The sequence below is a fragment of the Nicotiana sylvestris genome, chromosome 3 (genome assembly GCF_000393655.2).
Source record: "Nicotiana sylvestris chromosome 3, ASM39365v2, whole genome shotgun sequence".
Lineage (NCBI taxonomy): Eukaryota > Viridiplantae > Streptophyta > Magnoliopsida > Solanales > Solanaceae > Nicotiana > Nicotiana sylvestris.
Window position 1 is genome coordinate 52,980,778 of NC_091059.1, and position 72,089 is coordinate 53,052,866.

At 39.3% G+C, this 72,089-nt stretch overlaps 1 protein-coding gene across 1 annotated transcript; it reads right to left on the minus strand.

Moving 5' to 3' along the window:
- Positions 1 to 17,968: 17,968 nt before the first annotated feature.
- On the minus strand, positions 17,969 to 35,926 carry LOC104234047 (protein CHROMATIN REMODELING 25). The gene is made up of 21 exons (XM_009787536.2): positions 35,615 to 35,926; positions 34,469 to 34,849; positions 33,923 to 34,009; positions 33,581 to 33,821; positions 33,386 to 33,511; positions 33,238 to 33,294; positions 33,067 to 33,153; positions 32,714 to 32,809; positions 25,041 to 25,091; positions 24,360 to 24,434; positions 24,166 to 24,252; positions 23,030 to 23,121; positions 22,812 to 22,944; positions 21,870 to 21,989; positions 21,672 to 21,785; positions 21,498 to 21,581; positions 21,335 to 21,409; positions 21,207 to 21,265; positions 20,398 to 20,572; positions 20,225 to 20,323; positions 17,969 to 18,644 (listed from the first exon to the last, which is right to left on the minus strand). The coding sequence occupies exons 1-21, from the start codon at positions 35,803 to 35,805 to the stop codon at positions 18,207 to 18,209; spliced, it is 2,868 nt and encodes a 955-aa protein (XP_009785838.1). The 5' UTR covers positions 35,806 to 35,926; the 3' UTR covers positions 17,969 to 18,206.
- Between the last annotated feature and the right edge of the window lie 36,163 nt (positions 35,927 to 72,089).

The following is a 72,089-nucleotide window of genomic DNA, read 5'->3' on the forward strand; positions in this document are numbered from 1 at the left end:
TCCCACGCAAATCGACCTCTGAAAGGCTCGAATCTAGCCAAAAACAACTCAATAACATCAAATATCGCCAAAGGAAACAACCCCACCAAATAATAAAGTTTCAATTCTTATACAAATACACAAAGTCAACCAAAAAGTCAACCCAGACCCGCATCTTGAAACCTAACCAAACTCTCAAATCCTTGTTACCCACTCTAATATGAGATCATATGTACAAGCTTCATCCAAATACGATCTCCAATCAGCCCCCAAATCTCCAATTTTCACTCTCCAAAACCATAGCCAAGACCCTCAAAATTCTCTTTTAACTCACATAATCTATGTGTAAAAATCTACGGGAAAATAAGATAAAATGTTAAAATCAAGTAGAAATCACTGACCCTCTTGCCTTGTGAGAAAATCCCTTTCAAAAGTCGCCCCTCTCCAAGTCTAGGGCTCAAAATATAAAATAATGAGTCAAAGTTCCGAAATTAAATCACTTATACTTCTGTCGGTGGTACCCTTTGTGAACGCAGCCACTTCCTCGCGTTCGCAAAGCATAGAAATCCACAACATCAAATTAAACCTACATCAACGTGGTCCCCACCCCTCGATCGTGATGCCCAAACACCACAAGCCTATGCAAACGCGTTCCCCTTCCCGTGAATGTGAAAGCCAAAGATGGGACCCTTCTCAGTCGGCCTCATTAATATGTGAATGTGATGCCTAGGTTGTGAATGTGAAGGCCATTCAGCCTCACCCATTGAGAAAGCGGCCCTTGTGTCATCAACGCAAAGAAGAAGACCGCTACCCAGCTCAAAACACTCTGCGATCGTGATCTAGACTCCGTGATCGCGAAGAAGGAACTGACACCAGCAAAAATCTGCAACTTTCCAAAATGCTCTAGGTCGTCTGAAACCTACTCGAGCCCCCGTGGACCCTGTCCAATCACACCAACAAGTATATAAATTGTATACGAACTCGCACGTAATCTAAAAATATCAAAATAACACTCATAACCAAGAATCGAACACCAAAATACATAATACATTCTGATTATAGGCTATAATTACGTATTTTAGTCGATTATTACACTCTAATTTACTGCACTTTAGTTGAGTTTGCACTTTAATCGCTAGTGTTTTGCACTAATTGTGTGTTTTATGCCTTGTAGGTGTGATTCCGAGCTATATAGATGTTATGAAATGAATTTAAGTGGTTTGGAGCTTTGAATTCTGAGTAAGAGCTCAAGGAACTAAGCCGGGATCGTGTTCGGGGATCAACGGATGATAAAACAACAAAACAAAAACTCGAAGAGGCATATTGCGCACTGTCTAGTAAAATAGACATAACATTTTGCTCATAAATCCATTTGGGCTCAATAATATATTGTTAGAAATATAACTCAAAGGGATACAACTTTTATGTTTTACGTTTTTCCAAATTCTAAACGGAACAGTGTGAAAAACCCTGGTTTTGGCGCGACCGCGGCAGAACCGCGACAGAGGGCAGTCGCGGACAACTGAAGAATCTGAGAGGGTGTTTGGCCGCGGTTTGACCGCGACCGCGGTGGAACCGCGGCAGGATGCATAAATTTCAGGGACCAAAGTGCAAAACACGGGATTTTAATCCCTAAACCTTATATTAAACCAAGGAAGCCGGCCAAGAAAAGGAGAGGACATATTTTTGACATAGATTTGACCTAAGGAGGCAGAAACACAATAGGAGCAAGGCTTGGGAATTCTTCTACAAGTTTTTTCTTTCTTCTTCCTATTTTTCATTGTTGGTTATGACTTTTAGTATTGTAGTTTTACATACTATTATGAATAGCTAATTTGTTATCTAGAGTTTTGATAGAACCTTTTGTAGGATAAATTCTTGTTATGTTTTTATATAATTGAGCCGTAGTATAATCTCTATTTGTTCAACTACGTTCTTATTGTAGTTAATTGAAGAGCTCTCAATTAGCTGTGCCTATTTAGTGTGCATAACTCGGGAGAGAGTGCATATTTAGGTAATTGTTGAACAACACCACTCCCAGAGTATATGAGGGATCAATAACCGAGGGTTTAAAGGCGGGATTAGGGATAACGAAGCCTTGGGTGCGATCTGAAGTGAGCTGTATCAAAAGCCAGCTAGCGTAGCTCGGGAGAGTGCGTCTAGTAAATTGTCGTGATTACTCGGGAGAGATTTACGGTAATAAGAGTGCTCATGATCGGTAGAGAATACTTAGGCGAAATTATAGAAGACATAGCGGGAAGGATTCCGACAATTGGGGAAATCATAACTCTAGACCTCCTTAATCTTGTCTCTAACTCTTAGTATCTTTAGTTGTTAATTTATTATTTTAATTTGTTAATCAATTAGTTAAACACAAGAATCTAAATATCTATAAGTTAGGAACTGTTCAAGCTTGTCTTCTTGGTGATAGTGAACAGTTGTAGCTAAGCCTTAGTTCTCTGTGGGATTCGACTCTGGACTTGTAAGCCGGATTATATTTGCAACGACCGCATTGTCCTTTTTATAAGGCATAGTTGGGCGTGATCAAATTTTGGCGCCGTTGCCGGGGAACTAACGGTGTAGCTGTAGGTGTACATATTGCTAGGTTTCAAGTTTGAACTTTTTTTTTTTTTTGTATTTGATATTTTTTTTGTTTTACTAGTTGATTTAAAAAAAAATATGGCATCATGGAATTATGAAAGTTTTGATGTTGGTAATTCTACTTTTAATCCTCCTTATACATATTGTGATGAAAACCACCCTTGGCAAAATTATCAAAGTATTCCCGAGAGCGAGTTATGTGCACCAACTCAATCTTATGTGTGGAATATGTGTGATATGTGTGGTGGTCAAGATGGTCACTTTCATGGTTGTGCTTATATTTCTTATCTTCCCCCAACCCCTTATTATGATGATTCTATATTTTCTTGTGAGGATAATAGGAACAAAGAACCTCGGGAAGCTGACCTAAAGAAGATCGAAGATATGTTAAAGTGTCTTATAGAACAACAAAGTAAAATACTGCTGCAGATAGAAAGGCAAGATGAAACTATTTACAACTTAGAGGCTCAAGTGAGTCAATTAGTTGAAGCGTTTAATGCTCAATATGTCAATATTATGGATAGTATCCATGAGCAATTTGCATTAGAGACGGAAATTGAGGTGCCAATGGAGGGGTCCAAAGTAGAACCCCAACACTCTAACCATCTAGAATTTGAGGATGCCGATGTTGAAGAAATAATACTAGAGTTAACCAGGGACGTTGAAGATACAAATTTAGTTGACTCTAGTGTTTTGGGTGTTGAGGAGGTCGAAAATCTTGAAGTTCATGAATTGGAACGTGTTGGACCTCATTCCAAACACTTCTCTACATTATGTTCGGGCGGTGAAATGGGAATGGATCTTTATGAGCATAAAAAGAAGTCCAAGGAAGAGGTAGATGGGCCTTATATTTTGAAATTCTCAAGGCCGTCTAGGCAAGGTGACACTCCTCGGTCGAGAGCCAAAAAGTGCATAAGACTCTATCTAATTTTTGGCTTGCAAGAATTTGTACCGCCCCAAGAGCATAATCATAAGCTTGAAGAAAAACTTGGGGTGCGATTCATAAGTTCGAAGTGGAGGCAGAAAGTGATTCACGTCATGCCGCGACGTTAAATCAAGCGATTGTTGGGAGGCAACCCAGCTTTACTGATTTCTTTTATTTTTTGTATTAATTTTTTTTAATTGTATTATTTTTGTAGTGTCAATTTTTTATTTTCTAGGAGCATGGAAAGCAAAGGTATTGGAAGGATATAATAACAAACCAAATGGTTGGAACTAAGTGTGAGGTACCCGCACGAAGGACCAAGCTTGGGAGAAGTCTGAGTATCCCATGAGCTGTTAATGCTTCGGCCTTTGGCCTACCAGGGAGTTTCTTTTACCCTTTTTATTAGTTATGGTGTGCATTGGGGACAATGCACAATTTTAAGTGTGGGGTGAGGAGATTGTCTGGGGGACTTTCTATGCTATTTTAGTTGTGTTAGTTTAATTGAACAATTTTTTTTAATAGAAAAGATTGGATTTTTCCTGACGATGGATCTATTAGACAATTTTCTTGAGGGATTTAAGTCTAAAAAAAAGTACAAAAAAATTTTCTTTTGTTAGGTAGTGTAATAATTACCCCTTGGTTTTTCTTTAAACCACGGTTCTTTTCCAAGGGTTTTGTTTGAACCGGGTGTAGTTAGTTTTATTTTTTTTAGGAGTAAGAGCCAATGTGAGATGAATTGAATTGAAGCAATATCTCTTGACTTTGTTATGCCTTGAGAATAGTGAGTACTTTGGTTGTGACGCTTAGGCTCAGTTTTTGACTCTTGTAGAAGTACCTTAAATTGTATGATCTTAACATTTGGTTAACTGCTTTGACTAGAGTGTCTTGATGCTCTAATATTGAGTGAGTTAGTCATGTGCCATGCGTGCGTAAGGGTTGTTGTATTCTGTGCATTGCATTTGATGCCTAGAACTTGCCATGTGTGTTTGCGAAGCGAAATAGTAGTTTTATTCAGTCTAGGAAGTGATATAGACATTTCTTTGTTGAGCCAGATATGTATATTTTACCTACCTAATTGTTATGTATCGTAGTTAACTCTTTTGAGCCTATAATCTTATTTCTTTGGCAACCACATTACAAGACTTACCCATTTGTTTGAATTAACCATCTATTTGAACCATTGTAACCTCTCATGAGCACTTGAATTGTTTATGAACTTTGTAAAAGTTAAAGTGTGGGGTGGTTGGTTTGGCTTTTGAGTGGAACTAATGAAATAAGGAGAAAGGGTGCATTGATTTGAAAAGCAAGAGCCACTTGAATTGAAAAAGAAAAGAATAAAAAAAAATATAGTTGTATTATTGTGGAAAAAAAATATTCTTTGATAGTTGTGACTCTTGATATAATTGTGCTTAAATAATTTGGGAGTTAATGTACATTGATGTGAAGGTGGAGTTTGGCTTGACATAAGTATGGGGTTTGAATGTTAAAGTATATGTATTAAAGTGCTAAGGGAGTTGTAGTCACTCTTATATCTAAATGATAGTCCAGCCTACTCAGGAAGAAAAGAATACTCAGCAGGAGATCGAGAAAGTTGCTGAAGCAGTTGAAGAGCCGGTAGTGGAGATAGTAGCCGAGAAAGAAAAGTCCCAAGTGATTGGGAAGAAAAGACCTCCTCCACCATTTCCACAGAGGTTAGCCAAGCATCAAAAGGAGGAGCAGTACAAAAAGTTCTTTGAGATGCTCAAGCAAATTCAAGTAAATATTCCATTGATTGAAGCCTTAAAGGAGATGCCTGGATACGTAAAAATGATGAAAGACTTAATGTCCCGGAAATTTGATTTCCAAGACTTGGCTACGGTGACACTTACTTAGACGTGCAGTGCAGTGGTAACTAGACCTGTTGCTGAAAAGCTCTCTGATCCAGGGAGTTTTACTATTCCATGTACAATTGGAAACTTTACTTTTGCGAAAGCACTCTGTGATTTAGGGGCCAGCATTAATCTTATGCCCCTGGTCATTTACAAGAGGTTGGTCATTGGGAGAGCTAGACCCACCTCTATGTTGCTATAGCTGGCTGACAGGACTGTGAAGCGTCCATTTGGGATCCTGGATGATGTACTTATTCAGGTGGGGAAATTCATGTTCCCTGCAGATTTTGTAATATTGGATTGCAAGGTGGATGAAGAAATTACTATCATCTTAGGAAGACCTTTCTTGGCCACAGGGAGAGCTCTTATTGATTGTGAGACCGGGGAGCTTAAGATGAGGCTCAATGACGAAGAGATTATATTCAATGTGCAGAAATCTATGAGGCGCCCAAGTGAGTTCGCAAATTGCTCTCTTATTGATGCCGTGGATGTAATCGTACAGTCTGATAATGAAGTGTTGACGATTGAGGATCCCCTCGTTGCATGTTTGACGAATTTGGAGGAAGTGAACGGTGAGGACTTGGCAGAATGGGTGTTGGCAATGGAAGGTAGAGGGTTCTGGGATAGAGAACTAGAGTTTGAGCCCCTACACTTAGAAAAGAGAGAAACTCCTCCAGCTAAGCCATCCATTGAAGAACCATCGAAGCTGGAACTAAAGCCACTGCCAACCCACCTCAGGTATGAATTTCTGGGACCTGACTCCACTCTACCTGTTATTATCTCATCTGGTTTGTTAGATGTGCAGGTCCAACAGCTTCTACATGTATTGAAGGAGTGCAAATCTGCCATTGGGTGGACCATGGCAGACATCAAGGGGATCAGCCCCGCTTACTGCATGCATAAAATTCTGTTGGAAGAAGGGCACAAACCTTCCAGGGAACATTAGAGGAGGCTGAATCCAAATATGAAGGAAGTGGTGAAGAAGGAGGTGATAAAGTGGTTAGATGCGGGAATTATTTTCCCAATCTCTAACAGCAACTGGGTGAGCCCAGTTCAATGTGTGCCTAAGAAGGGTGGCATGACGGTTGTGAAGAATGACAACAATGAACTAATCTCAACGAGAACCGTCACAGGCTGGAGAATTTGCATGGATTATCGAAAGTTGAATCTAGCCACCCGGAAAGACCATTTCCCACTTCCCTTCATTGATCAAATGCTGGATAGATTGGCAAGGAGGTCACACTTTTGTTTTCTGGATGGGTACTCAGGGTACAATCAGATCTCCATTGCACCTAAGGACCGAGAGAAGACATCCTTCACATGCCCTTATGGCATTTATGCCTTCAGGAGGATGCCATTTGGCCTATGCAATGCACCCGCCACATTCCAACGGTGCATGATGTCCATAATCACTGACATGGTTGAGGATATAATGGAGGTGTTCATGGATGACTTCTCAGTGGTGGGGAGTTCATTTGATGAGTGCCTGGTGAATTTGACGCGTGTGCTGAAACGGTGCATCGAGACTAATCTGGTGTTGAACTGGGAGAAGTGCCATTTCATGGTACAAGAAGGCATAGTCTTGGGGCACCGGGTGTCTAGCAAGGGAATAGCGGTAGATCGAGCAAGATTGATGTAATAGCAAAGCTGCCTCCGCCAACTTCAGTCAAAGCAATCAGAAGTTTTCTTGGACATGCCGGTTTCTACCGGCGGTTCATAAAAGACTTTTCCAAAATCACCAACCCTCTCTGTAAGTTATTAGAGAAAGATCACCCGTTTGTGTTTTCTGATGATTGCAGGGTAGCGTTTGAGGAGTTGAAGCAGAAGCTGGTCACATCACCCATCATTGTTGCCCCCAACTGGGAGCAACCGTTCGAACTAATGTGTGACGCTAGTGACTATGCAGTGGGGGCAGTGCTGGGCCAGCGGAAGGACAAATTGATGCACCCAATCTACTATGCCAGTTGAATGTTGAGTGGAGCTCAATTGAACTATACGGTGACTGAAAAGGAGATGCTAGCTGTGGTGTTCGCATTCGACAAGTTCCGGCCCTACCTGATAGGATCAAAGGTAATTGTATACACTGACCATGCTGCTCTCAGGTACGTAATAGAAAAGAAAGACTCTAAGCCACGCCTGATTCGTTGGGTGTTGCTGCTGCAAGAGTTCGATCTTGAAATACGTGACCGCAAAGGCACTGAGAATCAAGTCGCTGATCACCTATCAAGACTTGAGGGAGCTGAAAATGCAATTGAAGTTGAGGAAATTCTGGAAACTTTTCCAGACGATCAACTGCTCGCCATCACTCATCAGGAAGCGCCATGGTATGTGGACTTGGACAATTACCTGGCCAGTGGTATAGTTCCTCACGACCTTTCATCGGTCCAGAGGAAGCAATTTTTTCGTGAAAGCCGCTTGTACTATTGGGACGAGCCCTATCTCTTTAGAATATGCCTGGATAACATGATCCGGAGATGCGTCTCCGAGATAGAACAATCTTCTATTTTGCAGGTTTGTCATGCATCGGCTTATGGTGGACACTTTGGAGAGATTAGGACAGCAACAAAGGTGTTAGAGGCCGGATTTTTCTAGCCGACTGTGTTTAAAGATGCCCACTCATGGGTGAAGGGTTGTAATGAATGTCAACGCACCGGGAACATTTCCCGGCGCCACGAGATGCCCATGAACCCAATTCAGGAGATAGAAGTGTTCGACGTTTGGGGGATTGATTTCATGGGTCCCTTCGTCAGCTCTTATGGTAATAAGTACATCCTTGTTGCCGTAGACTATGTGTCCAAGTGGGTGGAAGCTGTAGCATTGCCCACCAATGATGCGAAAGTGGTGGTGTGGTTTCTAAAGAAGAACATATTCACCCGCTTTGGGACACCACGAGCGATTATCAGCGACGGAGGCACTCACTTCTGCAATAGAGCCTTCGAGAAGTTGCTTACAAAATACGATGTGCGCCACAAGGTGGCTACTCCTTACCACCCGCAGACTAGTGGATAGGTTGAGGTATCCAACAGGGAAATCAAGAGTGTGTTAACGAAAACTATGAACGCTATGAGAACTGATTGGGCGAGGAAGTTAGATGATGCACTCTGGGCCTACAGGACAGCTTTCAAGACACCAATTGGTATGTCACCACACAAGTTAGTGTTTGGGAAGGCCGTGTCACCTACCTGTAGAACTTGAGCATAGAGCGTGATGGGCACTGAAACAACTAAATTTAGACATGGAAGCTGCGGGCACGTCAAGAGTCACAGAACTGCATGAGCTTGAGGAGTTCCGGTATCTTGCTTTTGAGAGCACAAGGCTGTACAAAGAGAGAATGAAGAGGCTACACGATCAGAACATCGTTGAGCGGAACTTCAAACCTGGGAACATGGTATTGCTATACAACTCAAGACTGAGGTTATTCCTGGGTAAGCTGAAGTCAGATGGTCTGGACCATTTCGAGTAGTTGAAGTTTTCCCATCAGGAGCGGTTGAAGTTGCCACTGAGAATGACTCTCGTACATTTAGAGTCAATGGTCATAGATTGAAGTTGTATGTGGGTATGAGCGAGCCTAAGGAAGGGGCTGAACTGCATCTGACTGAACTACAGAGGTCGAGCGAGCCTTAAATGCGCTCTTCCTGCATCGTGCAGCAACGTTAAATCAGGCGCTACGTGGGAGGCGACCCGCAAAATTGTTGTAAGTGTAACATAAAAAAAAACAAAAAAAAACGTCAGAATCAGAGATGCAGTCAAACCGCGGTACTGACCCTTCTCTGAACCCAGGCTATCGCGGTAAAACCGCGGCCAGGGAGACCCTCTGAACTTGGTCTACCGTGGCAGAACCGCGGCAGACGCAGACGGGGTCCAGGTAAGTTTTTCGTTTTAATTTTTTTTTCTTTTCACCTTTTACCCAAAATACCCCCACCTACCACTAAACTCCCCCCCCCAATTCGCCCAGATTCAGCAAAACACCTCCCCACTCCCTTCTCTCTAATTCTCTCCCACTTCTCTCTATCTTCTCTCTTCTCTTCTCATCTTCACATCACTCCATTATCATCCTCCCCTACTATCCACCTTCTTCATCGACTTTCCCTCAACCAAACAAGTAAGTTGCTCTTTCTCTCTCTCTCTATTTCATCTTCTAACTTAGTATAATTTAGCATAATTGTATTTAGTTTAACCCTAGGTAGGGTTAGTATAACTTTTGTCAATTTTTGCTTTCTTTCATGGTTTTTATTGTTGTATGGTACTGTTGTGAAATTGTTTGGTGTCATAGTGTGTGGGCCTTCATGGTGTTTATGATGTTTTAGCCTAGAAATCATTTTTTTCGGGGTGTAGTTGTTATTATGCAGCATGTGGGTCAAAATATTGGAGTTTTTGTGATATTATGGGGCGGGTTATACCCACTCCTACTTAGGGGGTGTTATACTTGGTGATTGGGGGTGTTGTCACTGTTTGATAATATGTGCAGGAGTAGTGTGGGGTGGTGTAGGCCGAATGTTGTACGTAGTTCTGTTGTGAGGCCTATGTGGAGATTGTAACCTTCCCTACCTTGCTTGTGTGGCTAGTCTGCCAAGAAGAACTCAATGGGGATGGTGTTTTGGTGCCATCGGGTGGCGAAGTCTGAGTACCCATCTGACGGACACTAATTAGGATGAATTTGATGGTTATGAATTTTCCTGACTCATTGCAGGTATTATGGCCCGTAAAAAGCAAAAGAGATGGGCGGGCACATCCCAACAACCGACATATGACGAGTCCAGGTTTGAATCGGAACGAGCGGAGGACGATTTTCATGCCAAGGCTGGTAAGAACTTCATTCATGAGTTGCAAATTGACCGGGCAGACCTCCGCGTGGAACAGGAGGAAATGTATGAAGAAATTCGAAGGCGAGAAATGGAATTCCTCTTTGATGACCCCGGCACAGCGAACCGGATGATGGTTAGGGAGTTCTACGCGAACTGCCCAGCACATATGCTGCGGGAGGTGACTATGCGAGGCACAGGGGTAGATGCCTCAATTGAAACTATCCGCCAGGTATTGAGGCTACCCCGGTTCACGGGCGATATTGACTACTACCACGACAGACCAGGTGTCACGTGGGAAGTGATGACTGATGTACTTTGTGCTGGTGGGCAACCAACCTAGATCAAGGACCACATCACCCTGAACTCCAACTCTTTCACGCACTTGGCTAAGTGTTGGTTGACTGTCATCTGCAGCCGGTTCATGCCCTCCAGCAACACCACAGACGTGAACTTCAACAGAACCCTATTGACTTGGTGCTTCGTGACGAAGAAGGATTTTGATGCAGCACAGGTAATTGGTGACGAAATGGTTCGGCGGGGACCGCTGCTGTCAAAGGGATTTTACTTCCCTTCCTTGGTGACTGCACTGTGCTTGCGGAGGAGGGTCCCCACTGATCCTGCTGATGGAGCATTGGCACCTGAAGCACCATTCTGAGCTTCACGCATCAGAGTGGGCAGGGGCACACGTACAACAATTGTGATAGATGCTGAGGCTGATGACTCGGTTCCTCTTGCACCGTCCAGGAGATCTAATGACAGTGTCGGACCCTCTCGGCACCCCCATACTGGGGCAGGCTTTTCCAGATCTTAGTCTACCAGGCCTATGTTGCATTCCATGGAGGAAGAGGTCGCGAATCTCCGCACCTCAGTGGATGGCCTACACACATGGATGGATGCCATGTCTCAGAGGCAGGCCCGGTCTGAGAACAGGTTCATGGCCTGGTTTCGTGCTTTGGGCAGAGCTTGCCATGTCGACCCCAGCACAGTCTCCGACTCTGAGTGAGTCTCAGGGAAGTCTTCTTACCCTTCTGCTCTTTACTTTTGTGATATGACATGGGGACATGCCATGATTTTAAGTGTGGGGTGGGAGACTTGCTCTAGTTATATGTGTACTGTACATAGACATTGTGTGTGTTGTAGCATGAAATTGATGTTGTTGTATATAATTGAATGTAATTATATTAGGAGTCTGACTTGGCCCAACGATGGACACTTGTCGACGGGTCTCTTGAGGGTCCAAGTCGGATATATTTATAAAAAAAAAATTAAAGGTAGAGGACTCTTCCTGCGGACGGACCACTGGGACAATACTCTTGAGGGAAGTAGTCCATGAAGATTTTTTTATTTTATTTATTTTTCTTTTTAGGTAGTGTAGTAAGTCCCCCTTGTTTTTTCTTTTGGCCACGGTTCTTTTCCAAGGGTTTTTCTTGAACCGGGTTAGGTAGATTTTTCTTTTGTAGTTAAGACTAAGATGGGTAAAGGCTAGAATGCTACCTTTGATGTACACACCTGCAACCAACTAAAATGAACCTGAGAGTGTGACGTCTAGGCTCAGTTGTGGACTTGTAAATCTATGCCTTAATTTTGCACATCTTGCTTTGCTTGAACGCTCGTATGAGTGTGTTGATAGACTGATCCCGAACGAGTTACATGCTAAGTGTGTGTGAGATTTTACTTGCATTCTGTGCGTGCGTGCGATACCTAGAACTCGCCCTGTGTGTTTGCAAAGAGAAATAGAAGTTGTTGGGTTTTAGAGATGATTGAGGCATTTCTTTGTATAAGCCTACATATAATGGTGAATCCACCTGTCTATATTGTCATAGTTAACCCCTTTGAGCCTGAAGCCTGTTCTCTGATAACCCTATAATGACCTATATCCCTGTGTTTGAATAGCTGATTGTTTGAACCTATACCTCCGGAAAGTACTTGAATCACTAAAGAACATACAAAAGTCAAAGTGTGGGGTGGTAGGGAGTTAGCGGAAAAAAATGGGGAATCAGGAATGAATTATTTGAATGGTGCACTGGTACCTTAAAAAAAAAAGCCAGTTGCACCTAAAGGAAAGTAGGGGTCACTTGTGAAACAAAAATGTGGAGGAATGATTAGGCTGAGCAGGGAAATTGAGATAAAAGGAAGTGTGTATTAAAAGTGCTTAGGGAGGTTAGTCACTACATCCAAATGTATCCTACCCGTCCCTTAGCCTACATTACAACCAAATAAAGACCTCTTGATCTTTGACTAAAATAGCTCGATTAGTAGAGTACTACACTAGGGGCAAGCTTATGGTGTGTCTGTGCGGCATGTGAATGTTCTTTGCTGAGAGTGAGTGAATTCATTCTATCTTTAGTTCCTTGTGTTTGAATTTTATGCGTGTGGAACTTCTCTCAGACTCTTGATGTGAGGGAATGTGACTCGGGAAGGAAAAGTAAGTCTTCACCTCTGTTAGAGTAACTAGAGTGAGCGCAAGTGTGTCATGGCAGTAGAATCTGCATCTGGGGTATGACCGGCACATTGCTTAGGTTGTTCCGTCAAAATGGTGGGTGTGACATATTTGGGGTAAAGCATCAAACGGTTAGGCTTTTAAGTGTGGTTTAGCTTGCTCGAGGACGAGCAAGGGTTTAAGTGTGGGGTGTTGATAATAGGTGAATTTAACTATATTCAGCCCCTAAATAACCGCCTTCTTGCATAGTTTTAATAATAAAAGTGATAACAAAATGCTCTTATTAGTGCTTTTCATGATTTGCAGGTTATATATGACTAGGGAACGCTAGGGAGCACTTTTGGAGTCAAAAAAATGAAGAAAGAGAGGCCAACCGTGAAATGTCCTAAGTGAACCACGCAAAAACAGGCTGAAGAATCAGAAAAATGACTCTGTTGCGGTTCCACCGAGACCGCGGCAGAACCGCGGTGAAGGATGCTCGCGGACAGAAGGAGATTCAGAGGAGCTGTTTGGCCGCGGTTCCACCGCGGCAGAACCGCGGCAGGCGCGAGAAAAGTGCAGGGACTAAAGTGCAAACACGAGAATTTTATCCCTAAAACCTATTTTAAACACTAGACTTCGCCCAAGAGAGGCATGTATTGATTTTTAGAGTATCTTGGCAAGAAAAACAATTGTGAGAGATCACCCAAAACATCTTTCTTCTTTTCTTTGATTTTGATTGCTAGTTTATGATGGATCTTATCTTAGTTTGTTTACCCATAGTTATGAGTAGCTAAATCTTTTGTCTAAGGTTTTGATGGAACCTATTGGGGGATGAACTTCTTGTTTATGTAAATACAAATTGCTAGTTTCAATCTTTATTTATTCAACTATGTTCTTGTTGTAGTTAATTGACAGGATCCTCAATTAGCTGTGCCTATTTAGTGTGCATAACTCGGGAGAGAGTGCATATTTAGGTTATTGTTGAATAACACCACTCCTAAAGTATAAGAGGAATCTATAACTGCGGGTTTAAAGGCGGGATTAGGGATAACGAAGCCTTGGGTGCAATCTTAAGTGAACTGTGTTAATTAAAGCTAGCTAGTGTATCTCGGGAGAGTGCAATAGTATATTACTGTGATTACTCGGGAGAGATTTATGGTAAGACGAGCGTTCATGATTGATAGAGAAGTGTTGGTACATTTGTATGAAGCATAAACAGAAGGGATTCCATCAATAGGGGAAATCTTTACCTTAGCTTTATCTCATCATTGTTTACAACCTTAGCGTTTTAGTTTACAGCCTATTTAATTTACTTGCAATCTTAGTTACTAAAGAAACCATCAACTTGTGATTTAAACATTTGGGAAGCTGGTTCTGAAGAGTTTAGGGGTCTAAAGATTGTGATTGATAGGTTAATTCTCTGTGGGATTCGACTCCGGACTTGTAAACCGGATTATATTTGCAACGACCGCATTGTCCTTTTTATAAGGCATAGTTGGGCGTGATCACATTCCTTTAAGCTCAAGAACTTCAAACACTCACAACCAAGCGCTTGATTCAAGCCTAACAAATTCGGAATGAATCCAAACTTTGCACACAAGTCTCAAATGACTAAACGTACATATCCAAGTCTAGGATCAACAATTTGAACTCGATTGCCTCAAAGTCAGCCCAATGTCAAACTTGTGAACTTTCCAAACCTTCAACTTTCTAACTTTTGACCATTAGAGCCAAATCAACATAGGAACCTCCAAATTTAATTCCGGGCATATGCCTAAGTCCAAAATCACTATAAGGACCTATTGAAACTATCAAATATACATAGTTTGGTCCCATCTTAAAAAGACACCTTGCTACCCTTGATTGGATAAAATAGACCTGCTCCTGTTTAATCAAACCCACGCGACCCATCTATTTCTCCCAAATCAAAGTGAAGCCCACACAATATATTGTATTTCTCTTTAAATCTCCCTGCAGACCCACACAAATTAAATGATTAATTGGAGTGATATGTTTTACATCTAATATATTTGATATTGCATAAACTTTAAAGTTTTCCTAAACTAAATTTAGATAGTTTTTCCCTAAAAAGAGCTACGGTTCTGATATTTAAATATACATATATTTATGTTCAAGCTTTCTGCATGTTAGAAATATCTAGTTTAGCTTACTTTATTTGTGAAGGTAAGCCCTTAAGCAAGTAGTGCATCTTTCTAGAGCTTGTGCACGGGGCATTTTGAAAATTCTAGTCGTCATTGACACAACCACAATGTACAAGGCGATATGCACATGGGATCACATGATAGATAGAATCTTGTAGCCTCTGGGTACAAGAGTTACCCAGGTTTAGGTGTGGGTTCTCTAGCTGCCTTGTATTGACTGTCTGTGTTATGATCTTTCTTTCTTTGGGAGCAATATTGATTTATTATTTTTTGTTTTGATATAATGTAGATTATCGCAATAATAGAAAAAATAGTGTTTCATTTCATTTGAACACAATCCAGATCTCATGCATCCAAGGGCGATTTGTTACAACTATTCTACTACATCCGCCACCCCCAAATAAGAATTTTGCTTGTTAATCAATTAAAAAATATCACTGCTTAGAGGATTTTAAGAGTTACATTAATGATATACATATAAGATTTTCAATCTTTGATTATTTTATAATGGAGTGTTGTCCAGCATATTTTTCTTATTGGAAACGCAATCAAAAGACATAATATTATGTCCTTTTGTGGGTGATATTTACCAAAAGCTAAAGATGTAAAAATAGGGGGCTTGTGTTTTTTTGGAAGGATAAGGAAAAATGAGCGAGACTTACCAATCAGCGCCAGTCACGTGTCTAGGCCGGGGAAGTTATTAGTACGGTTCGAGTGAGTTTTAATCGAAATAGGACAGATCTTTTTTTTATCCAAACACGACCAGCCGTGTATCTTATTTAAGATAGGACCAAGCTATTTAATGGGCAAGAGACAAATATGATCAAAAAGTATGATGTGTGTTCAAAATAGAGAATCAAAAACATAAACTATAAAATAATATGAGCAAAATAATCCATCAAAATAGAAACGTTAAATTATTCCGAGCCCACAAGTTTTTTGTGTGTCATTAAAGAATTTAATCCTCTCACTATTGCTCAAGGTATTTGGACTAATTCCTTTAAGAATAGAACGAAAAACTATTCGATAATAGTGACAATGCAAATTACAGAACTTTGACAAACTCAAATGGCATATAAAATCACATAATGGACACTTACATTTTGTTTTTGAAAATGATGCACAAATGCATAAAAGAGAAGGGAGAGTTTTCAAATTTTTTGTGGTGAAAAATAAAGCCAAGCCTTTAAATTTATAGCTAACAAGTTGGAGTTGAAAGGGTATGAAGATAGTGTCACGTCCAAAAACTCTACCAAAGGTCATGATGGCATCTAATCTCCAAGGCTAGGTAAGTCAATCACACAATAATATAAAAAATAGTGAAACAAGGTATAACAAGTTTGAATTTAACATAATCAGCGGAATAAAACTCCAGCAAAGCCAATATAGAGGTACATAAGTCAAAATTTCAAAATCAGGTAATACAGAGTCATGAGCTCTAAACTATATACATAACGAGTCTCAAAAGTACAATATTGTTTGAAAGTAATACAACAATATGAAATAAGAAAAGGGGACTCCAAGGGTTTGCAACATCCATGCAACACTACCTTGAATCCACTCGAACAGTCAAAGCTCACTCCCGAGATCTGCTGCTACCAATACCCGGATCTGCATAAAATGTGCAGAAATGTAGTATGAGTATGGAACAGAATATACTCAATAAATATCAAGACTAACCTCGATGAATTCGTGACGAGGTTCAAGTCATGTGACACTCACTAGTCACTAGTTAAAAAACCTTGCAATATATAAAATAACTGGCAGCAAAATTATAATGAGATTAAGTGCCATTAACTCAAAAAAACAAGAGTTATCAGCTCAACACAGGAATCAATTTTTAACAAAAGAACTATTAGTTAATAATAGAGGCATATAGTAACATGTTAAAAGCAACGTGAAATTATGTAAAATGCATGACAAAGTATAAAGAATTCACTTGCATGATTAAGAATGCCACACTAATACTCCTGAAATGATCCGAACAGTTGTTTTTCGTATTTTAGCCCCGTTCCTCTATTTGATATTTCTTGTATTTGTATTTTATATTTGGTGATTTTCAGGGATGATTGGGATTTTTTTTTTGGAAAAATTTTGGAGTGAATTAAGATACTACAGACAAATAATGATCCAAAAGTATGATAGCACGTGTAGTTATACTAAAAAACTAAAACAAACGATAGATGTAACTTATTTTTAATAGTGGAGGAACAAATATGGCGCGTGTAGCTATACTAAAAAACTAAAACAAACGATAGATGTAACTTATTTTTAATAGTGGAGGAACAAATATGGCGCGTTCCGTATTATTATTATTATTATTATTTACTTATGCAAGTTTACAAGTAGATACTAGACAAGCAAGTATTTGTGTTGCCGCTTTAGATAGCCTTGGAAAACTGCTTCATGCACATGGGTCGCAATTCAGTTTCTGGGAAAAGCTATGCTAAAGTGCTTGCTATAAGAATGGTTATTGAAAGTGCAACCAGAAGTGGTTGAAACAAGGTGAAGCTTTTATCAAAAGCAAATAGATTAATGAAATGATACAAAAAGAAAGTCACTACCTCATGGGAAATAGAAGCAGCTTGTGAAGACGTGCAAGCTATCGACTTTGTTTAATAATGTAGACTTTGTTTATATTCCTAGAAAGTTGCTAGCACACAACTTAGCTAAGTTTTCTATTACTTTTTTGAAAGAAGTATCATTGGAGCACATTTACCCTAGTTAGATTGCACATGATGCTACGGGCACCTTTGCCCAATTTGTTTGTTCGTCGCAGTAATATAATATCTACTTTTGTTGGGGGAAAAAGAGATGTACTGTCAATGCTTTCCCTATTTTATTTCAAAGACTCGAATGGACAAATACAATGGACAAACCCTCATCAAGAAGTGGTGAAATCAATTACTACTGAGAGCATATCAAAAAGTCTCTTTCCAACATCCCACAATGGGAGATAACAAGAAATATCTGCAGAAGATAATAATTGACTAATGCCAATCCTTATTGGCAATATTCCCTGAATTGAGGCCAGAAGAATGGGCCAAACCATCAAAATGGACAAATACCATTAAAAACCAAATAGAAGTTCAACTTTGGTTCGTTCATTGTATATATGAAGATAAAACCTACATATCAAGAAGTCTCCTTCCAGCATGCCACAAATGGGAGAAAATAAGAAATATCTGCAAAACATAAGAATCAACTAATGTGAATGTTCCTTAAATGAAGCCAGAAGAATGGTCCATACCATCAAATTTTTTGCCATGCCTTCAGTGTAAATATTTCACCAATCAAATGCCTCTACTAAAACCTACTTAGGTTCATTACTGAGAACCCGATATAATTGAAACATATAGGACTGGTTTAATAGCTCCGGAAATTGTTAAATTGTAGCCAGGTAAAGTGAAACATATGAAGGAAACAATGCAAAGGAACAAAAACCTAGGCAAAATCATCATCATCTATGTAATCGGGAGATAATCTCTTTCTGGGCAAATGATTCTCGGAAAAGAATTTGTTCTTCAAGTTTATTTTAGTATCCTCTAAAGGTCTATTTAACTTGCTTCTTGGCTTTTGCAAAGGTTTGAAAAATGCAGGTAATGTACTCATAGATATTTCATTAGGAGTTGATGTTGACAGCGCTTGAGCTTGCGATATCAAATTCAGTTTCTGAATTGAATTTTCCTTCTCGCTGGATTGTTTGCTTGATGACAATGTTGGCAATGATGGTGCTCGTCGTGGAGATGAAAAATTGGACTTTTTCAAAAGTTTTTCTTTGAAATGAGACAATTCTCTATTTTCCACCTTCTGTTTTGGTTTTAGTGTTGATTCAACAGGCACAAGCTTCCCATCCACTTGGTAAGAGAAAACAAAAGAAACCTGCAAATAATACAAAATGAGTATTCCAATTTCAGATAATAGAACAGTAAATAAGACCCCGAGGGACATAAAGGGTTAACTTTGTCTCCTTTTTTGGCTTCATTATGTAACATTAGTAAGTATCCTACAACGAACTTTCACATTGTTCTTAGCTTGAAACTTTGGAGTACGGAAAAGCAGGCCCAAAAAGTTTCTACTCAGTACAAGCTATGGGATCTCCTAGACATGCAATTCACAAAATTTTGTAGTAGTAGAATTCCTAGAAACGTGTAGTTCATGTTGTAAATTGGACTGTAATAAACTGTATCTATAACCATATGATTTAATGAGTTTTGCGAGACATTTAAAATTATTTGAAGCTAAAACTATACTTTAAACCAAAATTTAATCAGAAATATAGATTTTTATACACACACAGACTAGAATTTAAAATGTTACTTTTACTCCTAAACCCTGTACATCGTCTTAATTTTGGTTCCAAAGTTTAAACAACTTGCAAAATTTTCAAGCGGTACTTTTACGGTTTTGTTTGGTATTCATCCATATACCAATACTAAATCTGCCTATACTCCATTGGTCATAATAATCTATCTCAACATTTATTGGAGTATGCCACGTGAGTAGATTTTTGAAGATCTTTTAGTACATTAATAAAATTCAAAAGTTTGACTCTCTATTCAATCCTTTTTTATTTCTTCATTTACTTTTTTGTTACCCAGAACTTATTAAAGGTAAGTTCTACAAAGTGGTGGTTAGACCGTCTATGTTGTATGGGGCAGAGTGTTGGCCAGTCAAAACTCCCATGTCTAGAAGTTGAAAGTTACCGAAATGAGGATGTTGAGATGGATGTGTGGGCACACCAAGTTACATAAGATTAGGAATGAAGTCATTCAAGATAAGGTGGGAGTTGCTCCCGTGGAGGATAAGATACAGAAGGCGAGGCTCGGAAATGTTAAGAGGAGAGGTATAGATGCCCCAATTATGAGGTGTGAGAGGTTGGCCATGGTGGGTATGAGGAGGGGTAGAGATAAGTCAAAGAAGTATTGGGGAGAGGTGATTAGGCGGGACATGGCACAGTTGGAGCTTATTGAGGGCATGACCCCTTGATAGGAGGATGTGGAGGTTGAGGATTAGGATAGAAGGTTAGTAGTTAGTCGAGCGTGTCTCTTTTTCTTTCTTAGTCCAATAGCATTAGTGTTTGTATGGTTTTGTGTTATTCTTAGATTGATATTGCTACCCACAGTTTGATTGTTATCTTTGCGTCAGCGTTCTTAATATTTTGTGTTCGTTTTATTCTCAAATTGTTATTACTACCTATTGTTTGATTGCTTTCTTTGACTCAATTTTCTTATTATCTTGAGTTGTTCCTACTTGTCGTTGTGCACCTTCTCTTCTTTTTCAGCCGAGGGTCTATTGGAAACAAGCCTCTGTGCCTTTCCAGGATAGAGGTAAGGTTACGTACATCCCACCCTCCCCAGACTCCACTTGTGGGAATACACTGGGTTTGTTGTACAGGGCGTGGGAGGAGAGGAGGTTGTGGTCTGAGTTCAATGTAATAGCAATTTGACCTCTCTGCTTACCTCGTTTCCTGCTGCAGACTGGAAAATTACATCTGGCACAGATTTTGGGGAAAAATGATGACCCCAACTGGCCAAGTCCTCTTCCTTTGGAGCTCCAATCTGGAAAAGGATGTTTGTTAGCATGAGAACCAAATTACAGAACTGAAACTTGGGCTACAGAAATATAAACCAACCTGTTTCTCCGAGCTTCGTAATGTATGCAGACAACCAGCTACGCCTGCAAATCCCCCAATATCCTCTTGTTCGGGCTGAAGACCCTGAGTGTTGAAATCAGCTATTGGGTTGTCATCTGGCATCACTGCATCTGGTTGGCAGCGGTTGCAGCTCATTTTTTCATGAATCTCAGACCTGTATTGACAGCAGTTGAAATAAATATGAAAGACAATATGCATTTTGGTTATATGAGATATGAAGCTATAGAAGAGCGTAAAGATGAGATTACACTCGGCCATAATAAAATGTCTGAATCTACTTAAATAATCATCGCTCCAACATGAAGGAACATGAGATCTACACAATGTTGAGCTGCCATAAGTAATTTCTCCTATAAAGTTAACCCCGCCGATATAGTGGACAATCTTTCTTCTTATCCAAAGGAAACAGATCAGAGAAAAAGATGAATTCTTAACCATACTTCAATGTGTTCAAATGTTTTTTCCTCATTTGAAAATGCAAAACAGGAAATCGGGTGATAGTGTGTAATTCTCAGAGACATATCCTGCATATAAGCAGTAGTTGCACATAATGCCGCAAACTCAAACTAAATAATTATGATGTGTATACATACACACACACACACACACAAACACGCCTTTTGGTATGGCTCAGATGCTAAAGCAGGGGGGGGGGGGTTTGGAGTCCTCTTCACTTCCACGCTATGGAAGGCCCAACTTCACTGTAACAACTGATAAAAATACTTGAGCCATGCAGGTATTGGAGACTTCTAATGCACTAGCTAATGCAATTTCGCACGGGAACATACCTCACACTATCATGAAATGTGAACAGGTCCCGCAGGTCTTCTGCCGAGAGAAAGTTTCCCTGCAATCACGTATTGGTACCACATTTCAGCAGAAGAGTAAGAAAAGATAAGAGACTCCAAAACAGTACCTGGATATCAGAATCTAATTGTTCCTGCTGAATAACTTTCTGAAGACCTTCCTTTGACATCTGACGCTGGTACACCTGCAAATAAATATAATGCTTCTTCAATGGAGAAGGAGAGCAAATAGGAACTTGTTAAGCAAATGCTTCTAAGCTCGAACAATCAAACCTTTTCTTCAATAGTTCCAGTACTCAAAAACCTATAGATGTAGACCCTTTTCTTTTGTCCATCTCTCCAGACTCTTGCAGCAGCCTGTGGAAGAGTTGGAAAATCTGGAAATTATGTACCTGATGTGCAATATATTCTGGCGTCATTTGGTAATTCTCGGGCAAAAGCTTTCACCTGTTTGTCATTGGCTGGATTCCAATCAGGATCAAACAAAACCAGACGGTTCCCACCGACCAAATTAAGACCACAACCTCCAGCCTTGCTGCTCAACAGAAATGCAAACTCATCCTAAAATATGCACTAAATAAGTCTTGCTAATGCCAAATCTGTGAAAGCATAAAAAAATTAAAGCATAACAACATCCCCATGTACCTTTGTTGGATCATTGAAACGATTAACTAGCTTCTGTCTTTTACTAATTGATATAGTTCCATCAAGTCTTAAGAAGGGATATCTCCTTTCACGGCATAATCGAGAGAAAAGGTCCAGTGTCTGATTATTCACAACTTACACAGTTAGGACAGACGCAAAAGAAAGAAGAGAAAAGTAAAAGTGAGATTTCAGTTACTGACTTATACACTAGAAAAGTTGATTATAGGTAAACAAATAAATAATGATATATAGCAGTGTTCGAATCTTGAAAGCAGGCTGTTGACCTTTGCTATCCTATGAAACAGATGTTATAGTCATCAAAATAGCCTGATTGTCGGACCGATGCTAAAGTTTTACCAGCAGAAATTAAACCAAGTAACTAAAGGAGCTAGAGACTGGATAGATAATACAGCCACTTGATCCGATTACAATTATAGAAATTAGATTATTAATACCGAGAAAAACATTCGGTATTTAAGAGATGAAGATTTGTGGCATGTACCTCAATTTTAGAAAACATAAGAGCACTCGACCAAGAGTTAGAATGGGAAGAACAAAGTTAGCAAATCTGCAAAAGGAAGTGCAATTCCTAGGATTGACTAAATATGGAAATTATACCAGACTGAGGTAATGACACCAAAAGCACTGTCAATAACTATATTCCCTTTCATTTCTAACAATATCCGGACAGAGCCCATCAAAAAATACAAATGCTTTTAGACAGTATAAAAAATGATTTGGTGATCTTAACAGGCCCATTAATTAATGAAAACACTAGTGGCGAGTACATTAAGCCACCCAAAATTCATAATTGTGATCAGAAGCTGAAATTAAAGCCAGAGCAAACTAAACATTCGTTCAAATCGAAGAAAACTAACACATGTAACAGAAAAACTTGTATTTCACACGTCTGATTCTGTTAATAGAGTTACTCCTCGATACCTGTGTGTAGTTGGAAACCAAAACAATCCTATCATCAGTTTTCTGACGAAGTTGAGCCAGTAGCCGGGCTAAGACATGCATTTTCCCTGACAGTTCAACCCACAACCCAGCTCCGCCAGTCCATGAGCCACACCTAGCAGATTATTTGTAAGACTCCTTTATTTGGGAAAAAAGTTGAAGATCAATTTTCAGAGAGACAGTGGGCTAAAACAGCTTACCTTCCAGAAAACATTTCTGGAGGGAAAAAGCGGATGCAGTCCTCAAATCCTGATGTCCCTGGACTTCCACTTCGTATTGTGTCGTATATCAGCTTCAAATATTTGACATTAGTAAGCAACAGTTTTGTTACTTGCAAAACTGACTAAACTCAAAAGGATAATATCATGGTTTTGACTTTGTTGGAGTAGGAACTTTTCGCATTTTAATGTGTTATGAAAGTAATAAGGAAAAGCAGTAAAAGGTTAACACAAGGGGGACAGGACCCCAGGGCCTAGGTCCCGTGTTAAGGAAGCAACACGTGATGTAGGTGTTAGGTGCACGTCAGCCCCTGCGGTAGACAAAGTCTGGTGTTTAAGTTGGAAGGAGGGTCAATTGGCAAACCCATACTCCCCGGAGTTTCTAACCAGTGCGCTGCTGGAGTCAGGCCAGAAACCCACAGGAAATTTCTTCGATATCAAAAAGAAAGGGTCAACAAGAAGAATTATCCTAAAGTTTTGCTCTCCCAAATTCAAATTCTCAGGAATATTCATTTATAGAAGTTACTACAGGCACTGACCATCAACTTAACAAATTCAAAAGGGATAATATCATGGTTTTCGCTATGTTGGCTTAGAAATTTCTTACCTCCTATTTGGGATTACATTCTGCTATGAAAGTAATAAGGATTGAGAAAAAGAAGTAACAAGGTAAAGCAAGGACAATTCAAGAGGTTTATCTTTCCATAATTTTCAATTATAAGGAATTAGTCTTCTATGGGTGCCTATAAGTTACCACCATTAACTTCACCACTATCTTGCAATGGAAGTGCAAAATGCTCTAACACCTACTTTTGTCATAAAGCATTAGTTTCAGGTACATGTTCAAGGTATCAACATGAAGCAATAGTTTCAGGTACAATTCGAGGTATCAACATTAAAGCAATGGTTTTCGGTACATTTTATAAGTATCAGTTGCTATTCTTTAATCTGTTTGTCTTCCTCTAAAAAAGTACGCACACAAAAAAAAAAGGAAAACCTTGTGGCGTTGCTGGTATCTTAAAAGAAGACCCAATGCCGGTATACTTTTTTTAGACAATAAGCAGTATAGTTGTTACAAATGAATAGACTTGAGAAACTATGAGCCAATGATAGCTCACCTTCGGATGATTGCAAAGCTTCTTCAGAGCTGTTATATAAGCTAAGATTTTTGATTGCTTTGCTTCTTCAGTGATAGCTCGTTTCACCTGTACTTGGTAGTGGTAGAACAAAAACAAACTAAATTATCCTAGAGAAGAGCTAAATGATATAAGTACTCCACATGAGAAAAAGCTACAACAAATAAGAATTGTACATTTTTCGAATGTATAAAATGATTGTACAGATCTGACTGGAGAGGTGTCAACTTGCAACAAACAACTTCGATTATCTGCAGAGTAAAAAGTGATTTCACTCAGAACCTTCAGAAGATCAAAATGCTTACCAACATATAATTACTATCTACATAAATGAGAAGACATTCTTTTTTTCTGAACAGGATAAATGAATAAAGATTTTTTGAGGTAAAACTTTTGATTTCTTTTTTACTTGCGTTGCTTTAACACCTAAATAACATTCTTTTCATTTAGTTTTTTTTTTTCTTTTTTGTAGTATTGAGTTAACTGTTCTGCTGCACCCCTAAGTCTTCGAGTTAGGAGGAGAACACAGTCAAAAGCTGTATTAAACTCCAAAAAGTCACTTAATAATTCGAGTATAAAAAAGTTATTACTACTCTACTTGGTCCGAATTTTGTCAGTCAAACATACAGGAGACGAAAGAAGTTTGCCCTAGATGCCAAAATCACAACTTGGCGGTTTATCATTTAATTAGTAACTCAAACAACAGTCTACACAAAATAACAGATCCTATAGAGTAGCAAAAAGTGCAATAGATAAAGTCATTGTGCTTCTTCTAATGTCGAATCTTCTTAACACATTCAACACTTCTTCATAATACACTGTGTTACATTAGCTAATGAGTTAAAGATAAGGCATACCTTTGGTGGTAGGTGGTTTGACAATAACGCATTTGTCCTCCTCAAAATAAACTGACAATTAGGAACAAAAAAGGCTGTTAGTAATATGCAGGAAAACACTTCAAATCACCACATGTGAGGGAAAAACGCTTGAAATGAAAACACTTCAAAGCACTTCAAAATACTTAAAGGCTTTAGAATGAACTCACAAGTAAACAACGGACTAAGGTGGGGTAACTCCAGTAAAGGTTCATATTCAGTGAAGGTAGGGTACAACAAACTGTGTGCACCTAATGAAGTGATTGAGCATTGGCCCTGGAAGCTGATATGGAAGTCAAAACTCCCTACAAGGGTCATGTGCTTTACATGGAGAGCCCTCAAAGATGCTATCTGACCCAAGACAATCCATGTAGAAGGAACTTTGTTAACACCCTTTTAGTCTACCAAACATTTACACATGGAAAGTTTCAGAAGATCAGGAAGTAGATGAGTTCAGCAACTTCCGGCATCTGTTAGGCCTCATGTGTTAGTTTAAAGATTAAGACGTCTGAATCTGAATGCACATCTGAATATTAAGATGTATATTAAGATTAAAACGTCTAAATCTGAATACACATCAATATATTAAGATGTGTATTACTATCTGAATACTAGATGATTAAGACTATTTGTTTTTTCAACATCTGAATGTAAAAATTTATTTTTATTTAAAAATTAATAAATAGAAAATTCAAAAAAAATACTAATTAATTTAGTATTCTATTAATAAAAAAATTTAAATAATACGAGAGTTGGTGGTGGTGATGGTTAACTGGTGCTTGTGGATGTCGACTAGAGGTTGTGGTTGGTGATGGTTTTGGTTGATGGTGGTAGTTCTAGTCTGGATAGTAGCTAGTGATGATTGATAATGGTAGTTGTGGTTGAGAAAGATAGTGGTGGGTTGTGATGGTTTATAATAGTGGACGATGGCGGCTATGGTTGATGGTAGTGAGAATGGCTGGTGGTGATAGTTCAGATGGGCGGGCGAGTGGCTATGGTTGAGGATAATGGTGGTGGTGTTAGTTGATAATGGTGGGTTGGTGGGTGGCGGAATACAATAATGGTGGGATGGTGGGTGATTGATAATGATGGTAGTGGCAGCTTGGATGGTGATGGTCGATGATGGTGGTTAAGAGCCAGTTTGGCCAAGCTTCTGGGAGGCCAGAAGTACTTTTTGAAAAATTTGAGTTGTTTGGCCAATACAGAAAAGTACTTTTTGCCAGCAGCAGAAGCAGTTTTTCTACTTTTGGGAAGAAGCAGAAAATTCTAGCTTCTTCCAAGAAGCAGAAGCAGAAGTAGAAAATTAATTTATTCAAGACAAAACTATCCTCACCATAAATTTATATTTTCCAAATTATCCTTTACTAATTTAAGTTTTTTCTTTTCATTTTTGTTTCTAGTTTTTACCATCCTATTAAAATTAAAGATATCATATATATGAATCATATTGTAACTTTTCAAATTTTTTATTGACTTTTTGTTTTTGATCTTTTCTTTATGTAATGTCTCGTAACTTTCCAAATTATCTTCTTCTTTTTTCATACTAAAGCAAATTATCTGCATCCTCTTTGGATTATCAATTCTCTTCCTACAAATAATTATTTATAATTTCTTCTATTATATGCTATTAGTTCCCGAATCTTTAAAACAGTTATCAAATCTGATTTGTGAAAATGACCTACAAATAGGTAATAAATTTACAATTGCATTGCATAATCTATCTATATATTATTAAAAGAAGAAGAAAATGCATCCAGATTTAGTCAAGTGGCAGCCTCACAATAGGCCACTTGGCATTTTAGGACAAAGTTAGTAAGGTTAGGTAATAATTAGTTTCTTTTTGAATTTAAATTTTTTTTTTAAAATAAATTATACATTATGTGTTGTTAATAATTAGTTACTCTTTTTGAATTAGAATTTAAACATACTAAACTATTTCTTTTACGATTTTTTTAATATATTTAAAATTATTTTTATCTTACGCTCAATGCCATCTTTCAAGGTTGACACTCAAAATCATTTAGTTACAACAACCATGGCTATACATAATTTCATCCGACAACATTTTTTTACCGATAAAGAATTCAACTATTATGCTAATGAAGACATTACCGCAAAGATTGATGAAGGAGATCAGCCTTATGATATTTCTTTAGAAATGCGAGGCAAGTCTTCTACTAATATTGAAGTGCTGTGTGATAGAAGTAGAGATGAAATTGTTGAGAAGTATTATCATGTGCGAGTGACTTTACTTATTATTTCATGATGGATTATCAATATATAGTAATTTGTGGATAGACTTCTAATTTATACTGAATGATGTTATTTTAATGATTCAAATCATCAAATAAAAATAAGTAATTATACTAGATAATATAATATACTTTAGTATAACTATATATGTAAAATTGATTTAAATCTTTAATATGTTTTTTTACTTTATGTTTTATATTTTAATTAAATAAAATATAAAAATAATAAAAGTCTCTTACGATAAATATTTAAGTTCATTTTTTTGTTTAAAAGAATTATACGACCTTGGTACTATCCTTTTTGGTAATTTGACACTCAAAAGCACTTTTTGAAATGATTGGCCAAACACAAATTATTTACCAAATGTTTCAAAAAGTACTTTTTAAATGAATTGGCCAAACACAAACAGTTTTTTTTTCAAAAGTACTTTTTAAAAAAGTACTTTTTAAAATAAGCAGATTTTGGCAGCTTGGCCAAACGGGCTCTAAGTATGGTGGCGGTCGATACTGGTGGTTGAGTATGGTGGTGATCTAAGTTGCTCCCACACGGCAGTTTAGGTACCGCACCCATGTAGACACGACAGTAATATGAGTGTGGGTATGGGATCCGCACGAGATACAATTTGATTCTCGAAATCAGAACCAAAACTAGGGTAAATTTGAAGAAAATAGCATACCTTATCTAGGAAATTAATCCTTTACTTATCTACAACTTGAGAATAAAAAAGAAATCCACAATTTACAAGCTATACATAAGTATTCCATAAAATTTCTCATAATTTAGAGATATTTTTATATTTTTCTTTTTTTGAATTATTTTTAGCAGGATCCCCGCACCCAGTGTTGTGAAGAGCATGAAGCGAGGAAAAGCAACAAGCCCCTTTTCGCTTAAAGCGAGAAGCGAAGCACTTGCTTTTTTGAAGTGAAGCGGAATTTTAAAATAAATATTGCATAGACAACACATGTAACTGTAAGCAAATGTTCAACACTTCAATGTAAAAATTAAAGAGTAGCATCAATTAAAGCACAAAATGAACATCCTATTCTTCTACAAGATTGTCAAATTCTTGTATTCCATTATGATTATTATATTGCTCGTCATCTTCTTCAACTTCTTCTTCTTCATCAACTAGGGACAAAGTAGCTACTTCTTTTCCCTTCCTCTGTGAACAAGATTGTCAAATTCTTGTATTCCATTATCATTATTATATTGCTCGTCATCTTCTTCAACTTCTTCTTCTTCATCAACTAGGGACAAAGTAGCTACTTCTTTTCCCTTCCTCTGTGAACTTGAATTTGAGGTACTCCCCCTCAAACCATAAATCCTCTCCCTAATTCCACGCGCCTCCGCAACATCACCCCAAGTGAAATCAGAAGTTTCCTCAAATACTTCTTCATTTGCATGATCTTCCGGGAGACTCCAGTTAGCCATTCATTAGCATCATCGATGTTGTCCAAACTAATTGGATCAATTACACTACGAGCTTTGTAATGACGCCTCAATGTTATATTGTCAGTGTTGTGAAGAGCGTGAAGTGAGGAAAAGCGACAAGCCCCTTTTCGCTTAAAGCGAGAAGCGAAGCGCTCGCTTTTTTGAAGTGAAGCGGAGTTTTTTTTAAAAAATATTGAAATAAATACTGCATAGACAACACATGTAATTTTACGCAAATGTTCAATACTTCAACATAAAAACTAAAGAGTAGCATCAATTAAAGTACAAAATGAGCATCCTATTGTTCTACAAGATTAAAGCATTTCGCTGCAATTTATCACTGAAACAGTGAAAGAAAAAGAAGAAGATGAAGAAGAGAATGAGAAAAAGAACTGAAGGGAAAAAAAATTGCTCAGCATTTCGCTGCTATTTTGGGGGAAGGATGAGGAGATCACATACCTGGGCTTGAACTTGATAAATTTTTTAAATTTTTAACGTTGACAGCCTTAATATATAGAAGCGCTCATGTAACGACCCGACCGGTCGTTTTGAGCTTTTGTACTTTGATCGCCAGTTCTCGGGCATGACTTGCCCCGTGTAACGTATTATGACTGATGTAGATCGTTGGTTTTGGTTTCCAGGAAAAATCGGAATGAATTTGAAGGAACAGTCTCAGTTGAAAGCTTTGAATTTGAAAGGTTGACTAAGAGTTGACATATTTGTATATGAGCTCGGATCAGAAATTTTATGATTTGGATAGTTTCGTTGGGTGATTTATGACTTAGAAGCGCGATCGGAATGCATTTTGGAAGTCCGTGGAAGGATTTGGCTTGAATTGGCAAAGTTAGTATTTTGGCGAATTCCGGTTGATAGGTGAGATTTTGATCCGAGGGTCGGAATGGAATTCCGAGAGTTGTTATAGATTCGTTATGTTATTTGTGATGTGTGTGCAAAATTTTAGGTCATTTGGACGTTGTTTGGTCGACTTTTTGATCGAATTCGGATTTCAGAAGTTTTGGAATTCTTAGGCTTGAATCCAAGGATGATTTGATGTTTTGATGTTGTTTTGAGCGTTTCGAAGGTTGGAACAAGTTTGAATTATGTTTTAGGGTGTGTTGGCATGTTTGGTCGGGGTCCCATGAGTCTCGGATAAGTTTTGGAAGAGTTTTTGGAAGATTTTGTCGTTTTGAGCATAAGCATATAATGATCCAAAGATCCATTTTTAGTTCTAGAGATCGACATTTGATTTCGAGACTTCCGGAATTTTGATAATGAATTATAGGACTGATCTGGAAATTTTGGTCTAATTTCATCAAGTCGCGATTGGGTTTTTGACACGAAACATGAGTTAATTGTTTAACGAGCGAAATGGGTATTGAACTGAGCAAATGAGCTCTGAATTGAGTTTCGACTGAAGGGCTATGTTCGTATTATTATTTGTGACTCATAGGAACAAGAATCATCGAATTCCGAGTTCGTATGATGGAGTCAGAGCCTTTTTAGTGAAAAGAAAAGTTACTGCAATTTTCTGGGCAGTTTCTGTATTTTTCGCACGTGTGAATAGTAACCGCGAAAATTTCTGGACAGTGTATGATTCGGGCAGTCCGAGAGTTTTTTCATTTTTTGAGCGATGGAGCTCGGATTGAAGCGATTTTCGAAGCGATTTTCACCATATGGATTGGAAGCAATAAATGCTCGCTTAGATGCAATCACAAAGGATTTAGCAAATTCGAAGGCCGATTCTGAATCAACTAAAAGTACCAGTCATAATCGAGATTGGAAGGGTAAAACTGGAGTGGCAGGAAGGTCAGGATCAGAAATCAGAGGAAGTTCCAGCGTTCCTAGATATACAAAGTTGGATTTCCCACGTATTAGTGGCCAAGAGGACCCTTTGGGATGGTTGACAAGTGCGAACACTTCTTTCGACACCAGCAAACTGCAGAAGAACAAAAGGTTTGAACTTGCTTCTTTTCATTTGAAGGGGTATGTACAATTCTGGTTCCTTCAACTAGAGACAGATATGCCTCAATCGTCTTGGGATGAGTTCAAAGGTCAATATTACCTTCGTTTTGGGCCACCAATCAGAAGTTAGAAGTTGGTAGAATTGGCTAAGTTGTGTCAGGTCGGGTCTGTGGCAGATTACGAGGAAAAGTTTGAGCAATTGATTTTGCAGGAGTCGCAAAAAATTTGAACTTTATATCAATAGTCTTGCTAACTATAAAGAAACTGAAGTGGAGTTGCATAATCCTCTAGATTTGGCTACGGCACTGAGTATGTCCCGGCTTTATGAACACAAGGGACGACCCCTTCATTTGATTATCATATGTCCGTAGATTAAAGACCGTAGATATCCCACCTCAACAACACACCAGATTTGTAAAGAAATTGACCATATCTAAGATGGAGGAAAGATGCCTTAAGGGACTCTTTGTTTTACTTGTTATGAACCATTTACCCGGGGACATCAATGCAAGAAATTATTCTGGATTGAATCTTTATCGGAAAAGGAAAAAGAATCTGACGCACAAGAGTCAAATCCTTGCACTGATTTGACTACCAACAACACTTTCCACATTTCTCGCTTGAGCAAGCGCGATTTGAAGAAGGGGAGTAATGTTAGCACCCCCCCTTTAGCCTACCAAACATTTACACATTGGAAGTTTCAGATCAGGAAGTAGATGAGTTCAGCAACTTCATGCATCTAATAGTTATGTTCATATATTTCCTGTAGTAATTATTAGTAGTAGCGGTTATCAGTAGTAAGCCACTTTCTCATTTCAGTTGTGTTAGGAAGTTATTTCCCAATTTTTAGGTGGGTGGTTAATCCATCAGTGTTTTTATTTAAAGTTATTTGAATTCAGTGAAAGGTAGATAAAAAATTATTCCAGACTTGGAGTACTTTAACTCAAGAGATTGCAGGTTCTTTCTTAACGATCCAGCACCATAGGTCGCAAAAAGAAAACCTCTTCCCAAACTCCTAATTTACTCCATATTAACTCTGATTTGGTACGCATCATCCCATAACTAGATCCGAACTAGCAGGGGAGCGTAACAAACTTTCAGCTGGTGAATAGATGCTATATGTGCAAAGACAATTCAGAATCAGTCAACCACCTATTTTTGCATTGTACAGTGGCTGCTGATCTAAGGCACATGTTCCTATCAGTTTTTGCATTAGTTGAACAATTCCGTAGAATATAAAGGAAAAAGTTGAAAGTTGGAGCTTTTGAAAAGCTGACAGAACCATCAAGAAAATCTGGCAGGTGACCCTAACATGTATTTTATGGTGTATCTGGACAGAAAGAAATCACATATGCTTTTGATGTCATTTCAACTCCTAACTGTTCCTTGAAATCTAGGTAAATGATAAATCTTTTCAGTTGGAGCAACTTAACCCCTGTAAATGATGGCATCCCCCTTCTAGATTTCACTAGTTCTCTTACTTTGGCATACAAACCAACTTTTTGGTCTTGGTTAACTCCCTGTTCTAGATATATGAATTCTTGTAATAGGAGCTAACCAAACTTCTTTTGTACTCTTTTGCCCCTTCTTGATTCCACTGATATAACACCTTACTTCATCAGGAAAAAAAAAATCAGTACATGTAGCATTTACCAGATTTTAGGTCCCTAACATGTTGCTTTAGTCAAGAGACAGGCATCAAATTCTGTAAGGAGTATGATTTCCTAGTCAAATCCAATTTGCACTAACTTTTACTAATTAATTTCTGTCATGTCTGATTATATTTCATTTCTGAATATTTTCGATTTTCCCGAATTTAATGATTTAATCTTTTGCTTCCAAAAGGAAAATAAAAAGATTATGGACTGGTTTCAAGCCTTCTGAGTCCATAGAGTGATATTTCCATCATATATCTATCTTCTACACTGGATTTTTGGGTGTAGAATTGCTAAGCAGCGAATAGACTAGTCAAAATTCTGACACCGCATGCTTTTCAGTGAAAAACTTGCCTGATTAACTTTGGAACTTAATTCAGCAGAGCGGTCAGATCCTAATTTCTTCTCTTCCTCGACAGCAGTGGGTTCCCTACCACAAATTATTGGTGCCTACAAACAGTTGGATAAAAAAACACAATTAGATTAAATACTTATATATGAAAGAAAGAGTAACAACCAATATATTTCTCCTTACCCCGAAAAATATATTTGTCCTTACCCAGAGAAAAAAAGATAAGATGGAGTGTGCATTCAATGCTGATATGATAAAAAGCTTATGTTGTTCCTTAACCCCACAAAGTTGTGGGAAAAGAATAAGGACACTAGAATTCACGTTAACTTTCTGTGTAGTCAAGTAGTAAGCTCACCTCATAATAACGCCGAAAGTGTGCAGCATCGCCCAAGATACCAGGATTGGTGAAATTAACCATAGCATAAAACTCTTCTAGATCATTCTGCATGAAAGAAAAATGCATCAAACAGCAAAAACAGATTGTGTTAATAACAGATATTAAAGGAAAAGTCTGATAGGATCTCACTTGCATTGGTGTCCCTGATAGCAGAACCCGGCGCTTGCAAGCTAAAGCAGCCAACGCCTAATCACAAGTTTTTAATTGGGCTCAACAAAGATTCTAATTCATCCACAAAAGGAAATCTAGGTCATCAGAATAAGTAAATATGTCTTACTCGATTAGTCAGCGTTTGATCATTTTTCAGTCTGTGAGCCTCATCACATATGAGAAGGTCACATGATCCAGAATTACTAAATTTTGAAGAATGCATTCGAAATGTCTCGTAGGAAACAATTAAGACCTGCAAGAACATTATATGAATTGATAATCCTTAGCCATAATTGCAAATTGGATAGGTCAGAAAAAATACCTCTAAATTACTAAGTGGATTAATAAAACTTTCTATGCCAGACACAACATCATCTCTGGTGCTTTCACATAAAGCAACAAGCTTTACTCTTTCTCCAACCCACTTATTGATTTCCGCCTCCCAATTACTAACGAGACTGGTAGGGGTCACAACTATTGCCTTCCTGACCATTGGTTTTCCATCAAATCCCTGGCGAAGAAGAGTGTAAAGTAGAGTGATTGATTGCAGAGTTTTCCCTAAACTGCACAAAAACACAAAGAGCAGCTAGTAAGCAAAACAAAATACCTAAGCCTGCTCAACTTAGAGGCACGAAGTACGGGAGAATAATCAGAAACAATTTACCCCATATCATCAGCTAAAATGCACCCATTAATGTTGAAGGTACTAAGTGCACCCGAGACACAGTCAAACATGAACTGGACCCCTTCCCTGCAAGTAAAATCAAGTATAGTCTTTAAATGACTTAGATGCTGCATGCATGCTAAAAAAAATCAAATTTAAGAGTTTCTCAGTGTTGCTTAGGGCGTTTGAAATGCATTTAAAAGAGACTGGATACTACAATGGTGTTAAAGATTAAGTAGAAGGTTGAAGTTCAGCAAATAATATAAATATTCTTTTAGGAGTTATGACAAGGAGCGAACATTTATCAACTTACTGATGCATATCACCAGCATAATGTTGCAAATTCAACATGAATATCATGAACTAAATGGCACAAAGTAACCTAATCAGACAATATGAGGAATCTTTTGAGGGCATCATACTAAGATACATTCAAGTCCATAGCTTCCAATTTTAACATTGCCCTTTCATTCATGCACTTAATTCAACATTGCACCATTAAATATCACATGCAAATAATCAAATACACTCTATATCATGAAGTACCTTTGATGAGGACGAAGGAACTTAACAAGCAATGGATCCACAATTATAGGTACTAAATTACAGCCTTCCTCCACAATTTCTTCAGGCTGCCACAACACCAAAGGTTCAACACCAGGTGGCAGTTCTACATTTTCTTCCGCTGCATCTATCTCAGCAGCTTCTGGAGCGTGCAGCATGTTTGTAATTGCAAGCAACACTGGCCTTGTTGACCCCCATGGCACAAACCTTTTACGAGCACAAAGACGACGGGATAGATGCTCATTGGTACTACTGTAACCATTGGAGCTTGGAGGTTTGAATGGCTTTCGGAGATTGGCTGCTGCATCTGTCACTGAATAGACTCGTGGAAGTAGGGATTGTCTTTTCACAATAAGGTTACCCCTGATTTCATCACAATCAGGATATCTTAGATCCATGTTATAAGATTCCTAAATAGTTTCCCTTCAGCATTAGTGATCTATCAGAATTCAAAAAGTATTAATTCATTTTGCACAAAAAGTGAAATGTGCATTCTAATAACTCTGCAGGAAAGTCTTGAATCAGAACATTGGTACAAACTTCAAATTGTATAGAGCTGCTGTTAGAGTTCCCCCTAATTTGCCTAAAAGACAAATTTATTTAGTACTTCCTCCGTCCCAATTTATAAGATATTGTTTGACCGAGTTTAAGAAAGACATAAAGACTTTTGAAATTTTGTGGTAGGAAACAAGCCATAAATACTTGTGTGGCTAAAAATCATCTAATTGCGGAAAAAATAGGAAGTTTAATGCTAAATTATTTCTAAATATAGAAACGTGTCATTCTTCTTGGGACAGACTAAAAAGAAAATAGCATCACATAAATTGGGACAGAGGGAGCACTTGGCCAAACTCAGTAGAAGGGAAATAGAAGATTCATATAACCGTCCCTAACTAGTTTGGGATTTAGGCATAGTTAATCCATATTTAACTGCTACTCTCAGAACTCCTCGCTGACATGAGCCAGGCGATTGACAAAATAAACAGCTTCTGTCACAATAACATATGAATAACTGCGAAACCCTAATTTAACCAAAGGTCTCCACCATACTCGAAGAGCAGTCTTATCCACCTACTACTTATATGCTAGGTCTTTGCAAGCAAAGAATAAATGAATAATTGACTCTACCTCACAAGAGCATCAACATTTTGCGATTTTCGATCTTCATCAGGCGAACTGGTACCTGCGTGAGATTCTACACTATGGTCATCATCGCCGCTATTAGATTCGAAATCGTTGTTATCATCGGCCTCGCAAAGGAATTCATCGCTCGAATCATCACGTTCTGAAGCCGAAAGAGCCTCCTCCTCGGCCTCCATTACTCGTCTTTACTCTTTCAGAAGCTGCTCTCTGCTTAAGGCTTTTGAATCTTTCGATTTTGGCGGTAAGTCGAAGAGATCGGGAGAAAAACGTACCTAACAAGTTTCCAGTAATTGCAAACTTAGAGCCCGTTTGGACATACAAAAATTTTCCTTTTTTTCAAAAACAAATTTTAAAATGATGTTTGGTTATTAAATTCTTACCAATTTTTTCTTTTTCACTTAAAAATGGGAATTTGCTAATTTTTAGTTTTATAAATTTACCCTATATTTTTAAAATTTATAAAATGACCCCATTAGTTTTTCATCTTTAGCAGATACATTTTTAGCGACTAGTGGTAGAACATCAGTCCTAGTTGATATTTGAACTCTGCCTAGGCGTTTGGACATGAATTCCAAAAATTATTTTCAAATTTGGAATTTCACTAAAATTTGAATTGAAGATGAAGTTGTGTTTGATTATAGTTTTTGCAACATATTTAGATGTCTTTTTTTTTTAAAACCATAAAACATTATTTATACCCATACAACTTATAAAAAATATCAAAACTACCCTAATTTAATTATCCTACTTGAAATAAACAATCAAAATGCTATTGTTAACTGTTATCATATTCTGCTTTACTGTAGTACACAAAAGATGCAAAATCAATATTACATTTTCTAATTTTACTAACACACAGAGAAGGTGCAAAAGCAGGCATAGTCACATATTTCTCATAATCATATAATCAAACTTCCAGTAGGCAGAGTTCAAGTATCAACTAGGACTGATGTCCTACCATCAGTCGCCAAAGATGTATCTGCCAAAGATGAAAAACTAATGGGATCATTTTATAAATTTTAAAAATATAGGGTAAATTTGTAAAATAAAAAACTAGCAAATTCCCATTTTCAATTGAAACACTGGTGAGAATCAATTTTTCAAATTTGAAAATGGATTTTCAAGTGAAAAAAGAAAAATTAGTAAGAATGAAATAACCAAACATTGTTTTCAAAAAAAAATTGAGAAAAAAGGAAAATTTTTGTATGTCCAACCAGGCTCTTAAATCCTAATTGAGGCATTAATTCAACTGGAGTATTAGAACCGGTGCAATATGCGACGAATCTTCTATTATTAATATAATATATAATTATTATTAATTATTAATTACTAATTATCATTATTAATTACTATTAATTATTATTAATATTTAATATTTAATATATTATATAATAGAAGTGGCAAAGAAAGATTATGATGACAAGTGGCAGCACATTAAATTGACATGTGTAAATTTTTTGGACAATTCTCCAACTTTGTTGGAGTTTTAAATTTATTTTAGAAAATGTAAAAATTTTAATGTTGACAGTTATTTTGAATTTTTTTCTTTTGAAATAGAATCGTAACTTAATGGCAGTTAATTTCTGCCCATTTCAAAAGTTTGATTTCTTTTTTAAAAGGTGAAAATAGTTATTGAGCTGCCATTTAATACTTATTGTAAAAAAAAAAAACTTTAAATTTTCTACCAATTCCAAAAGAAACCACGATTCTGTTCTTTCTGCCAATTCCAAAATATTTAGAGTAAACTTTATTTATATATTTGATACTTATTATTTTTACACAGGTATCCAATACTTTGATCTCTTCTCCAATGCATTCTGAAAAAAAAAATTCAAAAATTGATTCCAATGAAATAAGTGTGGATTTTAACCACTTATTAGTACATTTTTACTTTTGTTTTAGTCAGAAAGTATTGATTTATGTTCCCAAAATTTACGAAAGTGTGCAAATTGCAGGAATGTTGGAAATTTGGACTCTTATGAAGAAACTCGATTCAAAAAGGAGTGTTCCGACTCACAAGGAAAGAAGGGGCGCAGCACACAAGAAGTGTGGTCCGTAGAAGCAAGCGAGGACTGCATAATTCCCTCCGCGGTTGCAGAAATGGTGAAGAATCCTAGTAGTAATTTAAGCAAAAGTGCGGACCACACATGAATTGTATGGCCGTAGAACTTAGTCCGCACTGACAAGAATTCAAAAAGTTCAGAGAGTGTGCAAATGACCAAGACTGAAGCCTTGCCTGAAGTGCGGACCGCACAAGAATTGTGCGGCCACAGACCAAATTGTGTAGCTGCAGAATCTAGTTCCTTACATATTTAAGCAATGTGTGGACCGCACATGGAATTGTGCGACCGCAGAACCTCCCGAGGGGCATTTTTGTCAGTGAATTTTAGGCCACTATAAATAGACGAGAATCACATTTGTAGGTCAAGTTTTAAAGTTCAAGTAGTTATAGTAATTGTAGTTTTCCATTTTAGGAAGTTTTTGATCATTTTGGGATAAAAACATCATAGTTTATCATTTTAATTTTGTATTATCAGTTTAATTAGTATTTCTTCTCTGTTTTCCTCATTTTCTACTATGAGAAGCTAGATATTTTGTAATGACCCGGCCGGTCTTTTTGAGAATTTAAGTTCCATTCAGCGGCGTAAGTTCTTGAATAGCTTCATATTATGTTATCGACTTGCATGCATGGTTGAATTCAATTACTGGATGATTCGGAGTCGAATTGGGGAAGGAATCTAGTTTTGGAAGCTTAAGAAGCGAGAGTTGACCGGAATTTGACTTTTGTGTAAACGGCCCCGGAATGGGTTTTGGACAATCTCAACAGCTTCGTATGGTGATTTTTGACTTAGGTGCACTTCCAGATTCGGATTTGGAGGTCTATAGAGTAATTTGAGGTATTTCGACAAAAGTTGGAAAAGTTGAAGTTTGGAAAATGGAGAGGTTTGACCCATATTTGACTTTTGTGATACCGGGGTTGGAATGCGATTCCGAGAGTTGGAGCAGCTCCGTTATATCATTTTGGACATGTCTGCAAAATTTGGCGTCATTCCGGGTTGGTTTGATTGGTTTCGGCACGAGTTTTTGAAATTGGAAGATTTGGAAGTTCATAGTTCGATTCATGGCGCGATTTGCATTTCCGATGTTGTTTGATATGATTTGAGACTTCGAGCGAGTGCGTGTTAGGTTATAGAACTTTTTTGTGCGCTTAGACGGGGTCCCGGGGGCCTCGGGTGTGATTCAGACGAGTTTCAGATCTTTTGCATGGTTTTGAGCATGTCTGATTTCTGGTGTTTTCGCTCCTGCGGCCTTGGAGCGTAGGTGCGGCTCCGCTTCTGCGTGATCCTGGCCGCTTCTGCGGTCATGAAGGCTTGGGAGCTTGCTCGCTTCTGCGAAGGTTGGCACGCAGGTGCGAAGGCCGCTTCTGTTGTCCAGCTATCGCACCTGCGGTGAAATCTCGCTCCTGCAATTTCCCTTTCGCTTCTGCGATGTCGCTGATGCGGCTGTATATCCGCGGATGCGGTCCCTGGCTTGGTCAGCTGAGTTCGCAGATGCAGACTCTCTCTCACAAATGCTATCCTGCAGATGCGGTTTCTTGACCGCACATGCGGAAGTTCTGGCAGAATCATATAAGTCGAGAGTTTGGCCATTTCTTCATATTTTGAGTTTTAAACTTGGATTTGGGAGCTTCTTTTGGGGGTTTTCAGGAAAATCGATTGGGTAAATGTTTTTCACCTAGAATCTAACATATTCCATGATTTTATCTTCATTTTCATCATTTAATTTGTGTTTTGAGTTGAGGAAAATGATGATTTTTGAAGAAAATTTCAAAATGAAAATTCATGATTTGAGGGATGAAATAGTATCGGAATTTGATAATTTTTGTATGGTTGAACACGTATGGGAATGGATATTCGGATTTTGTAAAATTTGTCGGGTTCCGAGGTGCGGGCCTGGGGGTCGACTTTTGGACCGATTTTTAGATTTTGTTAAAGCCCGAGACTCTATGATCCAGAATAGTTTCTTATGTATTTTATTTGTGCTTTGAAGTTAATTTGGTTAGATTTGAGCCGTTCGGAGGTCTTTTTACCCGAAAAGTGCATTGTAGAGTATCGGTTTGTCGTCTTTGAGGTAAGTATCTTGCCTAACCTTGTGTGGAAAATTGGCCTTTAGGGTCCTTAGGCTTTTATATTCACTATGTATGAAGTTATTCTTGATATAACTGAGTTTCCTATTTATTAGTTTCACCTTTACATGCTTAATTGGAATTAATTGCTTCATGATTCACTCTTATTGCCTAATTGACTCCTATTTTATTTAGTCTTAAGTGAAGCTAAGATCATCTTTCCTTAATTGAATTGTCGAATATCCTTGTAATTGTCCAACCTTAAAAGGAGTTAGATAACCTATATCTTTGTTGACTTGCCTTTATTTGGGACTACTTCACTCGTGTTGATTTTCTTTGTTATTGACTTGTATATTGTGGGATCATTGCTACACGTTAGTTTTTTCCTTGTTGAACTGTTCCCTTTTATGCCAGCATTCTTTTCTGTGGTTATTCCTTGTGAGGTGGTTCTATCGTTTCTTTGTGATTTATAGTTCTTGAGTTGATTACTTGTCGTACCTTGTATTATTGTCATTGTTGATGTTGTGCGTGTTGTGGTGATGTACGAGTTTTCTGCCGTACTGTAATTGTTATCTCTTTGGTTGCCCTATACATTTACGTTTGGGACTACGGGACGGTATCCCGGGAGATCCCATTTTCTGCATATTTACTTTGAGATTGCTAATCATGTCCAACTATGCCTTATAAAAAGGACTAAGCAGTCATTGCAAATATAATCTGGTTTATATGTACGTAGTCGAATCTCACAAAGAACTAAAGCTTAGCTACAACTGTTCAATATCACAAAGAAGGCAAGCTTGAACAATTCCTAACTTATAAATATTATAATGTTTACTTTTATCTAATTAACTAACAAATACTAGAAATCAGTAAAACTATCAATTAACAATAATAAGGATTGGAGACGAGATTAAGGAGGTCTAGAGTTATGATTTTCCCTATTGTCGGAATCCTTCCCGCTACGTTTTCTATAAATTTGCCTAAGTATTCTCTATCGATCATGAGCGCTGTGACTGTCGTAACTCTTTCCCGAGTAATTACTATAATTTACTAGACATATTCTCCTGAATTACGCTAGCTGACATTAAGTATGGCTCACTCGGATCGCACCCAAGGTTTCATTATCCCTAATCCCACCTTTAAACCCTCCATATTGACCCCTCATATATGTTAGGAGTGATATTGTACAATAACTACCTAAATATGCATTCTCTCCCGAGTAATACACTACTAAATAGGCATAATTGATTGAGAGCTCTTCAACCAACCACAATAATAATGTAGTTGAACAAATACAGAAAATACTACAACAAATCTATATTAACGTAACAGGAAAATCATCTTCCAATAGGTTTCATCAAAACCCTAGATAAAAAATTAGCTATTCATAATAGTATACATAACTACAATACTAGAATTCATAACCAATAATAAAAATAGGAAGAAGGAAGTGAAAAACTCGTAAAAGAATTCTCTGCCTTGCTTCTAGTGTGTTCTTGCCTCCTTAGGTCGAATCCCCGGTCTCCTTAGCCTCTTAGGTCTAAATTATGTCAAAAGTATGCCCTTCGTGCTCAAAATAGCGTTTTTATATGTATTTATATCAAGTAGGGTCGGGCCTAGACAAAACACCATTTCCTACACGAAATAGGACTCCGGGTCTGTAAAATTTGTACAGGTGCACCGCACGTTGCGGTGTGCTTGTAGGAAGTTCAAAGAGCTGATTCTGACAGACTACAGGAGAATTCCAAAGGCGTGGCGCACGCTGTGTCGCATTGTGCGGTGCGGTAGTGATAATTTGCAAAAATTCAAAATACGAAAGTTGTAGCCCTTTCAAATAGCTTTCCAACGATATATTGTGGAGCCCAAACGGAGTTCTGAGCGAAAAATTATGGGCATTTTACTAGACAATACGTTGTATGCCCGCTCGATTCTTCGTTTCGTTCTTAACAATCATCTGTTAATCCCCGAACACAATCCCGGCTTAATTCCTTGGGCTTTTACTTGGACTTCAAATCTCCAAATCACTTGAATTCATTGCATAATGCCTACATAGATTGGAATCACTCCTACAAGGCATAAAACACATATTTAGTGCAAAACACTGGCGATTAAAGTTCAAACTCAATTAAAGTGCAGAAATTTAGAGTGTAATAAGCGACTAAAAAACGTAATTATAGCCTATCATCAACCACGGAATGGTATTCCGAGAGATCCCCCTGCACATTTACGTTTGGGACTATGGGATGGTATCCCGGGAGATCCCAGGTTCTGCATATTTACTTTGGGACTACAGAGTGGTAGTCCAGGAGATCCCCCTGCACATTTACGTTTGGGACTACGGGACGGTATCCTGGGAGATCCCCTTATTCTGCATATTTACTTTGGGACTACGAAACGGTATTCCGGGAGATCTCCTTGCACATTTACATTTGGGACTACAGGACGGTATCCTGGGAGATCCCTTGTTATTATCACTATGTTCTGAGTTGTTGTTTTCATTGATTTTATCCCTGTGTAAACATTATATGTATTGTCCGTTCTTGTCCTTACGCTTACTAGCTGATATGAACTATGTTAGGACACTTGTACAAGCATACACATGGCTAAGCACCCTTGTGAGAATAACTCTTTTGGGCATGTGAGTTGTTAGTATGATTATGAGGTGTGATGAGGGCATAGGATGCCAAGTGTTAATGTTCAGGTATTGAGACCCGTATTGTATGATTATGAGATGAGGTGTCATAGGGTGACTTATATTCGAAGGATATTTATTTGAAAGGGTTATATTCGAAAGGTATTCTTTTTTGTAGATCTATTTTTGAAAAATATTTACTTGAAAGAAGTATATTTCGAAATGTTTTTGTCAACTGAAGGATTCGACTAATTGACTGAAGTTTGTTGGTTATGACCTAATGTGAAAACTGTCGTAGTTGCTGAGTTATGATCTGTCCTTACTGTATTTGTGATTTTGAATTTGGATTGTATTTCCGTTCATTTTTATGTGCTTTATTATGGTCTTCCACTGTTACTTGCTGTTTTCTTTCCTTATTATAGTTACTGTATTGTTAGCAATATCGCTTAGTCTTTATATAGATATCATGTTCGATTATTTCTATACTTATACTTGTTCTGCTTATTAGACTAGTGGGTGTCTTGACTGTTCCTCATCACTACTCCTCCAAGGTTAGTCTTGATACTTACTGGGCACCGCTGTGGTGTGCTTATACTACACTTCTGCACATTTTTCGTGCAGATCCAAGTATTGATCATTAGTAGCTGAGCAGATTCTTGCCGAGGAGACTCAAGGTAAACTTGTTGTTGTGTTCGCAGGCTTCGGAGTCACCTTCCTATTTCATATTCACACTGTTGTACTTATTTCCATACAGTTGTGTTTAGAAGGTGGAGCGAAACTCTGTAGAGCTTATGACTTGTACCGTCGGTTTTGGAAAGATGTATATTTCATAAATATTTCTATCTTGAAGCTATTAGACTTTCTTTATTAAGGTTGATATTCAGTAAATGTTAAACTTACCTAGTCCCTAAGACTAGGTGCCATCACGAAACCCAACAGAGGGGAAATTGGGTCGTGACAAGTTGGTATCAAAGCTTTAGGTTCATAGGTGCTACGAGTCATAAGCGAGTTTAGTAGAGTCTTGCGGATCGGTACGGAGACGTCTGTACTTATCTTCGAGAGGCCACAGAACTATTAGGGCAATCTTACTTCTTTCATTCCTATCGTGTGAGCTTATTGATCTCGGAGTTTGAACTTTTATCATTCCATTCTCTCACCGACGGTGAGGTCACAGGTTGCAGTTATCGATGGCGCTGCTCCTAGAGCAGACGTCGCTAGAGATAGAGGCAGAGGCCAATGAGGACTACGTGCCGCAGCTAGAGCATATACCCGGGCAGCAGTTGAAGAACCGCTAGTAGCTCCAATTGGGGGACAACTACCAGAGGTGCCTATTGTTACCCCCGGACTTCAGGAGATTATAGCACAGTTCCTGAGCATTTTTGGTACATTGGCTTAGGTGGAGTTGATTCCGGTTGCGCCAGCTACTTCACAGACAGGGGGAGGGACTCAAACTCCTACTGTCCACACTCCAGAGTAGCGAGTTCCTGTTGGTCAGGTTCCAGGTGTCCTGGCGACACAGCCTGTGGTTCCAGGGCAGCAACATCTTAGTGAGGGCAATTTAGATTTGCAAGGTTCAAGAAATATGACCCTCCTACATTCAGTGGTTTGGCTTCAGAGAGCGCAAGGGGTTTTATAGAGGAGTGTCATCGCATTCTCCGCACTATGGGTATTGTTGAGGTGAGTGGAGTTTCTTTTACTACGTTCCAGCTTTAAGAAGCAACTTATCAGTGATGGCGGGCAAATGAGTTGGGTAGTCTGACCGATGCAGCTTCACTTACATGGGGTCAGTTTTCAGAGAAGTTTTTGAGAGAGTTTGCACCTTAGTCCCTTCGGGATGCTTGGCGCGTGGAGTTTGAGCAGCTGCGCCAGAGCATTATGTCAGTGTTAGAGTATGCCGCCAGATTTAGTGATTTGGCCAAACATGCACCTGCTTTGGTCGCTACAATTAGAAAGTGAGTCCGTTGATTCATTGGCGGGGGGGCTCAGGCATGATATTCAGCTCAGCATGATTCAGGAGTTGGAGTCAGGTGTTTTGTCTCAGCAGGTGGTAGGTATCGCTTGCCGGTTAGAGGGCATATGAGACCGAAAGTGAGAGGACAAGCGAGATCAGGAAAGGGATTACGGGGAGACGAGAAGGCCTCATAGACCAGAAAGATCTGTTGGCCCTTATTTTGGTGCCAGGGTGCGGCATGATAGAGGTTTCATGGGTCAGCTAGTTAAGTTTGCGCTTCAAGCTTCGCACCGTGATTCAGGTGTTCATGGGTCTCAGAGTACCCGTACCACACAGTTCCTACAACAATGTCATCAGCGAGGTTTCTTTGAGTGTGAAGATACTAGCCACGCAGTGAGATATTATCCTAGACTTCGGACAGATGCATCACAGCAAGGTATTCAGGCGAGTAGAGGGTGCCCAAGAGGGGGAGTCCCACATGTTGATGTGTTTCATCTAGTAGGCTTAAGGCCGCTACGCGAGATGATGTCATTCAGGTATGATTTTGGTTCGTTATATAGGACACCATCTGTAGTTCATTATAGTTCTGCTTATTGGGGTGAGTTCCCCTATTTGTTGCTCCACTTATGGGTGTGTTTCATGATTTGCACTCTATTTACGTGTTACGATGTTGGGAGGTTCTATGAGTTATAGCCACGTCTATCGTCTGTTTCTAGTCATTGTTGAGAGCTATGAGACTAGTAGTACATTTCTATTCTCCATTTCAGTAGGCTTGATGTGATTTATGAGTATTTTTGGCTATGAACTGTGATTGTTTTAGTGCTCCACCAGTGTGGGAACTAGCACTTGTTGTAAATTGTGACGAAATTGATCTAGTGAGAGTTTCCAGCTGGTTTGATGTGTACCCTACTTGTGATTTAGAGTTGAGGGTGAGACCCTAGTGATTTCATGTGATTTGATGTGTTGAGTTGGGCTGCATGCCATGGTGGAGAGTTATATCAGGATGAGATCCTTGCGATTTGTTCATATATTTTCATTTTTCCTTGTGTTGATTTGTAGAATTTTTACTGATAGAGAATTGTGCCTGTCGGACTTGTTTGGTAGTTCTCTTGTGTGTTTCTCTTTACATATCCAGTCATTTTCGTTTTGCATTTCTTAAATTTTAACTTTACGGGGTGTGTGCCCAGTGGTGTTAGTTGTGGCTTGTTGATTTGGGTGTTAGTTATGAGGTTTTTGTGGTTCTTGAATCATCGTCAATGTTATAAAGGTTTGAAATGGGTTCCTATTGAATATGAGGCTTATGGTCGGTGCTGGAATTTGATTTCGGGCGGATGTTATGATCAAAAATGTTATTGTGGACCTATGTGTGATGTGTCATGTTGTGTGGTTGTACTCTATTGGGTTTAGGAATGGGTTGATGCAGCTGGTTGAGACTGATACCGGATATGGTTTCCAAATCGGGTCTTTTGGAAGTGAATAGAAGATGAGAATTTTGGCTATAATGCTTATCGATATTGGTATAAAGGCAAAATTATAGTCGATATGGTGTTGTCAGGTTTATGTGGATTGGGGTAACGTAGTATCACCCGCGGGTGTATGTTGGAAGTGTGCATTCAGTGATTTGAGGACTTCGAGGCGAATCTTGGCACGTTCAAGGACGAACGTTTATTTTAAGAGGGGGAGGATGTAACGACTCGGCCTATCGTTTTGAAAATTTAAGCTTCGTTCAGTAGTGTAAGTTCTTGAACAGATTCATATTATGTGTATCGACTTGCATGCATGGTTGAATTCAATTGCTGGATGATTTAGAGTCGAATTGGGAGAATGAATCTAGTTTTGGAAGCTTAAGTGGCGAGAGTTGATCGGAATTTGACTTTTGTGTAAACGGCCGTGAAATGGGTTTTGGATGATCTCAACAGATTCGTATGGTGATTTTGGACTTAGGCGCACTTCTGGATTTAGATTCGGAGGTCCATAGAGTAATTTGAGGTATTTCGACAAAAGTTGGAAAAGTTGAAGTTTGGAAAATGAAAAAGTTTGACCCATAGTTGACTTTTGTGATACTGGGGTTGAAATGCGATTTCGAGAGTTGGAGAAGTCCGTTATGCCATTTTGGACATGTCTGCAAAATTTGGCATCATTCCGGGTTAGTTTGATTGGTTTAGGCACGGGTTTTCGAAGTTGGAAGATTTGGAAGTTCATAATTCGATTCATGGCGCGATTTGCATTTTCGGCAGTATTTGATGTGATTTGAGACCTCGATCGAGTGCGTGTTAGGTTATAGAACTTGTTTGTGTGCTTAGATAGGGACTCGAGGGCATCGGGTGTGATTTAGACGAGTTTCAGATGTTTTGCATGGTTTTGAGCATGTCTGATTTATGGTGTTTTTGCACCTGCGACCTTGGAGCACAGGTGCGGCTCCGCTTCTGCGTGAGACTGGCCGTTTCTGCGGTCATGAAGGCTTGGGAGCTTGCACTCTTCTGCGGAGGCTAGCACGCATGTGCGATGGCCGCTTCTGCGGTCCAGCTATCGCACCTGCGGTAAAATCTCGCTCCTACAATTTTCCTTTCGCTTCTGCAATGTCGCTGATGCGGCTGTGTATCCGTAGATGCGGTCCTTGGCCTGGTCAGCTAAGTTTGTAGATGCGAACTCTCTCTCGCAAATGCGGTCTCGCAGATGCGGTTTCTTGACCGTAGATACGAAAGTCCTGGCGGAATCATATAAGTTGAGGGTTTGGCCATTTCTTCATATTTTGAGTTTTAAACTTTGGATTTGGGAGCTTTTGTTTACCGTGAAAATGGTAATAATAATTAAATTTGATTACGGGATTCTAAAAATACGTGATCTATTTTTATGCTAGTTTGTTAAGCAGATGATGCTATGTGTGAAGTTTAGAAACGAGATAAGAGCAAGGAGTGAAGTGATAACCAAACCGATAGGCCAATTATCGGGGCCTCGAGCTTGTCGATTCGGAGCCTCGAGGTCGATTCCGAAGCTTGGCAGGGAGCTATTGAGGGGGGTCGAAGTATGACTAACAGTTGGAGCAAAATTAACGGATGCTCTTTATGGCCAATGATATAAAAAAATATGAAGATAATAAATGAAAGCAATAATATCAAAGGAATATATTAGAGAACAAAGAGAATGTTTCTTGTATATTTCGTGTGGAGAAGCTGAAGCAACAGAGAGCTACAAAGTGATAAGGATACCTTTTATATATGAGGGGAATGTTAACATAGTACAAAATGTATTAATTACAAAGAAAAAGGGATGGGATAGCTATATGACACCCTGATTCAAGGCTAGGATACCACTAGGCTCCGTCAGTAATAGCCATGTACCTTGGGAACTCCCCATCTCTATCACAGTCGTGGTCAATATTGTCCTTGGGTCGAGCGTCGACGAACCTCGAGGACGGAAACTCGACCATAACCTTGTAGCTTCGAGACTTCGAGATGGTCTTCTGAGGTGCCCCGATGACGAGAAATTGGACCCTCCAATTTCACCGTATACAGATAGTCCTCGCGTTTCTTAGAGAGGAGCGATAAGAAATGATTTTCGCATCCGACTCTTTGAACTTCCCGCAGTGATGTCATACTCATGACACAAGCCTTCGTGATTACTGAAACATCCCATGGACTTGTCTTTTCAGCGTTATTCAATGCGCTGCCAATTCCCATTTTTCAAAGCGATAGTACCGCCGTCGATCCGGCTTCTAATAACACATTGATTACACATGCTGATCTATCTGCCAAAGGCATTGATGGCTTTGTTGGCCATACTATCACCCCTATAAATTGGAGCCTTCCGGTACTATCTTTTTATCCAAGAGCCTTTTAACGTCTCTCCATCCCTTTCTTCCCATTATCCTCCTCCATTGCTACCTACCATGTTTGGGGTCCATGGCCTTTTGCCTGGGCTTTCCTTTGTCAAGCAAGATTATGCTTTCTCGTCGTTGTTGTTGTTGTTGTTGTTATGGTCATCACTGTTGTCATCGTTGGCTCGAGATGATGAGATAAGGGGGGTCAGACTCTTCCGAATTAAGAGGATGTTTGGACTCTACACTGCTGCTCGGGAGAGCATTCGGACCATACACCGCTGCTCACTCTCATACCCTGGACTGGTGTGGCACTTCATCCCCTAGATTTTCCAAGGGATAAAATGGCACAGCCGGCCGTTAATCTTGCACGGCATGATGTCCTAGAGGCGGACTCGGAGTAGCCGTGCAAGTAGGGTCGATGTCCGTTGAATTTTCAACCTTTGGCTTTGGCGGGCTATGTCTCTTTTTTCTGCTTCTCCTGCATCACTTTTCTCTTCTTTATCTTCACCTTTTCCTCTTCTTCATCTTCGCCCTCGCAGATACCATTTTGGAGGACCGAGGTGAACCCCCAGAGGAGATGGCGGTCGAAGATGTTGCCGCCGAGGATGCATTCCCGAGGAGATAATGCTCGAAGATGCTGCTGCTGAGGAAGAACCTTTTAGAGTTGGCTAAGCTATAGGTTTTTACTATATGTGTACCTTTTCGCTTCTTTGCTTCTATGTAAGGACCCTTCGTGGGCTTTTGTAATCATACGTTATGACCCTTCGAGGGCTTTTGTAATCAAGTGTTTACTGAATAAAGAAGTTTCTTCAATTTTGTCTTTGATGCTTACTGTATTTGCCTTTACTTACGTTTATGAAGATTCTGAATGTATGATTATACCGGTTGGTGCCAACGTTGAGCCTAGATGTGAGTGATTTTTCCTGATTTCTGATTGATTAACATGGCTTCTCATGGAACCCTTCGTCATTCCTTGGGTCAAGCCTTAATTAGGCTGATAAAATCGGGTCTTCGGGCCCCTTACTTTGAGTCGAATGAAAGTAACGCTTCGAGCCTTGAAATTGTGATTTATCACTTAAGCTCCGTGGTAACCTTTGAGGAGAAATTTGCTCAGAGGCCTGTGGACAAAGACTGCCTTTGAACTTTCGAGGGCAGTCCCCGAGTGGAGGTTCGTTCAAATACGGACTATCTGGAAACTTGCTTTGAACTTAGTGTGGATAGCCTTAAGGCACTGTAGATAGATCCTGGAAAAGTGTTTGTCTGAGCTCAGACGGTACCCCGAGGCTAAGTCCGTACGGGTGGAGTTTAAGTGCTTACCTCTTTGGAGCCTAACCTTTCTTCAATGGAGGTCCTCGAGGTCAGGTACCACCTCGGGATTGGCGAAGGTGTTACTGGCTCCCTGGAGCCCAACCTTTTTTTGATGGAAGTCCTCGAGGTCGGGTACCACCTCGGGACCAACAATGATGTTGTTGGCTCTTTTATCCAGCCAAACCTCTTTTTGACGGAGGTCCTCAAGGTCGGGTACCACCTCGGGACTAGCGATGATGTTATTGGCTTCTTAGAGCCTAACTCCTTTCTAATGGAGGTCCTCGAGGTCAGGTAACACCTCGGGATTGGCGTTGATACGGGGATTTCTGCTCTCGAAATATTTACATGGCGTCGCCTAATGTACAATATAGTTTCCAAGTTGTTGAGGTGATTTGGTGATATCAGCCAGTGTTTCTAATCGACTTCGAGGCAGGCATATCGTCGCCATTTCCCCCATATATAAATAGGGTGGTTTCTGCTCTTTTGGAGATCCCACCATTTTAAGTAGTTACCCTTATTCTTCGATGTCAAGTCTTTCATTACTTCAGTACCAACGTACTTGCACAAATTCCTGCTTTACTTCTCTAATTTTGCCATAGCCATGACTGCTATATCGGGGTCTGTTCATCAGAGAGGGGAGAGTTCCGCCTCCGGCATTCAGGACCAACGAGAGCATAACTTGCAAATCACTTCTTTGATAGGAGAATAGCACCTTGAGTTAGTGAAAAAAGACTGTGGATGGGGGGAGAAAGTAGCGTTACAGATATTTTCCCCCGATGAAGGCATCACAGATCGTGCCGATGGATTTTTGAATGTGTACACGTATCCTTTCACACTGGGCCCCCTTGATAGGGCTATGCTCGATTTTTGTTTAAAGTATCGGGTTACCTTGGCGTAGATCCATCGATTTTGGCAAACGGTGTTGATGATGAGATTTGGAGAAGGCGGGGCTAGAACTCACACTCAGTCATCTGGTTAGGCTGTACCAGCCCTTTCACCATCGAGGTCTGCTAACCTTGCGATGTTGATCGACCACACTCTTTGTTGTTGATGATGAGGAAGATGAAGACTGGGAGTGGATGAGTCGCTTCATCCGAGTATGGACCGTTGACACTATCCTCGTGGAGCTCATGCCATTCCATGAGGAATGGAATTATACACGTAAACAGAGCATTTGTGCCTTCTCTGTTTTATCTATAGCGTAAGCTAATTTAGTAACCGTGCCTTCTTTTTCCTTTACTGCAGCGGTTTCGTGGGCCCCGGGTGATGTTTCTGATTTGTTGGATTGGGTTCGGAAGTTGGTAACCCGCTCGACTTACGGCAAGTGCAAATGGCAAGCTTTGTCCCGGGGTAAATGGGAAGGAAAATATCATGGTGAGTGCTGCACTACTTTTTCCTCTCCCTTCCTTCATTTGGAGAGGAATTTTCCCTTTATGCATATTAAACTTGCTGTTGTAGGCATTGAAGAGCCTTTCGAGGCTAGGCCGCGCTCGTCAGGAGAGGGGGAAGGGTTGCTAGCTCCCGGGCTAAAAAATGACAACAATATGCGAGAGGTGCTTTTACAGGGGGATGGCGCTCAAAGCAAGGCAAAATGGGACCGGGGCTTCGGGGCGGAAGCATCGTCTAAGCTTGCCGCGTCCGTGGTTCCTGGTTCTGGAAAGAGGGTTTCTCCATTGCTGTCGCCTTCTTTTTCCGTCGATAGTACTTCGGGAGATACCAGAAACCTGGGGTCGCATACACTGAACGACTGTGCCTCGATCGGAGTCGACTCTTTCAGAGCTGAGGGAAGTGGATTGGCAAGTGTGCGCTCGTCCCAGCGGCTTCACTTTGTGGTGAGTTTTGGCATAGGTCTTTCGAGCTTCACACCTTCCTTCCTTATTAGGTTTTCTTTTGCAGGCATTTGACAAGTTTAAGTCCGGGCTACTTCGTTGTGAAGCCAGGCTGCGGAAAGCTCTAGATGAGGAGAGATCCCTTAGGCTCCTTTGTGATGAAAAAGAAGTCGAGTTGCTATACGTGTGGTATGAGGCGGGTTGGAGCTTGAATTACGAGAACCATTTGAAGGAATAGGTGATTTTCCATCCCGGGTGAGCGTGCATTTCACCTTCTAGCTTCTGAGGCTAACACTTTGTTTATTTCAGTTACAAAAAAAGATAGAGGCCCTGGAGCGCCTTCGAGATGAAGTTGGCCAGGCCAGGAGTGAGCATGATAAGCTAAAAGCTCGGGCGGAGGCTCAGGCTTTAGAGGGTAAGGATGCTCTGTCTAAACTTCCCGCTTTTGAGGCTCAACTTAGCTTAGCTCGTGATAACATTTCGGTTCAGATAGAAATGATAATGAAGCTCGAGTCTGAGCTTTCAAAGGTCAGGGCTGAGATCGTTGATGCCTGGGCTGAAGCTGTAATGCGCCCAACTAGGGCTGATCAAGAGATGGCGATCTATTCAAAGGATGTTGCCGATGACCAAGCTGAGCTGAGAAGGATTCTCGATCGCGAAGAGAGGGTTGGAGAATATGCTCGTTGCAAGTCTTAGAGAAAGACTCTCTAGGGGATCTGTGCCAGGGGTTTTGTTCTCTCGGAAGAGTTGGCGCGAGCAAGGGCGGACGAGCGTGATGCTCGGTTACTTCTGTCTGACCCCAAAGAAAGCGAAGATGAGGTCGGCAGGACATAGCCGCAGAGGGTGTAGTTTTTGCCATTTGTATGTAGCATTTTCAAAGCATGTTTGTAGATTGAGATTGCGCTTTCTTTTGCATGTATGTATAAAAGAAAACCTTTCGGCTTTATTTCTTCTGTATCTCTTTCTGTCTCGAATTCGGCCAGGTGAACTGGTCTTTGAGTTGGTAAGAATCCTTGGTTTCGTGATATGGCCCTAGGGCTCATTAGGCTGGCCTGTAGGCTCTTACACGCTTGGTCGATGCGACCTTTTATGTGGGCTGGCGACAATGGCTCTTACGCCTCGGGTCGATACGGCCTTTTACTGTGGGCTGGCGACAATGGCTCTTATGCTTCGGGCCGATGCGACCTTTTATTATGGGCTGGCAAGAATAGATCTTACGCCTTGCTCATATTTAGTTAACTAGTTTGGGTTTAGTCTCCGAATCGGGTTACAACTCGAGCTCATTCGACCCTCAAGTTTTGTATTTGTGCGGGCTGGCGACAATGACTCTCATGCATCGGGCCGATGCGGCCTTTTACATATGTGTGGCCCTGAGGCTCATTAGGCTGGCGACAATGGCTCTTACGCTTTGGGTCGAAGCGACCTTTTATGTAGGCTTCATTTTTCCCTCGATAAAGATTTTTTGAAATAGTGTTTGCCCGACTCTTCGATGACTTAATTAAAAACCTCAATTGCGAATCGTTATATGGTGATGATCGAGTACCTCGGGAGGTTTGGCTCGGAGGCTGAGTATCTCGAAGCCAATGTTTAGGAGCTGACATGGTCGAAGCTCTTTTGCCTTTATCGAGAGTGGCCTGTTTAACCGATTCTTTTCGAAGTAGATTCGAAGTAATTGAAGGCTTATGATTTTGTAGCGATGGTCGAGCGTCCCCAAGTTGCATTAGTTCGACTGGTACAGCCGTGTGACCGGAGTCATTTGTGTTCGGTCGGAGCCTTTGAATCCCGAGTGAAGTAGTTTCGGCATCTATATTGAGGATATGCCTTTTTAGGGGTCTTACAAGTTCGATATATAGCCGAAGCTTTGAGATCGGGTTTATGCCTTTAGTAAGGTCTTACAAGTTTTACATGCCATTGAGGTCTTACAGTTTTGGATACTTGGTACAAGTATTGTTCATGCCTTGCTTGAGGTCTTACAGATATTGTCACTTGGTACAAGTGTGGTTTATGCCTTGCTTGAGGTCTTACAGATATAGTTGCTACCTTATGTAGGTCTTACGAGACCGAGTTTGCCCGCTCGAGGTCTTATGGCCTCGGGTTTTTTAATGAATGGCTATTGGCGATAGTCCCCGAGTCATCGACGGTTTCTTGGATCGGAAGCCGTTACTTGTAAACATTGTATTGCCTCATTGAGGGCTTACGATTTCGAAGATCCCAACCCTGAGGTCGTGCGTTTTTTGAGATTTTGACGCCAGTCCCCGAGTGTTCGGGGCACTTTCGGCTTTGGAGACATTTCGCGATTTTCATGTTGCCTCATTAAGGGCTTATGAGCTTGAAGTCCCGACCCGGAGGTCATTCAGGTGTTGAATTGTTGACGCCAGTCCCCGAGTGTTCGGGACATTTTCAGCGGAGAAATCATTTTTGCGGAGGTGCCGAGCTTCTTTTGGAGTGTGGGATGCTTTGATAAAAGATATTCTTCAATTACTTGGTACAAGTGTACATGTTTTCGCCATCGGGGGCTCAGCTATACGGACATGCTTCGTTCGACCGTTTGGCCTGGTACATCATTCTCCTATTGGGACCCCATTTGGCGTCTCTTAGCTTTTCGAAGTGGATGACCTTCCGGGGGGATGCCCCCAGTGTTCGAGGTTGATTGCAAAAGAATCCTTGAATACTTGTTGGATCTTCCTTAGGTAGCATATAGATGTTGCCTCGTTTAAAACCTTGCCGGTAAAACCCTCCTTGGGATGAAAACCGCCCAAAGGAAAAGAGAACAATGCATGCTTTTGAAACCTAAGGCCTTCGGGCTGGGAAGAGCTTCAGTTGTTTCGATCGGATACCTACATTCCGGTTAGTATAAAATGCAACTGAAAAAAGGGAGACGATCATACCTTAGTTTAAATGGTGCTTCAGATCTCGGTGTGACTCAATCGTTTATTACGAGGACTCGGTACAGTCCTTCATTTCGTTAAGTCGGGCGTAGCCGGGAATGTAGCTTGTCGACACTATTTTATTATTTGCTTATCCTTTGGCTCCTTCGGTGGTGGAAGTTTTAGTAATCTGTATTTGTAAAATAATTCTGGAGAAAATAAAATAACATAAAAATAAATGTACACGAAATAACAAAAACCAATTCGAGCCCACTGAATTCACAGTGTTTCCTTAAGGAATTTAATCCCCTCCTAGTACCTAAAGTTATGGATTATTTCCTCCCAGGATAGAACAAATTATACACTGGTGTAGTGGTACTTCAAACCCCAGTGTTTCAGCGAACACAAAGCTCAGTAGCAAGTCACACTTACTGTTGCTTTGTTTGAAGTTAAAATATGCAGAAGAAAGGAGGAAAACTCAGAAAATTTGAATGGAAATTTTGAGCAGAATAGTCTTGTATTTATAGCCAAAGTTGGACTGAAATCTGAAGAGGTAAAACTCTTCAGAATGGCTGTTTATGCAAAATGGCCACATCATAAATGCCATAACATAAATGGCTATTTACTCAACAATAAAGAGGGAAAATTGAAGTGGGTAGTTTAATTTTCAGTTACACAACTGAAAAACGGATTGGATTTAATATTAATATTCTGTTATTAAAACAAATATTTAATAATATTTCTGTTAATATTTTACTATTAACAAATAAATTTGGTCCAAAAAATTAATCATTCAATTGATCATTTGACCAAATCCAAATCCGAATCCGAAGCCGAAGCCGAAGCCGAGCCGAGCGAGCGACAACGACGATGGCGCGAGGCTTGCCTTCTTCCCAACTCTTTAAGAGCTAGAAGAAGAGCAATCGCTTATATACTCATTTCCCTCCATTTCCCGTTCACCCTATTTTAAGTATATCATATACTTAAAGTCCCAACAATCCCCCAATGAATGGGGAATGGCTATATCATGGAAATATGCATGAAATACCGTATGATTTGCAAGCAAGGATTAATTATATCTGAATAAGTAGGTTTACCTTTGAACTTTCCGTAGTGAACTTATGTCGGATATACTCGGTCAATCGGTAGATTTGATATCTTTGAACCGTTGAACTTTGGTGTATACCTAGACAACCATAAGTCACACAACCAACCCTTAACCATCTTTGGTTCTCATTGTTATGTTCGTTTCAACCATGAACACCGCTTGGTTTCATAAGTGCGTAGAGAACTGGCCTTACAAAGTTCTCCTTGAAGCGGCTAACACTTCACACTTACATAGGTGACTCCTAAACGTGTCATCCCATAGATACACTATTTAATATACCCCGTATCAAATTTAGAAATCATTAAAAAACCTTAATGCTTTATCCTTGGTACTGAACATTGTCTTATCACGAGAATGGACCAAAAGTTTAGTTGACAATGTTGAATCGTCATTAATGACTTTGTCTGATCTCCTTGAACCTAGATCTTGGGATCTCCAGTCTTCTAGGTAGAGTTACTGCCACTATGACTTGTACTTGGCCACAGTCCCATTCCCCTTGATGATTTCTCAACTACCTCTCTAGTTAGGCCTTTTGTAAGTGGATCTGACACATTATCACTTGACTTTACATAATCAATCATGATAATTCCTCTAGAGAGTAATTGCCTAACGGTTTTATGTCTTCATCGTATATGACGAGATTTACTGTTATACATAACGCTCATATCCCTCCCAATTGCCGCCTGACTATCGCAATGTATGCATATTGGTGCCAACGGTTTGGGCCAAAATAGAATGTCTTCCAAGAAATTCCGGAGCCATTCAACTTCTTCACCGGCTTTATCTAAGGCTATGAATTCAGCCTCCATTGTAGAGCGGGCAATACAAGTTTGTTTGGACGACTTCCAAGATACCGCTCCTCCACCAATAATGAATACATATCCACTTGTGGACTTGGAATTAGTTGATCGGATGATCCAATTTGCATCACAGTATCCCTTAATGATCGTATGATATTTATTGTAGTGCAAAGCAAAGTCCTGGGTATGTACTAAATACTCTAAAACTCGTTTCATGGCCATCCAATGAGATTGACCTGGATTGCTCGTATATCGACTCAATTTACTTATAGCACAAGCTATATCTGGTCGTGTACAATTCATGATGTACATTAAGCAACCCAACACATAAGCATAATCCAATTGTGATATGCTTTGGCCTTTGTTCTTTTCTAATGCAAGATTCATATCAATTGGAGTCTTTGCAACTTTAAAGCCCAAGTGCTTGAAATTTTCAAGTACTGTCTTAATATAATGAGATTGTGACAATGCAAGACCTTGAGAAGTCTTATGGATCTTAATTCCCAGAATTAAATCAGCAACTCCCAAGTCTTTCATATCAAACTTGCCAGTTAGCATGCGCTTAGTCACATTTATGTTGGCAATGTCATTACTCATTATCAACATATCATCCACATATTAGCAAACAGTGACTATGTGATTTGGAACATTTTTAATGTACACACATTTAGCACATTCGTTTATTTTAAAGCCATTTGACACCATTGTTTGGTCAAATTTCGCATGCCATTGTTTGGGTGCTTGTTTAAGCCCGTAAAGGGACTTAACAAGTCTACATATCTTCTTTTATTTACCTGAAACCACAAATCCTTCAGGTTGTTCCATGTAAATTTCTCCTTCCAACTCTCCATTTAAGAAGGTTGTCTTGACATCCATTTGGTGAATTTCAAGACCATAAACTGCAGCTAACGCTACTAACGTTCGTATGGACGTAATTCTTGTAACTGGAGAGTATGTATCGAAATAGTCAAGACCTTCTCGTTGTCTATACCCTTTGACCACAAGTCTTGCCTTAAATTTGTCAATAGTGTCATCATCTTTCATTTTCCTCTTAAAGATCCATTTAGAACCCAACGATTTATTTCCAGGAGGAAGATCAACCAATTCTCATGTATGGTTGTTTAGTATGGATTCTATTTCACTATTGACTGCCTCTTTCCAAAACAATGATTCCAAAGAAGACATAGCTTCTTTAAATATTTGAGGCTCATCTTCCAATAAAAAGTCACAAAATCTGGTCCAAATGAAGTAGACGTTCATTGACGTTTACTACGTCTTGGATCCTCCTGGTTAAGTGTACTTTCTTTTGTTTCTTCCTAAGGTCGTTTAGATCCTTCACCAATCGACTCACATTCCTTTTTATACAGATATATATTTTTAAAGAAATCAGCATTATCTGATTCTATAACTGTATTATTATGAATGTCGGGATTTTCTGATTTATGAACCAGAAATCGATATGCTTTACTATTAGTCGCATATCCTATGAAAACAGTTGAATTTCGGTCCTTTTTTTTTTACCCTTTTAGGTTTAGGAACTCGCACTTTTGCAAAACACCCCCACACTTTAAAATAATTCAAGTTGGGCTTCCTTCCTTTCCATTTTTCATTTGGAATGGGTTGTGTTTTTCTATGGAGTACTCGATTTAGTATTTGGCTAGCCGTAAGAATGGCTTCCCCCCACAAGTTCTATGGCAAACCAGAACTTATCAATAATGCGTTCATATATCCTTTAATGAACAATTCTTTCTTTCTGCAATCCCATTGGATTGGGGCGTGTAAGAGGCCATTGTTTGATGAATAATTCCATATTCTAAACATATTTGTTCAAAAGGAGATTCATATTCACCAACCCTATCACTTTTTATCATTTTGATTTTCTTGTTAAGTTGCATTTCAACTTCATTTTTGTATTGCTTGAATGCGTCTATTACTTCATCTTTACTATTAATCAAGTAAACATAGCAATATCGAGTACTATAATCAATAAAAGTTATGAAATACTTCTTTCCACCGCAAGATGGTATTGACTTCATATCGCAAATATTTGTGTGAATTAAGTCTAAAGGATCTAAATTCCTTTCAACTGACTTATAAGGATGTTACTTAGATTCCACACATATTTGACATTTTGATTTGTCGCATTCAAATTTAGGCAATACTTCCAAATTAATCATTTTCTGCAAGGTTTTATAATTAACATGACCCAAATGTATATGCCATAATTCATTTGACTCAAGTAAGTAAGACGAAACTGAAATTTTATTATTATTTTCAACAACCATTACATTCAGCTTGAAAAGGCCCTCAGTGAGGTAACCTTTTCCTACAAACATTTCATTCTTACTTATTACAACCTTATCGAAAACAAAAACACATTTAAACCCATTCTTAACAAGAAATCCAGCAGAGACTAAATTCTTCCTAATCTTGGAAACATGAAGGACGTTGTTCAAAGTCACCACTTTTCCTGAAGTCATTTTGAGAAATATCTTCCCATATCCTTCAATCTTGGCCTTTGCAGCATTTCTCATAGAAAGCGTCTCATCGGGTCCAACAGGAGCATAAGTAGCAAAAGCTTCTCTAACAACACAAACATGGCGAGTGGCTCCAGAATCAATCCACCACTCTTTAGGATTGCCCACCAAGTTGCATTCGGAAAGCACGACACATAAGTCATCAATATAATCATGCTTTTCAACCATGTTTGCTTGACCCTTCTTCTTGTCTTTCTTCGGAGTACGACACTCCGTAGATTTGTGTCCGCCTTTTCCACAGTTGTAGCAATTTCCACTGAACCACTTCTTGCTTGGGTTGTATTTCGGTCCAGAAGCCTTCTTCCTATTTTTGTTCTCTTCAACAATATTTGCTCCCATTATTGTTGAGTTTCCACGGCCTCTCTTTTCAGCAGCTTTGTCGTCCTCTTTGATTCTCAACCGAACAATGAGATCTTCAAGGGACATCTCCTTGAGTTTGTGTTTCAAGTAGTTTTTGAAGTCCTTCCACAAAGGAGGCAACTTCTCAATCATAGCTGCTACTTGGAATGCTTCATTGATGACAAGACCTTCAACAAATAGATCGTGAATAATCACTTGAAATTCCTGGACTTGGGTAATAACAGACTTGCTATCTACCATTTTGTAGTCCAAAAACTTTGCAGCAACGAACTTCTTCAACCCGACATCTTCGGTTTTGTATTTCTTAGTCCACAGTTCTTTTGACGTTTCCACGCTACTGTAGACATTATACAAAGCATCCTTCAGCCCGCTTAGAATATAATTCTCGCACAAAAAGTTTGAATGCTTCCAGACCTCAATCACGAGAAAGCGTTCAGTTTCTGGAGTTTCATCGGACAGAATAGGAACATCTTCTTTGATGAACTTCTGGAACATAAAGTAGTCAAATAGAAGAACATCTTTTGCTGCCATTGAAATCAATCCCGGAATTTTTTTTGGGTTTCTCCGCCAGTGCCAATGCTATCGGTGTTGTTCGGCTCGTTGAGGCATTGGCAGTCACCATTGGAACAACTTGGTTCACATTATTATTAGTCATTTCTGTAAAAGAATGACACAAACGTTAAAATCACGTAGATTTTAATCTCCAATAGAGTACAAAACTACAAAGGTTTTACTCTCCAGAAATAGTGAGTACAAATACAGAAAATATATTAAATTCCTTAAGCTTGTTAGTAATCTGTATTTGTAAAATAATTCTGGAGAAAATGAAATAACATAAAAAGAAATGTAAACGAAATAACAAAAACCAATTCGAGCCCACTGAATTCATAGTGTTTCATTAAGGAATTTAATACCCTCCTAGTACCTAAGGTTATGGATTATTTCCTCCCAAGATAGAACGAATTATACACTGGTGTAGTGGTACTTCAAACCCCAGTGTTTCAGCGAACATAAAGTTCAGTAGCAAATCACACTTACTATTGCTTTGGTTGAAGTTAAAATATGTAGAAGAAAGGAGAAGAACTCAGAAAATTCGCATGGAAATTCTGAGCAGAATAGTCTTGTATTTATAGCCAAAGTTGGGCTGAAATCTGAAGAGGTGCAACTCTTCAGAATGGCTGTTTATGCAAAACGACCGCATCATAAATGCCATAACATAAATGGCTATTTACTCAATAATAAAGAGGGAAAATTGAAGAGGGTAGTTTAATTTTCAGTTACATAACTGAAAAACGGATTGGATTTAATATTAATATTTATTTTAATATTAATATTCTGTTATTAAAACAAATATTTAATAACATTTCTGTTAATATTTTACTATTAACAAATAAATTTGGTCCAAAAAATTAATCAATCAATCTATCATTTGACCAAATCCGAATCCAAATCCGAATCGGAAGCCGAGCCGAGCAAGCGATGATGACGACGACGCGAGGCTTGCCTTCTTCTCAACTCTTTAAGAGTTAGAAAAAGAGCAATTGCTTATATACCCATAAAAACCTCTTCCTCTTCCAATATGGGACAATGTCCCTTTGCCGGGGGGGGGGGACTTAAAACTTCACTCAAAATTTTTATTTCCCTCCATTTCCCATTCACCCTATTTTAAGCAGATCATATACTTAAAATTCCAACAAGGTACTGGCGCCGGCGCTACGTCATGCTCCGCGAACATTTCCTTTTGCCGCATGCTACTCCCCGTAGACGGTTTTTATCCCATCCTTTGTCGGGAATTTCATCATTTGATGGAGGGTGGATGGTACTGCTTTCATGCAGTGTATCCACGACCTTCCAAGCAAGGCATTGTATCTCATGTCTCCATCGATGACATGGAATTTGGCATTCTGGGTCGTGCCGACCACGTTGATTGGGAGGGTGATTTATCCTTTAGTTGTTTCACTTTCCATGTTGAATCCATTGAGGACTCGAGTGGTGGGTACGATTTGGTCAAGCAGTCTGAGTTGCTCTACCACTCTCGACATGATAATGTTGGCCGAGCTACCTGGATCCATGAGTACACGTTTTATTTGAAAAGAATTTACAAGGAAAGAGATTACCAGAGCGTTATTGTGGGGTTGAGACAAGGTCTCGGTGTCCTATTTGCTGAATCTGAGGGCATCCTCGGGTATATACCCTCGGGTTCGCTTTTCTCTGGTGATGGATATTTTTGTCTTTCTCATCACGGGTTCTTACGGGGCATCGATGCCTCCCAAAATCATATGGATGATGTGTTATGGCTCATTTATTTCGTTCTTTCTGGCCGCCTCTCTATCTTGGAACCAATTTTTGGCTCGGTCGCTTAAAAATTCTCGAAGGTGACCTTTAATGAGCAGTCTAGCTACTTCCTCTCGGAGTTGGTGGCAATACTCAGTCCTGTGGCCATGCGTGTTGAATTCACACACCAAGTTATGATTCCTTTGTGAAAGATCCGACTGTATAGGCCTGGACCACTTGACATCTCTGATTTTACTGAGGGCGAAAATGATGTATGACACATTGACGTTGAAGTTGTACTCTGATAAGCGAGGTGCCTCCATTGGCCCCGCGTTCCTATCGAACCCAGCTCTGTTGATGAGTCCCCGAGGATTTTGTCCTCAGTCTATCCTTCGATCATTATGAGGTGGGTTGCGCCTTGGGGCATTCATTCTATCTTCGGTGTATTATTGATATCTTTCTTTGTTTGGCTTTGGCTCCTTCGCCAAGAGCCTACTTGGGTATATTGAGCCCAAGAGGGCTCCCAGATGGTCATCCTTGACCCTGATTTTTGGCTGGTATCGGTTGTGGACGTCCGACCAGGTCACAACAGGATATTCGACCAGGTTCTCTTTCAGTTGCTTCGAAACCACGAGCTTCGTTCATTCAGACCTTGAGTGAAGGCCTGCACTGCCTATTCATCATAGACCGATGGTAGTTCCATTCGTTCCATTTGGAAGCAAGATACAAACTCTCACAGCATTTCGTTCTCTCTCTGCTTGATCTTGAACACGTCGGATTTCCTTGTTGCTACTTTGATGGCACCGACAAGGAGTCTGCCAGCATGGCAAATGAGTCTATGGAGTTAGGAGCTAGGTTGTGATACCACATCATGGCCCCTTTGAGAGTGTTTCCCCGAACTTCTTTAATAGGACGGACTCGATCTCGTCGTCCTTTATGTCGTTTCCCTTCACTACGCAAGTGTAAGCAGTAACGTGCTCATTGGGGTCTGAGGTCCCGTTGTATTTTGGGAGTTCTGGCATTCTGAACTTTTTTGGAATGGGTTTCAGGGTCGCTTCCTCTGGGAACGGCCTTTGTATGAACTTCTTCGAATCCACCCTTTTTAGGACCGGGGGTGCGCCTAAAATTTGGTCGACCCTAGAGTTGTAGGTTTCGACCTTTTTGTCATTGGCTTCTATCATTTTCTCGCCCGATTCGATCCTTCTGGTGAGGTCCTCGAGCATTTTTTCGATGGCGGGATCTGTCATCGACCCGTTATTGCTCGATCTCTTCGGTGCCTGTTCGGCCGGGGGAGCAATCCCCGGTGCTACCGTGCTTAGAGTTTTCTGGTGACTTTGCAGCTGAGCAATAGCCAGCTGTTGTGCCTACAACATTTCAAAAATAACATGAAGGCTAACCTCATGTTCTTCCCTAGTTGGGGTTTTCTGAGCTTCTTGCGAATCTCCTTGGCGCACGCTCCTGTCGGTGTTCGAGCTTATATCAACCTGTTGGGCGTCGCGCGAGACCGCTTCCATGGGGATCGGTTCTGGAACATTCTCAGGGTTTCTTGGTGGTACACCAGCGCCTGGAACATCTACGCCATTCTCTCTGTCAATTTCTAGATTGTTGTTTACTGAGTCGGACATTTTGACCTGAAATCGAAGATCTTGGACAAGAAAAAGCGTGAAAGGTAGCTTGCGTTATGCAGTAAAAACAACAAGAAAATAATCACTATTATTTTTAGCCCCACGGTGGGCGCCGAACTGTTTACCGTGAAAATGATAATAACAATTAAATTTGATTATGGGATTCTAAAAATACGTGATCTATTTTTATGCTAGTTTGTTAAGTAGTTGATGCTATGTGTGAAGTTTAGAAATGAGATAAGAGCAAGGAGCGAAGTGATAACCAAACCGATAGGCCAATTATCGGGGCCTCGAGCTTGTCGATTCGGGACTCGAGGTCGATTCCAAAGCTCGGCAGGGAGATATTAAGGGGGGTTGAAGTATGACTAACAGTTGGAGAAAAATTAACGGATGTTCTTTATGGCCAATGATAAGCAATAAATGATGAACAAATATGAAGATAATAAATGAAAGCAATAATATCAAAGGAATATGTTAGAGAACAAAGAGAATGTTTCTTGTATATTTCGTGTGGAGAAGTTGAAGCAACAGAGGGCTACAAAGTGATAAGGATCCCCTTTATATATGAGAGGAATCCTAACATAGTACAAAATGTATTAATTACAAAGAAAAAAGGATGGGACAGCTATATGACACCCTGATTCAGGGCTAGGGTACCACTAGGCTCCGTTAGTCCTAGCCGTGTACCTTGGGAACTCCCCATCTCTATCATAGCCGTGGTCAACATTGTCCTTGGGTCGAGCATCGACGAACCTCAAGGGCGGAAACTCGACCAAAACCTTGTAGCTTCGAGACTTCGAGATGGTCTTTTGAGGTGCCCCGATGACGAGAAATTGGACCCTCCGATTTCACCGTATACAGCTTTTTTGGGGGGTTTTCAAGCAAATCGATTAGGTAAGTATTCTTCACCTAGAATCTAACATATTCCATGATTTTAACTTCATTTTCATTATTTAATTTGTGTTTTGAGTTGAGGAAAATGTTGATTTTTGAAGAAAATTTTCAAAATGAAAATTCATGATTTGAGGGATGAAATAGTATCGGAATTTGATAATTTTTGTATGGTTGAACTCTTATGGGAATGGGTATTCAGATTTTGCAAAATTTGTCGGGTTCCGAGGTGCGGGCATAGGGGTCGACTTTTGGACCGATTTTTAGATTTTGTTAAAGACTGAGACTCTATGATCCAGAATAGTTTCTTATGTGTTCTATTTGTGCTTTGAAGTTAATTTGGTTAGATTTCAGTCGTTCGGAGGTCTTTTCACCCGAGACGTGCATTGTAGAGTATCAGTTTATCGTCTTTGAGGTAAGTATCTTGCCTAACCTTATGTAGGGGACTTCCCTTTAGGATTTGAGTCTTCTATTTTGATTGTAGTTTGTGTACGCGAGGTGACGAGTGCGTACTCAGACTTATTTGAGGGAAATTGGCCTTTAGGGTTCTTAAGTACTTATATTCACTATGTATAAAGTTATTCTTGATATGGCCGAGTTTCCTATTTACTATTTTCAACTCTACATACTTAATTGGAATTAATTGTGTTATGATTCACACTTATTGCCTAATTGACTCCTATTTGATTTAACTGAAGAATTTCACCTCTCCTATTGCCATGCTATCCTTTCATGGTTGCTTGTCTTGTTGAGAATATATCATTACCCCTCCTGAAAATGTTTTGTCTTAAGTGAAGCTAAGATTCATCTTTCCTTAATTGAATTGTTTAATATCCTCGTAACCATCCAACATTAAAAGGAGTTAGATAATCTATATCTTTGTTGACTTGCCTTTATTTGGGACTACTTGACTCGTGTTGATTTTCCTTGTAATTGAATTGTATATTGTGGGATCGTTGCTACATGTTAGTTTTCCCTTTGTTGAACTGTTACCTTTATGCCAACATTCTTTTCTGTAGTTATTCCTTGTGAGGTGGTTCTATTGTTTCTTCGTGATTTATAGTTCTTGAGTTGATTACTTGCTGTACCTTGTATTATTGTCATTGTTGCTGTTGTACGTGTTGTCGTGATGTACGAGTTTTCTGCCGTGCTGTAATTGTTATCTCTTTGGTTGCCCTGCACATTTACTTTTGGGACTACGGAATGGTATCCCGGGAGATTCCATGTTCAACATATTTACTTTGGGACTAAGGAACGGTATTCTGAGAGATTCCCCTACACATTTACGTTTGGGACTACGGGATAGTATCCCCGGAGATCCCCTGTTTTGCATATTTACTTTGAGACTACGGAACGGTATTCCGGGAGACCCCCCTATACATTTACGTTTGGGACTACAAGACGGTATCCCGGGAGATCCCCCTGTTCCACATATTTACTTTGGGACTACGGAACGGTATTCCGGGAGATCCCCCTGCATATTTACATTTGAGACTACGGGACGGTATCCTGGGAGATCCCATATTATTATCACAATGTTGTGAGCTGTTGTTTTCATTGATCTTATCCCTGTGTAAACATTATATGTCCTATCCGTTCTTGTCCTTATGCTTACTAGCTGGTTTGAACTATGTTAGGACACCTGCACAAGCATACACGTGGCTAAGTACCCTTATCAGATAGGAGGCTCCTTGATATTGCTGAGTATAGACGCACACCCTTGTTTATTTGCCTTCCATATGAGAATGACTCTTTTGGGCACGTGAGTTGTCAGTATGATTATGAGGTGTGATGAGGGTACATGATAACAAGTGTTAGGGTTTAGGTCTTGAGACCCGTATGGTATGATTATGAGATGAGGTGTCACAGGGTAACTTATATTCGAAGGATATTTATTTGAAAGGGTTATATTCGAAAGGTCTTAGAGAACTATTTTGGAAATATATTTACTTGAAGGAAGTATATTTCAAAATATTTTTATCAATTGAAGGATTCGACTAATTGATTGAAGTTTGTTGGCTATGACCTAATGCGAAAACCACCGTAGTTGCTGAGTTATGATTTGTCCTTACCGTATTTGTGATTTCGAATTTGGGTTGTATTTCTTTTCACTTTTATGTGCTTTATTATGGTGTTTCGTTGTTACTTGCTATTTTCTTTCCTTATTGTAGTTATTGTATTATTAGCAATATTGCTTAGTCTTTATATAGACATCATGTTCGGTTGTTTCTATACTTATACTTGTTTCGCTTGTTAGACCAGTGAGTGTCTTGACTGTTCCTCGTCTCTACTCCACCGAGGTTAGTCTTGATACTTAGCGGGCACCGCTGTGGAGTGCTCATACAACCCTTCTGCATACTTTGTGCAGATCTAGGTATTGATCATTAGTAGCTGAGCAGATTCTTGCCGAGGAGACTCAAGGTAAACCTGATTCTACATTCGCAGGCTTCAGAGTCACCTTCCTATGTCATATTCACATTATTGTACTTATTTCCATGAAGTTGTGTTTAGAAGTTGTAGCGAAATTCTGTGGAGCTTATGACTTGTACCGCCGGTTTTAGGAAGATGTATATTTCATAAAGATTTCTATGTTGAAGCTGTTAGACTTTCTTTATTATGGTTGATATTCAGTAAATGTTAAGCTTACCTAGTCCCTAAGACTAGGTGCCATCACGAAACCCAATAGAGGGGAAATTGGATCGTGACATATTTACTAGGGTTATAACCGAACCCTAGTGTGAAAACCTTATGGGTATATAATTTAATGCTTGTTTATGATTGGATGTTGATTATTTAGCCTTGTTTATGCTTTAATTTTAGAATTAATGGTTGCAAACATTGATTCATGCATTTTTGACTTGGTCTTTACTTGAAAAAGAGGGACCTAGTCTAGGAAAACTTGGTTAACAAGAAATTGGGCTAATTGAGGATTTGACTAGCCTAATTAAAGGGTTTGAACTAAAGATAGCGAAACCCGACTTGAGCTCATATAGACTATTTAGCATGATACCCATTTGGGCTTGAGAAAGCCAAATTGGGTAAAATCCCTCTATGACCGAGAGGTATTGAGTAGGTAACTTAGAGTTGAGAGCTATAATACACCCTGATCAATAAAATAAGTGTTAATGTAAACCTATTAGGCGAACACCTAGGTAAAGGTCACATTGTCATGACCCAAATATAATCTTTGTTTTCAGGTGGGTTTTCTTCTCTACCAACAACTAAGATGCATGAAAGCGGTTTCCACCGATGCTTGGCAGAAAGACATGATGTCATAAAACTCGATTACGTACGCTACTTATTCGTCCTCGGCCTGTCGTGATGGCGCCTATAATGATACAAGGTAAGCCAACATCTCACACATACTGACATTTTTAAAGCCCAAATATACGGAAATAAGGTTAAATAATTAAGAATCTCATAAAAACAAGATATAAACATTGAAACTCAGTGAAAAATTCTCCCAAAAGATCTGGATGTCACGGAGTACATGTGCATCTACATAACAACACGGTCTAACCAATGGGACACTATCTAGGAAGGTAGAACAGTATAAACAAGACTAAAAGATAAAAGAGGAGAGTCAATATCTGCGGACGCCAGGGCGGCTACCTCGATGATCTCCAAACTGATGGGATGCCAGGAATTAGCAACCTCCGTTCCCGAAAAAACTTGAATCTGCACACAAAGTGTAGGGTGTAGCATGAGTACAATCACCTCAATAAGTAACAATTATAACCTGTGGTCTGAAAGTAGTGACGAGATCAATCAATATAGTAAAAATACAAAGTTTAACAATATAGAAAAGTAGACATGCTTCTAGGTTCAACAGTTAAGTTCAGCACAAGTAAAATAGGCCAAGTGTGACTCATAAGAAGAGTATGACATCTCGATATCTACATGCAAAGGTGAATACCGTATGTAGATATATAATAGGAGTGACAAAGAAATGTTATGATAACAAGTGGCATCACATTAAATTGATACGTGAAATTTTTTTGGACAATTCTCCAACTTTGTTGGAGTTTCAAATTTATTTTAAAAAATGTAAAAATTTTAATGTTGACAGTTGTTTCAAAAAAAATTTCTTTTGAAATAGAATCGGAACTTCAATGGCAGTTAATTTCTGCCTATTTCAAAAGTTAGATTTTTTTTAAAAAGGTAAAAAATTCAAACCTTCCATTTAATACTTATTGTAAAAAAACTTTAAATTTTCTGCCAATTCCAAAAGAAACCACGATTCTTTTCTTTATGCCAATTCCAAAATATTTAGAGTAAACTTTATTTATATATTTAATACTTATTACTTTTACACATGTATCTCGTACTTTGATCTCTTCTCCAATGCATTCTGAAAGCAAGAAAAAGAAGTCAAAAGTTGGTTCCAATGAGATAAATGTGGAATTTGACCACTTATTAGTACCTTTTTTACTATTGTTTTAGTTTAAAAATATTGATTTATGTTCCCAAAACTAATGAATGTGTGCAAATTGTAGGAATGTTGGAAATTTGGGCTCTTATGAAGAAATCCGACTAAAAAATGAGTGTTCCGACTCACAAGAAAAGAAGGGACGCAACACACAAGAAGTGCGGTCCACAGAGGTATTTCTGCAGCCGCAGAAGTAAGTGTGGACCACAGAATTCCCTCCGCGGTTGCAGAAATGGTGAAGAAACCCAACAGTACTTTATGCAAGAGTGCGGACCGCACATGAATTGTGCGGCGGCAGAACATGGTCCGCATTGACAATAATTCAAAAAGTTCAGAGAGTGTGCAAATGACCAAGACTGAAGCCTTGCGTGAAGTGTGGACTGCACAAGAATTGTGCGGCCGCAGACCAAATTGTACGGCTGCAGAATCCAGTTTCTTGTAGAACCAAGCAATGTGCGGACCTCACATGGAATTGTGCGGCCGCAGAACCTCCCGAGGGGCATTTTTGTCAGTGATTTTTGGGCCACTATAAATAGAGGGGAATCATATTTCTAGGTCAAGTTTTGAGATTCAGGTAGCTGTAGCCGTTGTAGTTTTCCATTTTAGGAAGTTTATGATCATTTTAGGATAAAAATATCATATTTTATCATTTTAATTTTATATTTATATTATGAAATTAATTAGTAGTTCTTCTTTGTTTTCCTCATTTTCTACTATGAGTAACTAGATATTTACTAGGGTTGTAACGCAAGCTTAGTGTGTAAACTTATGGGTATTTAATTTAATGCTTGTTTATGAATGAGTGTTGATTATTTACCCTTGTTTATGCTTTAAATTTAGGATTAATAGTTGCAATCGTTGATTTATGCCTTTTTGACTTGGTCTTTACTTGAGAAAAAAAGGATCTAGTCTAGAAAAACTTGGCTAACAAGAAATTGGGCTAATTGAGGATTTAACTAGCCTAATTAAAAGGTTTGAACTAGAGATAAAGAAAACCCGACTTAAGCTCATATCGACTATTTAGCATGATACCCATTTGGACTTGAGAAAGCCAAATTGCGCAAAATCCCTCTATGACCGAGAGGTATTGAGTGGGTAACTTAGAGTTAAGAGCTATAATACACCCCGATTAATAAAATAAGTGTTAACATATGTTACATCCCGTACTTTAATATTAGGATGAGTCGTAGTAATCCATATGAGGTTGAAGGGATTAAGACCATTCATGAGATTTTAGAGGATTTGTGACTATGTTATTATAAGACCCCATAAGTTTAACAACCTTGATACCGTTAGATATTATGTTAGTTTGGTATTTTCTTGTAAGTGGAGTATTTTAGTAAAAGTTTTATAAGTATAATTTTGGATAGTTACCATTATTACTATTTTTGGATACGGTAAATTATACTCATAATATGAGAAAGTTTATGAGATTTACTTTATTGTAAAGATAGAGATTATTTTTTTTCACAAGAAAGAAGGTTATCTTTTTACCATTTTAAGAATTAAGCGTACGGAAATTGTACTCTTTATATGAGATTAGAAAAATTAGAAGTTGAGAAAATATATGTATTTTTACATGGATATTTTAATAAAATAATAGTGTATGTATTGACTTTATATGGTACCACATGACCATGTTAGTAAGATGTATAAAGTGTGTTAAAAGTGAGTAGTATTTTAAGTAATTTGAGATAATTCTTAATTATTGTCACGACCCGGTTTTCCACCCTCGGGAGTCGTTATGGCGCCTACTAGTGAAAGCTAAGTAAGCCAACCATTGCGTTAATTACCTTTTTCCCATTTTAATCCATTTACAATTAAGAATCAACATTAAGTAGACAATGAAATTTTAATAAGTGGAAGAACAGAATATAACCTTTTACACATTACCAATACAAATCCTGAAACATAACTACCCAGAATTAGTGTCACAATTTCATAGACTGTCTAAGATTATTACAAATAAAGGTCCCAAAAATAAATACAAGTTGTTTCAGAAATACAGAAACGAAACAAGATGAAAGGATAGGAGGAGATGCCAGGGCCTGCGAACGTCTGCAGGACTACCTCGGATCTCCAAATGGACTAAAGGCAGCAACCCAAAGCTAAGGTCCGAAAGCTCCAATACCGGGATCTGCACACAGTGCAGAGTGTAGTATCAGCACAACCGACCCCATGTGCTAGTAAGTGTCTAGCCTAACCTTGGCGAAGTAGTGACGAGGCTAGGACTAGACTACCAAATAACCTGTGCAGTTAAATCATATACAACAAAAAATAAAGCGGGTATTCATAGTAAAAGGTTTGGGGGGGGGGGAACATGCTGTGGGGAGTATCAGATAACAACAGAATATCAAAGAGGAATGTAAGGAAACCAAAATATAGTTATCAAAAAAATAAGGAACCAACGCAGTATTCACTTTCATTTCCTTCTCGTTGCAGGCGTGCAACCCGCTCCCATTTCAAATATATCTCGTTGCAGGCGTGCAACCCGCTCCCATTTCAAATATATCTTGTTGCAGGCGTGCAACTCGCTCCCATTTCCAATATATCTCGTTGCAGATGTCAACCCGTTCCCATTTCAAATATATCTCGTTGCATGCGTGCAACCCGCTCCCATTTCAAATATATCTCGTTGCAGGCTTGCAACCCGTTCCCATTTAAATATATCTCATTGCAGGCGTGCAACCCGCTCCCATTTCAAATATATCTCATTGTAGGCGTGCAACTTGCTCCCATTTCAGATATATCAACAATAATCATAAAAGAATCCCGGCAAGGGAACAAGAGTATAAAATAACATCCCGGCAAGGGAGACAATTTCACAAATAATAACATCCCGGCAAGGGAGATAATATCTTTAACAATAATATCCCAGCAAGGGGCATAATTTCATAAACAATAACATCCCGTCAAGGGAGATAATATTGAAAATCATCATAATAAGCATGAATAAATCACAACGGATTCCCAATAATTATAATACGAGACTCACGAGCATGCTTGACACCAACGTATATATACTCGTCACCATGCCTATACGTCGTACTCCACAATTATCACATAAAAAATAAGACTAAACTCCTAATCCCTCAAGCTAAGGTTAGACCAAACACTTATCCCAAAGCCACGAATACAATTAAGCCTCAACTACCGCTTTACCTCTTGATTCCACCACCAACTCGCTTGTATCTAGCCACAATTTACTTAACGATATCAATAAATGCTAAATGAATAAATTCTAATGCATGAAAATACATTTTATGAAGATTTCCCCAAAAAGTCAAAAATCAACCCTAGACCCGCTTGGTCCAAACCCTAAATTCAGACCAAAGCCCGATTACCCATTCACCCCCGAGCCCGGATTTATAATTGATTTTGGAATCCGACCTCAATTTGAGGTCTAAATCCCCAAATTTCAATATTCTTAGGTTTTACCCAAAATTCCCAATTCCACGATGAAAATCCTAGATTCTAGGATGAAATCTTGTTAAAAGAAGTTACGGAGTGAAAGAAATAAGTTAGAAATCATTTACTAGTATTTTTGGGGAATAAAGGATGTTGGGAAAATCGCCTCTTACATTTTAGGGTTTTTAAAAAGTGAAAAATAACTGAAAAGTCTGTTTAAATATACCCCTCTCTGACCCTCTCCGCGGACTGCATAAAAAGGACTGCGGCTGCGGAGCTCCACCGTGGACCGCAAGAAATCGACCGCGGCCGTAACGGTACGACCTTGCCCCACCGCGGACCGCATGATTCCCACCGCGGCCGCAAAGTTTCTCCGCGGACCGCGAGACCTGACTTCAGAGACCTGCAACTTTCTCTGAACCTGCAACTTTTCTAAGTGTAACGACATCCCGGAACCTATCTGAAACTCACCCGAGCCCTCGGGTCTCCAAACCA

Coding starts and splice junctions, on each gene's coding strand:
- LOC104234047 (XM_009787536.2), bottom strand. CDS start 35,805: ATGGAGGCCGAGGAGGAGGCTCTTTCGGCTTCAGAACGTGATGATTCG. Junction 33,512..33,580: donor ATCCACTTAGTAATTTAGAG/GTATTTTTTCTG, acceptor ATGTTCTTGCAG/GTCTTAATTGTTTCCTACGA. Junction 21,266..21,334: donor AATTAGATTCTGATATCCAG/GTACTGTTTTGG, acceptor ACGTGATTGCAG/GGAAACTTTCTCTCGGCAGA.